Genomic DNA, 71,421 nt, shown 5'->3' with positions numbered 1-71,421 from the left:
GATCCAGTGTCAAGCACGGCTTTACACTCCACCCCTGCAATCTTCACCATGACCTCTGCCCGAGGCCCTATCAGTCCTGCGGGGATCCCAGCTGGACGGTCTTTTCTGGGGGAATCTTCAAATCCTGCAGGCCTGGGTGGTCCCCGTCCCCGGACTCTCTGGCAGCTACCAGATCTCTCCCAACTGATCCTCAGCTTTCCATACACTAAGGAGGGGCTTTCTTCATTATGGCACTTGGCAGCACTGTGTCCATCCTGACCACATCGGTAGCAGAAGAATTGTCCTTTCCCCCTTCGCCCAGATGGGATGATGGCTCTAAATGACACTGCCAGTTATTCAGCCCATGCCCCTTGTCAAGCAAGTGCTACTTAGGTAATGGTGAAGGACTCACTCAGTCCTTCTGTCATACAAAAGTTCCACTGGCCTTGATTCACAGAATCAGGGTAACAAAACTTCATTCTTCCTGCTCCAATAACAGAGAAAACTGGGGATCCCACACCAGCCAAAGTAACCTCTGCTTACATAAGAGACACAGACTCCTGCTACCAGTGATCTGAGTGACTCGTCCCAGGGCTCCGGATACAGCACCGCACAGTAAAGAGTAGATGAGGGCAGGAGACCATCGCTGTAAACTGGTTGGATAGTTCCCACTCCATGCTACATCAGATTCTGTTCTCAGTTACTCGGTATAAAACTGGAATTTAGTTCAGGGCATTGATTCTTCATGTGGGCCAGTTTAAGTGAGAGCAGAATTTGACTAAGACTTTTCATTCCAATATTTTCACCTTAAACACACCCAGAACTTGTCTGAGAAGTTTTTCTGTGTGTGTGTGTGTGTGTGTGTGTGCGCGCATTTGCATGTGTGTGTATATATATATAAACCTTCTGGCCCTCTGAGTTGGCAGCAACAAGGGCCGGGTTCAGTATCCAGGGGTTCCGTTTCAATAACTCAATGCAAAACCGGCTCAAGCCCCCACCCAGTGACCTGGGACAATTACATACCCCCCCCCCCCCCCCCCGGGCACCTCTAGGAGGCAATACTTCCCCTCTCGCAAGCACAGAGTCTGAGTGTAGCAAAAGCCTTTTAATAAAGGAAGGAAACAATGCAGCATTATGTTGGGGAAACACCACAAACAGGATTCATAACATAAACCATGAGCAAAAGACCCACCTCCAAGTAAGTTTTGGCAGTGTCCTTTTTCCCCTGAGGGTCTTAAGTCCAACAACCCAAAAGTCTCTGTCCCTGGTCAGTGCCACCCCAGAGTTCAAAAGTTTATTTGCACAGTTTTACCCCCGCAGCCTGGGCGGAAATGGGTTGGGCACATGGGATGTTAAGGGTCACCTTACGTGGTCCGAGGCCGACTGCCCCACCTCTCCGTGGAGTTCTGCTGCAGTCTTCATCACAAATGGCTCCGCTCTACTAGCACTCAGTGCTGTGTTAACTAGTGGGGGAGCCTGAAGATATATCACTAAGTGGCTGGTGGAGTGGAGCAGTTTGCAGGGATGGCTGGAGGAGCGGAGCAGCTGGTGGAGCGGAGCCATTCGTGATGAAGGCTGCAGTCAGAAAGGCTTGCTACTTTCTGGGTCAGAACCACCTGCGAGCGGCCTCTGGGGGAGAAGGGGAAAGAGGCAAACAGTAAATACAATAAAAATCAGCAGCGGATTCAAGGAGCGAATGTAAGTGAACAGGAGAAGAATAAGCCACATGAACCACATGTTCCGGTAAAGGTGTGAGACCCCAGAGTGAAGCGATGTTATCAATCACGGCCATTGCAGCGTCACCCAGAGAACAATCCCTCGGCCTTCAATAGATTGATCACTGAGAAAATACCTTCCAAAGCCGCAGCAAGAAGAATTACAGTTAGCCAAAGTCTCCTTTTCCCGGATGTTGGAGGGGAGAGTTCTCCGGGGACTGGCTGGTCACTGCACAGACCTAGGGGGCTCTGGATTGACTCCCGGGTTGCAACCGGGGAAGAGAGAGAGCTATTTAAACAGAAACCTGTCCTCCATTTGCATATCCCACTCCTTGGGACCCAGAAAACTTCCTCACTTCAAGAGCTCAATGTACCTGCCTGTGGGTTCAGAAAGTATCACGAGGAAGCGAGGAAGGATCATTCAGGGGGCAGGGCGCTCACCTGGGGCTGTGAATGCCGAGGCTCCTTTCGCTGCTCAACCCCAGACTTCCCGTGTCACCCGAAGCAACAAGTCACTTGGGATCAAAGTATTTAAGGATCTAGAGTCTAGGGGGATTTTCCAAAGCACCCAGGCATCCAACTCCCATAGGTGTACCTCAGTTCTCAGGCTGTGAAATAGGGATAATGGGACTTTCCTCCCTCTGTGGGGTGCAGGGAGGATAGATGAGATAAAAAGTATGAGGTGATCAGAAATGATGGTGACTGGGGCAGAGGGGGACATATGTGTATCTAAAAGAAAAAAATCTGTTACTCTGGGTGTGATGCAAAGATTACTGGAATGAATAGAATGAGTCTATCAAATATTTTAATTGGTCTTGGGCCATTCCCCGATGCAGCAACGGATGGATATTCCTGACAAAACAGCTGGTTGGGTGCCATGATCAACTTGGGCAAGAAATGTCTAGTATAAGGGAAGAGTCTTATTCCTTGGCTACACTTGCACATTATACCGCAATAAAGCCACCAAATCGCTGAACCTTACTCCCCGTCCACACTGGCAAGGCACGTAGAGCGCTATAACTCGGCAGCTGGAGCGCTCCTGGTACTCCACCTCCATGAGAGGAATAACATTTGATCTGCTCCCGCTGGAGTGCCGTGGCGCCAGTGTGGACACCTAATGCGCTCTGATTGGCCTCCAGAAGTGTCCCACAATGCCTGTTCTAGCCACTCTGGTCATCAGTTCGACCCTACTGCCCTGGCCTCAGGTGACCAACCATCAGGTCCGCCCTTTAAATTCCCAGGGAATTGTGAAAATCCCCTTCCTGTTTGCTCAACCTGGCGTGGAGTGCTCTCAGTGCATCTTTCCAGGTGACCATGTCTCCACGCACCAGGCGATCCCCAGTGTGGAGCAATGGCGAGGTGCTGGACCTCATCAATATTTAGGGAGAGGAAGCTGTGCAGTCCCAGCTGCGCTCCAGCTGGAGGAATTACGATACCTTCGGGCAGATATCAAGGGCCATGATGGAAAGGGGCCATGACCGGGACACCCTGCAGTGTCGGGTTAAAGTGAATGGGCTGTAGAATGCCTACCGCAAAGCCCACAAGGCAAACAGCTGCTTTGGTGCTGCCCCCACCACCTGCCATTTCTACAAAGAGCTGGACGCGATACTTGGGGGCGACCCCACCTCCACTCCAACGACCACCGTGGACACTTCAGAGTGGGGGGAGGAGGAGGAGGATAGCAGGAGCGAGGGTGCTGGGGCAGGGGGAGACACCCCGGCATCCCTCGAGGCATGCAGCCAGGAGCTCTTCTCGAGTCAGGAGGATGGCAGTCAGTCGTGGCAGCCGATGCTTGGGAAAGGACAAGCACCAGAGGAGGTTCCCAGTAAGTAGCTTTTTTGGGGGGGAACAAAGTTTTCAGTGAGGGTTCTTGGGGCCTAGATGCGGAATAAGGCATTGATGTGCTCTCTCACATCGCAGTAATCGGCCTTAGTGATCTCCTCAAAAGTCTCATTCAGAACGTGGGCAATGCGCCTGCGCAGGTTTCTTGGGAGAGCCAGCGTGGTTCTTGTCCCAGTCAGGCTAACATTTCCGCACCAATGTGGCATGAGGGGCGCGGGGACCATTGCTGTACACAGGCAAGCTGCATATGGGCCAGGGCAGAAGCCACATTCTTGTAGAAGACCCTCCCTTGCTTCTCCGGTCACCCTCAGCAGCAAGATACCTTCCAGGACGAACTCCTGAGGAAAATGTGGGGACAGTGTTCAGTATAGGGGCCCCCTGCAGCTGTTGGCTCTCCCCAAGGCACAGAAACCCAGAGGACAGTACAGCCATGAAACAATCAGGCCCCCTTGCCCCTGTGCTTACTCACCATTCTGGGGCTCCAATGGGTTATGTGCACTCGCTTTGGGACAGACAAATTATGGTATTGTGTGGACTGTGCTTGCCCTCCTTAAGTGTGGGGGAATTATTGCTCTGTCTGGTGTGAACAATGCTGCCTCTGTTAAGTGTTGCGTTTTGCTTTTGAGATCTCAGCCGTCCTTGTTATCACCGGCCAAGAGACTGCGAAGACTCAGGAAGAGGCCATGTAAAAGCAAAGAAGACATGCTGTAAGAAGTGATGCAACACTCTTTAAATGAGAATCAAAAGGCTCAGAAGTGGAGGATCCACCAGGAAAACGCGGCGCACCGGCAGCAAAGCACGGATCAGCTGATTAGCATAATGGAGCGTCAAGTGGACTCTATACAGACGCTCGTAGCCATGCAGGCGGAGCACTACCGCGCTCGCCCTCCCTGCAGCCCTGGTCCCAAAACTCTTTCCCTTGTGTCCCCAGGTCTCCTCCACCCCACTTTCCCCAACATCCGGGTTCTTACCGCCCCCAGCTGCCTCTAACACCCAGAGATTCACCACCCAGCCCTGAAAACTACGACCCTTATCCACTGCACTCAACCCCCCTCCCCATGCCTTATAGGCACCCTGAAGTGCAGCACTCGGTGCCCATCACTCCACACAGGATTACAGAGCATGAGAGGAGAACATATGCAAGTCTGTGAGTGACCCGTTCCCCACTCCACCCCCTTGACAATTTCTGTGTTTTTATTGAATAACTGAATTTTGTTTTCAATAAATGGATTTTTTTACTTTGAAAAGATATTTTATTAGTGCATAAAACAAAAGATATCTTATCCCAGGAAAGCAACAAGCACTGCAAGTCAGTGTAGTAAAAGCAACCACTGCACTTCACTACCCTGAAGCAGGGCCGGTGCAAGGAAGTTTTGCGCTCTAGGTGAAACTTCCCCCCCAGCCCTGTGGCAGCTCCTCGCCCCCACTCCGCCCTGAGGCGCCCCCCCCCCTGTGGCAGCTCCCCCCGCCGGGAGCCGTGCTGCAGCTCCACACCCCAGCTCACCTCTGCTCCGCCTTCTCCCCGAGCACGCCGCCCCCACTCTAATTCTCCTCCCCTCCCAGGCTTGCAGCACCAAACAGCTGATTGGCACCGCAAGCCTGGGAGGCGGGAGAAGTGGAGCGGCTGCTGCACTGGGAGAGGGAGTCTGAGCCACACATGTCAGCGCACCGCCGGCAGCCCAGCCCAGGAACACTGTGAAAAAAAATTGAGGGCACTGCTTTTTGGCTCCCCCAAATCTTGGCGCCCTAGGCAACCGCCTAGTTTGCCTTAATGGTAGCACCGGCCCTGCCCTGAAGGGCACCAGACATTACTGGTAGCTTTCAGCCACAATCCTTGCAGCCCCGTGCTGGGCCCCTCTAATAGCCCTGCTCTCTGGCTGTGCAAATTCAGCCTCCAGGTGTTGAACCTCCGAGTTCCATGCCTGAGTGAATCTTTCACCCGTCCCAAATATTATGGAGAGTACAGCACATGCATATAACTGCGGGGATACTGTGTTCGGCCAAGTCCAGCTGCAGGAAGGGCCTAGTGGGTGCAAGGGGCGTAGGGGAAGTGGCCCAGGGAAGTGGACAGACGAGGGGAGAGAAGGAGGACAGCAAGGCTGCTGCCAGGGGGGTCCCTGGGCCGGGACCCAGAGTAGAGTGTGGGCCTGGGTCCCCCCCTTCCCCCCTTGCAGTACACCCAGCCATCGGCCAGGGGGAGCGGCTATCACAGACTATGCCAGATCCCTGACAAGAGGGATTAGACTTTGGGGTGTGTGTTTGGACACGGTGGCTGGGGCGTAGAAAGACTGCTGATCACACACACACACACACACGGAAGGGGGTGTGGATGGACTGAGGGGCACTGCTGGAGGGCAGTGGTCCTGAAGAGGATGCCGCGAGCTGGAGAGCAACGTGGGCTCAGATGCCAACCAGGGGAGAGACAGCGGGCGGGACACCTCCAGGAGAGGGCGCTCCACTGGAGTGAGCTAATTCCCAGAAACAACCAGCCGGAGGCGCTGGGTGGTGAGTACCAACCCTGTCACAGACTCCTAGAGGGAGAAGCATGGGGACCCAGTGCCCTCACAAGGGGGGGAACTGAAGTTAAACCCAGGAGGTGGGGAAGGACCTTGGTTCAGAGCTGCCCCTGGGAAGGGACTGAAGTGTTGTGTGATGGGCTGAGACCCAGGACAGAGGCCCAGTGGGAGAACCTGGAGAAGACACTGGCTGGGACTGGCCCTTGTGGCTGAGAAGGGGCCAGCAGAGGGGTGTGAGAGGAGCCGTCCCCTGCAACTCCCCATCTGGGCAGGTGGGGCTGCCCTAGAGGTAAGGATGCATGTGTAGAGGAGAGTTAGGTGCTTGATGATGGGGTCTGCAAAAACCAGCACACTGAGCACAGAGCTGCCTCACCTACTCCCTAGGACAGCGGTGGGCAAACGTTTTGGCCTGAGGGCTACATTGGCGTTGCGAAACTATGCAGGGCTGGGTAGGGAAGGCTGTGCCTCCCCAAACAGCCTGACACCTGCCCCCTATCCACCCCCTCCAACTTCCTAGCCCCCTAACTGCCACTACCCCATCCATCCTCCCAACCCCTATCTACCCCTCCTCCCCCAGGGACTCCCACGCCTATCCAACCACCCCATGCTTCCTGTCTCCTGACTTCCCCCTGGAACCCCCCATTCCTCTTACCATGCCACTCAGAGCAGCAAGACGGGCAGCCACACCGCCTGGCCGGAGCCTCCAAGCACGTGAGGCTGCAGGTGGGGGGACAGCAGGGTAGGGGCCGGGGGCTAGCCTCACCAGCCAGGAGCTCAAGGGAGGGGCAGGAAGGTCCCGCAGGCTGGATGTGGTCTGCGGGCCATAGTTTGCCCACCTCTGCCCTAGGAAATGCTGAGGAGAGGTTTCAGAGGGGTAGCCATGATAGTCTGTATCAGTAAAAACAACGAGGAGTTCTTGTGGCACCTTAGAGACTAACAAATGCATTTGGGCATAAGATTTCATGGGCTAAAATCCACTTTGTCAGATGCATGGAGTGAAAAATACAGTAGCAGGTCTAAACACACAGCACATGAAAAGATGAGACTTGTCTTACCAAGTGGGGGAGGGGTCAGTGCTAATGAGGCCAATTCAATCAGGGTGGATGTGGCCCATTCCCAACAGTTGACGAGAAGGGGTGAATATCAACAGAAGGGAAATTATTTTTTGTACTGACCCAGCCACTCCCCATCTTTATTCAGGCCCAATTTGATGGTGTTAATTTTGCGGATTAATTCCAGTTCTGCAGTATCTTGTTGGAGTCTGTTTTTGAAGTTTATTTGTTGAAGAATTGCCACTTTTAAGTCTGTTATTGAGTGTCCAGGGGGATTGAAGAATGTTGCAATTCTTGATGTCTTATTTGTGTCCATTTATTCTTTTGCGTAGAGACTGTCCGGTTTGGCCAATGCACATGGCAGATGTGCATTGCTGGCACAGGATGGCATATATCACATTGGTAGATATGCAGCTGAACAAGCCCTTGATGGTGTGGCTGATGTGATCAGGTCCTATGATAGTGTCCCTTGAATAGATATGCGGACAGAGTTGGAAACGGGGTTTGTTGCAGGGGTTGGTTCCTGGGTTACTGTTTCTGTTGTGTGGTGTGTAGTTGCTGGTGAGTATTTGCTTCCGGTTGGGGGGCTGTCTCTAAGCAAGGACTGGCCTGTCTCCAACCTGTTAAAGGGAGTTAGGTGTGCAACCGCAGTTGGGATTCACAGCCCTCCGCTGAAGTTAGGTGCCTCAGCTGTTACTTAATCCCCCCTCCCCCCATTCCCCAAAACCAGTTGTGCAGAGAAGGAGTTGTTGGCGCTTCCCTTAACTGTTAGCATAGTGGTTAGAGCACTTGCCTGGGATGTGGTAGAGTCAGTTCTATTCCCTCCCCTCCCCCCTGCCTGATGTGGGAACAGGGATTTGATGTTGCAGACACCCCTGTTCTCTTTCAGGCCTAATGGGTATTAACTTAATGGGTGGAACAGTTTGAATGGGATAGACTGAAAGACCCTGCCCAAAATACCGCATAGCCTGGTGCTTGGGGCATTTACGAGGACAGTTTTGCTGCTGTGACAGATTGCCCTGTCACAGGAGCCTAATTCATAGTTTGAAAAGTGACTTAGGAGACAGAAACAATGTACTTACCATGAGGTGTAAGTGAGTTAGAAGCCCAAGACATTTGGGGGAAATTAACCTCAGTCTGTTCACATGGGCAAGTGCTCTCTGGAGGGACTAAACACTCCAGTGTTAGCAAGAGACATGGAGTCCCTCACTGGGGTTTTCTGAATGGTGGTAGATGTGGTTTGTGCCACTTTGTGCCTACCACAGTAATACGTGGCTGTGTCATCGGTTCTCAGGCTGCCCAGCTGTAGATAGGCCGTGCTTATGGAGGTGTCCCTGGTGATGGTGACTCGCCCCTGGAAGGCCTGGGCATAGTGGGAGCCTCCATTGTTGGGATTGCTAAGTCCGATCCACTGCAGTGCTTTCCCGGGCACCTGCCGTAACCACTCAATGTCGTAGCTGGTAAAGGTGTAACCAGCTATTTTAGACGTCAGCTTCACAGACTCTCCAGGCTTTTTGATTTCTGCCCCAGACTGGGTCAGCTGGATCTGGGAGCTGACACCTGTAAATAAACAACAATAAAAACACAGTTAATGCCATTCTTTTCCTTCTGTTGCCCTCCTCATGACAGTATCTGACCAGCTTGTGTGTAATAACGAATTTATCCATGCCACACTGCTGGAAAGTATAATTATCCCCATTTTACAGATGGGAAACTGAGGCACCCAATCAGCCTGAGATTTTTCAAAGCTCCCTAAGGCATTTTGACACCTAGTTCCCATTAAAGATTAATGAAATTTCAGTATCAATATCCTCTTTATGGCTTTAAAATTCCATCCGGCGTGATTTGTTCAAATCTATAGGATTTAGAATCCAGAATTCCTGAATTAACCTCCTACATCTTAGCTTTAAAACCATCTTTCCTGCCCTAGCCCAGCTGTCCTAACCAGACACCTGTAGGTTCATCCACTCACCTGAGAAAGTTGCCAAACAGAAGAACCCCGGACAGATCATTTTCATTCTCCACAACAACCTGGTGGGCCGCAAAGCAGTAACCCTTCCTCTGCTGACAGCTCTTCAGTGAGGGTCGCCTGCTCTCCTTTATCAGTCAGTTTCCTACTTCATTTGCATGTGGGTGTTGCTAAATCATTTGACTAAACCTCAGCTTCATCCACCGTTACAAATAAATGACCTCAGAGTTTAGAAGGACACTGTCATGAAGGATGCCAGAGTATGTTAATGAAATTTGGGCCCCAATCTAGGGAAACACTAACGCCACTTTAACATCACTGGGACGTCAGTGTGAGCTTAAAGATAATTGATAAACTCAGATGTTAAGATGCCCAAAACTGGGTTATCAAAATGTAACACCCAGTGGATATGAATCTAAAATAACAGAATCAGTGGATGTATAAACACTGGCACCCTTCACTGGTGAAATACATACAGGAAGTGTGATTTCCAAATCCTCCACAGAGCACTGGGTAACCCATTCCCACTGGTTGGAAAGGGATTTTGGGGTTGTCAAACCCTCACATTCAACATTCCAGCCTTCAGTGCCGAGGGTGATCATTCCTTGTGTTTATTCCCAGGTTGAAAGCAAGACAGGAGAAGTAATTCTTCCACTCTACACTGCACTGATAAGGCCTCAACTGGAGTATTGTGTCCAGCTCTGGGTGGCACATTTCAGGAAAGAGGTGGATAAATAGGAGAAAGTCCAGAGAAGAGCAACAAAAATGATTAACGGTCTACAAAACATGGCCTATGTTGGAAGATTGAAAGAATTGGGTTTGTTTTGTCTGGAAAAGAGAAGACAGAGAGGGGACGTGATAACTGTTTACTAATATATAAAAGGTTGTTAGGAGGAGGAGAGAGAAAAAAATATTCTCCTTAACCTGTGATAGGACAAGAAGCAAAGGGATTAAACTGCAGCAAGGGAGGTTTAGGTTGGACATTAGGAAAAACTTTCTAACTGTCAGGGTGGTTAAACACTGGAATAAATTGCCCAGGGAGGTTGTGGGATCTCCATCACTGGAGATATTTAAGAGCACGTTAGACAAACACCTGTCAGGGCTGGTCTAGATAATACTGAGTCCTGCCATGAGTGCAGGGGACTGGGCATGATGGCCTCTCTTCCAGGTGTGTGTGTGTGTGTGTGTGTGTGTGTGTGTGTGTTTGGAGTAGAAAAAGGGGTGAGAATAGCTCTGATCATGGCAGTGTCTGAGACGGAGCAATTCCAGGGTGAATCATTAAAACCCGTGTAGAACTGCAATGGGCTTGCAAATATTTATAATCCAGAGCCCTACATTACCCCCCCACCTCCACCACCACCTCCACCCGTCTGTCTGATGCGCCCATCACCGTGTTATTTGGGGTCTGTGGCTCACAGCGCCCGTCAGGTGGTGAACTCTTTGTGTTGCTGCTTTTGTCTGACCCGGCCTGGCTTTATGGTTGATGCATCCACAGTAATTGTATTTGTATGTCTGTTGGTGTGTTCGTTTATATGTGTTTATGCGTGTACCTGTTCATATGTGTGTGTTTCTGGGTGTATATAGATGGATGCGTTTATTTGTTTGTGTCTTTCCGCTTGCTTTTTTGTGTGTGTTTAGTGGTGTATTTGCTTTGGAGCGTTGTATATATTAATGTGGTTGTATGTGTGTTTGCACGTTTCCTCAGTGTGTGTACTTCTGTGTTTTTGTGTAGCAGTGATTGTTTGAATGTGCTTGTGTGTGTGTGTGGGGGGTATTTTTCTGTATGCAGCACAGCTCTGTTTTGTCTGTGTGTCTGCAATAGAAAAAAAGGGAAGAGAATAATCTTTCTAACACAGTGTCTGATGCACAGAGGAATTCCAGCGTGAGTGAATTAAACCAATTACGAAATTATGCCAGTCTGCAGCTATTTATAGCCTGGGAGACTTTCTCTGGGCTGCTCCCATCCCCTGTCCCTGGCAGTCGGGGGCTGGTAGCACCCTCAGCAGTGGACACGTTGCGCTGTTACTGCAGGGGAAGGTTTTTGTCTGAGCTCAGATTCACTTCCCCTCACTGTGTCTCTGGCGCAGTAATACACAGCGGTGTCCTCCGCTCTCAGGCTGGTCATTTGCAGGTAGAAGTTGGTGCTGTCCTTGGAGGCTGTGAATCGGCCCTGGACGGAGGAGGCGTAGTACTTGGTGTTCGCCTCATTGTAATAGTAAGCCAGCCACTCCAGCCCCTTTCCCGGCTCCTGTCTGAACCAGCCCATCCAGTAGCTGCTAAGAGTGAACCCGCTGGTGGCACATTGCAGTTTATGGGACTCTCCGGGCTTCTTCAGCGCTGGCCCCGACTGGGTCAGAACCACCTGCGAGCGGGCCCCTGGGGGAGAAGGGGAAATGGAAGATTGTAAATAAAGCTCAGTCACCACATGAAACCAGTCATTAGTCCCGGGTTCAAGGAGCAGATGAAAACAACCAGGGAACAGTGGGAGAACCAGCCACACTGGGCACTTTGAACACCAGTCGGGGTGAGACGACAGAAGAGAGAAGTGTCCCACACCACATCGATATCAGCAGCAATAATACCAGATACCCGACCCCTCCTGTGAATTAATGGGGGATCAATTACCTTCCAGAGCCGCTACGAAGAAAACCAAATGGAGCCAAAGTGTCATTTCCCCTGGTGTTGTTGGGGGCACGTTTTGCAGGCGACTGGCGGTTCACAGACCCAGGGGCTGCGGATTGTCTCTCCGGGTGCAGCCTGGGCAGAGATAGAGACAGATTTAAACAGGAACCTGGCCCCTTATTTGCATATCCCACCTCTTATAAGAGACACAGACTCCCTCCCTGAGTGATGTGAATTATTCGCAATAGGGCTCAGGGAAAGAGAGTCAGACTGTGTCTTGCCATGTGTTTGTGCAGCGCCTGACACAGTGCAAGGAGCTCTGGAGTGTACTTGTGCGTAAGAAAGAAATTACCTTGAATTACCTGACATCTGTGGAGGAGAATATAAAGCCTAGTGCAAGGTTTATTGTATTCACTGAGTAGACGCCCATCCCTGTTAATAGGCTTTGGATCAGAGCCTGAGAGAGAAGAATATTTCCTAGAAAACTGGGCAGATGCAGAAGACCTTGTCTTGGAGCGGGACGCCCAGAGGTGTGTGAAAGCAATGCTCTCTTTGCAGACTATGTGGGTACTGTAGCTGTAGGCAACTATTTTCAAAAGGGACTAAATTAGTTAGTAGCTCAACTTCCAAACAGTTTCAATATGATCTGGGCCCCTAACTCCACGAGGCCCCATTGCAAATCCCACCTGGAGTTATCATACTGCATAGTTCCTTCTCCAAATGGCAAGAACATAAGAATATAGGAATGGCCAGACTGGGTCAGACCAAAGGTCCATCTAGCCCAGTGTCCTGTCTTCTGACAGTGGCCAATGCCAGGTGCCCCAGAGACAATGAACACAACAGGGAATTATCAAGTGATCCATCCCCTGTCGCCCATTCCCAGCTTCTGGCAAACAGAGGCTAGGGACACCATCCCTGCCCATCCTGGCTAACCGCCATTGATGGACCTATCCTCCGTGAATTTATCTAGTTCTTTTTTGAACCTTCTTATAGTCTTGGATTTCACAACATCCTCTTGCAAGGAGTTCCACAAGTTGACTGTATTGTGTGAAGAAATACTTCCTTGTGTTTGATTTAAACCTGCTGCTTATTAATTTCATTTGATGATCCCTAGTTCGTGTGTTACCAGAAGGAGTAGATGACACTTCCTTATGTACTTTCTCCACATCGATCTTCTGTTGATTTTTAAATAAGTGTTTGATAAATGTCACTTTCCAGCATCTAGCGATTCCCTTACACGGGGCTTTTCCAAGGCTAGCAGAGCAGAAAGCTGTCCTACTCTGACTGGTTCCAGTGAGGTTTGGTGGGCGCCCTTAGACCCATTTGTAAAGAATACTGTTTTCTTTGTATTGGCTCCCCAATAATCCCGCAAGGAGACAGGACAGGGACAAGCAGTTCTAGTGTAATCTACATATTCAGCTGGACTATCCAATGGGATCAATCACTGTGCATGCTCCGCCTCTCTCCCCCACACAGTGATACCGGGCGGTGTCCCAGGCCGGCCATCTGCCGATACAGCAGGTTGTTGGGATTGCCCCTGGAGATGGGTTTCAGAGGGGTAGCGTGTTAGTCTATATCAGCTAAAACAATGAGGAGTCCTTGTGGCAGCTTAGAGACTAACCCTTTTCTTTCTGTCTTTCTTTCCCTGGAGATGGTGAATCAGCCTTTCACTGAATCACGGTACAACACCTATACCCACCACAACTTCTATAAACGACCCATTCCACTCCCTTCCCGGGATCTGACGGGCCCAGTTCACATCATATTCAGTGAAGGTGAAGCCGGAGGCTTTGCAGGAGAGGCAGAGATTGTCTCTGGCTTTTTCTCACCCCTCCGGATTCCTCCAGCTGACGTGGCGACCGGACACCTGGGAATAAAGACAGGCTTAGAAATGGTATCAGGAGCTACCAGATAAAATATCAGGGTTGGAAGGGACCTCAGGAGATCATCTAGTCCAACCCGCCGCTCAAAGCAGGACCAATCCCCAGACAGATTTTTGCCCCAGATCCCTAAATGGCCCCTTAAGGATTGAACTCACAACGCTGGGTTAGGCCAATGCTCAAACCACTGAGCGATCCCAATCCCCTGTCCCTGCAACACATGTGAGAGGAAAGAAAACCTTTCAAAGCCTCAATGATGAACACTAAATGCAGCCAAAGTCTTATTTTCCCTGGTTTTGGAGGGGAAAGTTCTCAGGGGACTGGCTGGTGTCTGCACAGACCCAGGGGCTGTGGATTGTCTCTCCGGGTGCAGCCGGGGAAAACTATTTAAATAAGAAACTCTCATCCCTATTTGCATATCCCGCTCCTTAAAAGAGCCAGAAACTTGTTCTGTGAACGGAATAAATGTCCTGTCGTCTGCATCCATGCACCCAAAACAAGAAGAGTTCTCTTATTTTACTGATTCATACAATATTACTCACCAGTAATATGTGCCATCCATATGCGCTATAAAGATTAAATTTTAAACTAAAGTGAAAATGCATCAAACCAGCCTTCAAACAGTATTACTGTGTGGTCTAGAACCAGATGCGTTAAAAGAAGCAGAGATCAGAAGGCTGGAGGCAGTAGAGATGAGATTTCTTTGGAAGATGTCCGGTGTAACGTGTAATGATTTTCAGACAAATGGAGAATTTGGAAGGAGTAGAGGATGTGAAATCAGGGTGAAGGGTTAGTTGCAATGAAAAAGACTAAGCTGATGGTGACACTGTAGAACAAGACAAACAGATGATTGGATACCGATAGGGCAAATGTTATGAGGGTCAATCAGACCTAGAGGCAGAGCACGTGGGCAGCAATGGATGGTGACACTGCGCTGCTACCTGCAAAGATGTTTAGGGCTAATAAGAAGCTGAAGAAGAAACTCGATAATCTTTATCCTTTAAGTAACTGAATAGGACATAATTTAATTTTAATGCACTGCTGACCTCTGCAGTTCATTGGGAAGATTGCACCCCCTTCCAAATCAGTTGTTGTCCAGACCACACTAGCTTTCTGCTCACTGTGGGATTCTCGAACAATAATAGAGGGCGGTGTCCTCAGGTCTCAGTTGCTCAGTTGCAAATACGCCATTTTGGGGGGATTGTTCTGGAGATGGTGAAGCGTCCCTTGAAGGGCTGTGCGTAGTTGATGGTAATTGAAGTTGGGTGTATTTCCCCGATCCACTCCAGTCCCTTCCCAGGGGCCTGTCTGGTCCATTGCATCCAGTAGTCGGTGAAGGTGAACCCAGAGGCTTGACAGGAGAGGCGGAGAGAGTCTCTGGGTTTCTTCACACCCCTCCGGACTCCACCAACTGAGCCTGTGAAAAAGCACCTGAAAATAAAGACACAATGAGATTCCTAGAGACCCTGGCTTCTAGTGAGATTGTAACAAACTCTGGGGTCTCCAGTGTCCTCAGGAAATCAATGTACCTGTGAAAGCTGTTTCAATGAGAAGGAAACATCACCACAGTGCCATGTTCCTGGCTGTGGAGAGAGTTCTCGTGGGGTCTGGCAGGTCTGGGCAGACACAGGGGCTGCAGACTCTGAACCCCAGAGCTGCAGGGACAGGGGAATTGCTGGCTTTAAACAGGGAACGTAAGGGGATAATTTGCATAGACTGCTCTATATAAGAAAGACATGAACATGCCAAACCCAAATGATTTATGTTTCCCTGAGTTTTACTCAGTGGGTTTCATAGATTCTAAGTGCCAAAGGGACCATTGGGAGCACCTAGTCTGACCTCTTGTATAACACAGAACTCAGATCTTCCCCCCAAAATTCCCAGAGCAGATTTTTTAGAAAAAAAAACCCTCCAATCTTGATCTAAAAATTGTCAGTGATGGAGAATCCACCACCACCGTCTTTTCAATGGTGGTTAATTACTCTCACAGTTAAAAACGTATTGTACATTATAATTTTATGAATTAAATAGCCTACATTGTTCAGAGGCCCCATGGGCAGATCTCTGGACCACTTAAATCTCTTCAACCCAATATTGAGGAATTGAGTGGTTTATAAGCCTTTTATTGATGTATCTGCCCAGTGGATTAATTTATCCTAGAGAGAACAAGGAAGGATACCCCAAGGTGAGTAGGAAAAGTATGTGAGATTCCTCTAGTGCCCCATTGCATTTCTTCCTCTCTCGCTCCATCACTTTAAACTTTCCCTTTTTACTCTCTCCATATCTCATAGAGAGGCACACAGAAGAAATGGCAGATCTTGAAATCGTTCCTTTTGCACATGCAAACACAATTCTGCCCTCTTGTGCCTCTGCTATGAGTCTGACACATATCACCATCATTGGGGACGGAATCCCAGTCCCACTGAGCCAAGGGGAGTTTTGCCTTTGACTTGAATGGGATCAGGATTCATCACTTCACAGCTGAGTCACTGTAAATGTGTAGGGAAGGCAGCTGTGCTGGACTGGAGCAGTCAGCCTGTATTAGCTCTCCCCACGTTTTAGTTTGTGATACTCCAGGTCTGGCTCCTTCAAAGCTCTCATGTGAACTATCCCCCTGCATGTTGCCCCTCTTAGTTAGCGGCGTAACTTCTGCAGAAATGGGCTGAAGGAAGGAAAACGATGTGAAGTTACATATTGACACCTCTGTGAGACAGGTTCTGCCCAGTTGTAATCTTGAATTTGATTTCAGTTTAAACGGATTTATTGAAACACAGACCCACAGAATGACTGTCTAACACATGAATTAACCAGACAGTAGTGGTGATAATTTACTGTGTGCTCAGAAAAGCAGGTAGTTCTTAAAACGAGACGCTCTCTGTAGAAGGGGTATTTTATTATCAATGGGCTTGTGCAAGAAACTTGGAGTTTGAAAAAAGATGAATCCACTAGATTCTGTATAGGGAATTCCCACGTTTTGTCTTTGAATTTAGGACTAGTGGAACAATTTTCCCCCTCCCTCAGAACGTGGCATTGGCTATTCGGGAACCCCAGTTGCTTTGCAAATGAAGCAGCATGTTCAAGATACACAATTCCGCCTTCGTCGGGTGTGTGCAAACTGTGGCAAAAACATGGTGTGAAAAAGTCGAGTTCAATCAGGCTCCACCTTGGCTCTCTGGCTGCTGCTTCCTGCCTGTCTGCTTCAGCTTGGTTTGCCGGCAAGGCAGGTGGAAGGACAGACAGCTAAGTGTGAATAACACTTCTCAGAAGGAATCTATTTCTGCACCATGAGGAAATGTAGAAGGGAGGGGGTCTCGGTTCTGTCGGAACCGTGGGTCTTTGATAATCAAAGTGAATGTTCAGAGACTGAAGCCGGGTAAAGCACTGGGGATTTTATACTCTGTTCCTCTCTGTCTGACCGCTTTGTTCTGCAAGTGAGTGTGGGCACAGAGAGGGAGGGGGATTTGCGCTGGAGGTTTTTGTGCTAACCGCAGGAGGTTTCTGATCGCTGTGTCTCTCACACAGTAATACCGGGCGGTGTCTTCGGCTCTCAGGCTGTTCATTTGCAGATATACCGTGCCGGTGGACTCGTCCCTGGAGATGGTGAATCGCCCTTTAACCGCATCACTGTAATACACTGCTAAATTATTAGCAGGCTCAAGTATCTCTGCGACCCACTCCAGTCCTTTCCCGGGAGCCTGACGGACCCAGTTCATCCAGTGGCTGCTGAAGGTGAATCCGGAGGCTTTGCAGGAGAGACGGAGAGATCCCCCAGGGGTTTGAACCCCCCCTCCGGACTCCACCAGCTGGACCTGTGACCGGACACCTGGAAAGACAGAATGAGAATCACATTCATCCCCGGCCTGGCTCAGAGCCCGTTGGAAGCAGCAGAAAGGTTCCCAGTGACGTCGCTGCGCTTTGGGTCAGGGTAGGAATGTCCAGCGTCCCCTGGTGTCTCCAGTCCATGTAGCGGGGAAGGGGATAAAATTACCTCGAAGGGCTGCTAGAAAGAAAGCAAGGCTCAGCCACGGTCTCATGTTGCTCACGCTGGAGGGTTTCTGGTGGGAACTGCTCAGACACTCGGACTTGCCCCTCCTCCCTTCTCACACGGCGGGTCCTGGAGATCACAGGGTTTCTATAGGGCGCCGAGGCAATGAATTTGCATCTCCTCCTCTTTATAAGACACAGCTTGGACCTGAGCCCTGAACAAACTCAGCCTCCCGGAGGTGGGTGAAGTGGGAAAGGGTTGTGTGAGTAACGGAGAAGAGTAAGAACTCCACTCACAGAATCATTTCTGCAGTGGTCGCTACAATTTTTGGAGAGAAAAGTCCCTATTGATTGTTCACCTTCCACGAACTCCTGTCTGCTTGTCCCGCTGCTCTTCTGAGACCCGTGGAGCAGTGTGACCTGTCGGGGGACATGAGCCTGGCACTTGAGAATCTGGCAGTTTGTTCCTGGCTCTGCTACTCGTACAATGGGTGACCTTGGACAAGAGACTTACACTCTCTGTGCCTTGATTTGTATGTCTGTAAAATGGGGGAAATGATATTCACCCTCCTTTGTCGGGGCTTTGAGATCTAGGCATGGAAACCACTATGGAACAGCTCGGTGTTGTTAGCTCAGCTAGAAGAATTAGAGAAAGTTTATTGAACTCCTTCTAGCAATGCTGGACTAGAAGACAGAATTAGTATTATTCTACCAGCACCTTAACATTAGTGGGGATTTGGGGGTCAGGATCCCCTCTGTTGCTGTGACAGTCGTAGCCCCAGAGGCGCCAGGGTGCGGGACGCTGCTCAGTCAGGCAGTGAGTGTTATCTCCCAGGTGAGAGGCAGTGTGCTCCGATGCCGGCTCCGTTCCCTTTAGGGGTGGGCGACCCTTTGCAGAGGTTGGTTTGTAAAATCCGAGAGGTGGGGCTGGGATATTGAAGGGTCCTTAGGGGAGAGAGCAGCTCACTGGGTCTCTGAGCAGCGCCATGGGCTCTATACGGCCGGGGGAAGATTTGTCCCGTGTCACTGAATCATATGGAAATACCTAAACACCCGCTAGTGTTTGTGTGCACCAGGCGGGTTAGACACAGGGTAAGGTGCCAGTCACGCCCTGTTCCCTACGTCTGTCTGGGATGGTCACTGCCAGCAACAGCAGGAAGCTCCGTTTTAGTTCTCTCCTTGCGTTCTGCTCTCTCTATTTCTTTGCCCTCGTGTATGTTTTCTGGGGTGTGAGTGTGGTTATTTAAGATCGAATTGTGTGTGTGTGAGGGGGGTGTGTGTATGTGTGTGTAAGGAGTCCTGTGTGTGTGAGGGCCGGGGGTGTTCTAGGATTGATACAATAGGGCTTATAGCAGGGACTTGAGTCTCCTGAGTCCCGGAGAGTGTCCTAACCCCTGGGCTGTGGAGTGACTCGCTGTCCTGCTCTCTCTGCCCCAGCACATGTCACCAGCCAGGCACCGAGGGGATTTCGGTGCCTACAGGGTGCAGGCTTTGGGGGTCTCGGTGGCATGTCCGATTTGGGCACATAAGGCGGCAGTTAGGTGCTGAATTCCCTTTGTGGATCTAGCCCTGAACACACATTGAAAGCCCCTGGCAGGTGGCTGTCCAGCGCTCCTAGGATCCGTCCGGAATTCAAACCTGTCTGCCCAGGCTGAGATTTTCCAAAGCTCCCGAGGGATTATAATAGGCATGAGGTGCCCGTATCTCTAGGGCAGCTTGGAAACCCTCTGCCTGGCTGTTAGAGGGGGTTAAATAACATGTTTTCCTACAATTTAATGTCGGTTCTCTCAGCCTGGGCTTTTGGGAGGTGCGGGGGGGCGGGCGTGAGGAAAGGCAGTGAGGGGCACAGAGTGTATTAGGGACAAGGGAAAGTTGCGGGTTGGTCTCTGCTAACAGTGCGGTTAGTCAGTGTCTGCATCTGTGTGTGTGAGAGTCACAGACAGGCAGCTGATTAATTTCACTGCTCTCCTCGCTGCAAGCTGTAGAACTCCAGCGCCCCCCAGCAGAGAGTTTGTCCTTAGACAGCGAGGGCAGGTTTTTGTCTGAGTTTAGGCCGGCTTCCCCTCACTGTATCTCTTGCACAGTAATACCGGGCGGTGTCCTCGGATTTCAGGCTGGTCATTTGCAGATACAGCAGGTTGTTGGGGTTGTCCCTGGAGATGGTAAAGCGTCCCTTGCAGGGCTGTGCGTAGTTGATGGTAGTTGAAGTTGGGTGTATTTTCACTATGCATTCCAGTCCCTTCCCAGGGGCCTGGCCGACCCAGCTCATCCAGTAGCTGCTGAGGGTGACCCCGGTGGGTTTGCAGGAAAGGCGAAAAGAGTCTCCGGGCTTTTGCACATAAACTTGGGGGTCCAGGGGCTGGATCTGCGACGGGGACCTGGGAATAGAAAGATATTATAAATCATATTAATAGTAATAGCGATAATAGACTGCTCCCTTGCCCCTCCAATGCTTCCCAGGAGAGAAGAGATCTTCTAGAGCTGCTACAATGAACAGTAATGGAGCCAAAGTCTCATTTTCCCTGGAGTTCGAGGGAAATGCTCTCGAGATTAGTTGGTAACTGCACAGACCCAGGGGCTGTGGATAGTTTCTCCGGGTGCAGCCTGGGCAGAGAGAGGGAGAGATTTAAACAGGAAGTGTCACCCCTATCTGCTTGTCCCACTCCTTATAAGACACACAAACTCCTTCCCTGAGCGATTACATTTTTTGCCCTCCGATTCCGAAGGATGGGCGAAGAATGTGTGTAACGTTCGGACCCAAACCCCCCTGAACTGAGAAGGGACGTGGCCTTGACGGCCATTGACATCGGATCAGCTCCTCCATGGGGAGCAAATATTGAATCCTGGGCTCTTGAATCTGACAGACAAAGGGTATCACAGGAACCAATGGCTGGAAGTTGAAGCTAGACACATTCAGACTGGAAACAGGGCAAATATCTAAGTGAGAATAATTGGCCATTTGACCAACTCACCAATGATCCCCGTGTGTTCTCCATCACTGACCATTTTTAAACCAAGACTGCACGTTTTTCCCTAGAAGATCTGCCTGAGGGATTATTTTCGGGGAAGTTCTCTGGCCTGTGGAGGTCCGATTAGATGTTCACAATGGTCCATTCTGACCTTGGAATCCATGAATCCATGAGCAACCAGTCACCTGGATAACGGGGCCGACCTCCCTGTAAAGCGCTTTGAGATCTAAGAGGAAGTGATGACGGTGTTTCCCAGTCGCTTGTCTCTGACAGCAGCAATCAGTGTCATCTGCTTCCGAAAATGGAGCAATACGTCCCCTAGTGGGCAGTTCTATGATAACTCGCCCAGGGAGAGAGAGAGTTTCCACTTTCCACTAGTTGTAGGTCGCCTTATGCTGTGGAGTTAGTTCCCATAGATTTACAGCATGAGGCTCCGGCCACAAAAGTGTTGGGAAGGACATAGAGGGGATGGTCAGTTAAGAGGAGATTTTCAGAGGCACAAAGTCTCATTGAAAGTCAGTGTTAATTGGCTAACTTAACTTGTGTTTGTCCCACTGAAAATCACCCTTTTAATCTCTCAGTGCCTCAGTTCTTCAGCTGTGATATGGGAATAATGCTTCCCTACCTTAAAATTCACTAATGATGGTGAAACACTGAGATACTGCAGGGATGAGGGCCCTCAAAGTCCTTACCTTGATCTACTTCAGGGATCGGCAACCTTTGGCACACGGCCCATCAGGGAAATCCACTGGCAGCTGGAACTGTTTGTTTACCTGCAGTGTCTGCAGGTTCGGCCAATCATGGCTCCCACTGGCCACGGTTCACCTCTCCAGGCTAATGGGGACTGAGGGAAGCGGTGGCCAGCAGATCCCTCCTGCAGCCAGGTGGGTCCCATTGATTGAAATGGCAGTTTGGGTTTCAAATCTCAGCCAAAAGAGTCATTTGCAGACAGACATGCTGGCTGTGATTTCCAAAGGTGCAGAGGAAAACCAACAGGACTTGTACTGCCGAGGCAGTTGGATGTTTCTGAAAATCCCACACCAAGTCCCATTTGGTTTTATTTGGATTTTGGTGCCTAATTCCCTTAATCTCCATTGACAATTCCAGCCATTCCCTGCTCTGAGAAGTGTGAAATTTCAGTGAAGTGTCCTGTCTCCTTGCCTCTGATGTCCTTTTACTGGGCTAGACTGTGTATCCTCTACTCATGTCAAAACACTTGCACCAACAGTCCCCTGAATACCTAAGGGGTTTAGGAACCATCACTAGGTACTCACCTGCCCACTACAGAAGTGGTGGGGAAATAAAGATGGAGTCTCACCTGCCCCATGACTTTCCAGGGCTCAGTGAGATTCAAGTCTTTGTCCCTCTGAGGTGTCCAAGTTCTCTATAAGAAGGGAAGCCCCAGCCTGTGAGCCCAGAGTCAGTGTGATCTGTCTCGGGGCTGCCTTTCTGCACTGGGGCAGCACACAGGGACCTGGGGTTCTTTTCAGCCCCCGTCCTCGCCCACTCTGCCCTCTCCCCTTAGCACTCCCTGGGTACCCCCCCCCCCTTTCCCCAGGGCTCGCTCTCCGCCCACAGACGGAGTTAAAGGCGCCTGTGTTTCGTGGATCCTTCAGCTCCTCTCACTCCCAGCGAGGTTCGCTAATAGGTTCGAATAGCCGGGCTCCCTTCCCTCCCGGAGCTGTGGGGGAAGGCAGGGGGACAACGCCCTGGTAACGGGTCCAACCCTGTGCCAGACACACATTTCCTACAGCTTCTTCCTGGCACACCCAGCTTCTCCAAGGGCTGTGATTGGTCTGTTCCCCTTCTCCTCCAGTTATCATTCACTGTGTCCCGGGAACAGTTATATCCTGAAAAGTGATTTAGGCACTTAAGGTTCCAAATCCCATTAGGTTTCACTGATCCTAAGTCATTTGGGGATAATTACCCAGAGTCTGTTCACACGGGTAACCATTCCCAGGGTGGCTGAGGGCTGCAGTGTTAGCAGGAGACCGGGGTTCTCTCACGGAGGGTTTTTGAATTGCTAGAGATGTGGTTTGTGTCACTGTGTGTCCCTAGCACAGTAATACGTGGCTGTGTCATCGGTTCTCAGGCTGCCCAGCTGTAGATAGGCCGTGCTTATGGAGGTGTCCCTGGTGATGGTGAATCGCCCCTGGAAGGCCTGGGCATAGCCAGTGCTCCCTGTACTGGGGGTGATATATCCTATCCACTCCAGTGCTTTCCCGGGAGCCTGCCGTACCCAGTGCATGCTATAGTCGGTAAAGGTGTAGCCGGAGGTTTTACACGTCACCTTCACAGACTCTCCAGGCTTCTTGATTTCTGCCCCAGACTGGGTCAGCTGGATCTGGGAGCTGACACCTGTCAATAAATAAGAAGAAAGAAAATACACTTGATTTCCCTCTTTTCCGCTCTCCATTTCCTTGATTTTTCCAGGTCCTTCCATTGCCCCCCACCCCTGCACCCATGGCAGAATTATCTGAGCTGCTTGTGTACTTATGAATTTATCCACACAACACCCTGCTGAGGTAGGGATGTGCTGTTATCCCCATTTTACCGATAGAAAACTGAGTCACACAGAGATTCAGCCTGAGATTGTCCACGATGCCTAAGAGATTTTGACACCTACTTTGCGGTAAAACCAATAATTTGGCATCCAGATCCCTTAGGTACCTTTTCACTTTCAATGACCAGTTTCAAGTCACATGTGAAAGGAACAGGATTCGAAATCACAATTATACAGTCACAGTCATTTATCTTAACTGTAAAGCCGTCCTGTGCTACACCAGCTGTCCTACCTAACTGCCAGTAAGTTACTCCACTTACCTGAGAACGCCGCCAAAAAGACAAGGAACCCCAGACATGTCATTTTAATTCTACCCAACCACCTTGTGTGGTGCAACAACAGCAACTGTCTGGCTGCCCGGCAGATTTTCAGAGAGGATCAGTCGCTCTCCTTTATCAGGAAGTTTTCCTACTTCATTTGCATGTGGCATTGCTAAAGCATTTGAATAAACCGCAGCTGCACCAACCTTGGCAAATAAATGACCTCAGAACCGAGACTGACAGACTGATGGGGAGTCGCTAGGTCACTGCAATGGAATTTATGCCCCCATTCAAGAAAGCACAAGTGTGTTGATATCAAGGGGACCAAATTCATATAATTTGGGCCCCAATCCAGGAAAACACTAAAGCCACTTTGACATCAGGGGGACCTCAGTGTGAGCTTACAGATTCTGGTAAACTTGTGTGTTAAGGCATCTAATCATGGGTTACCAAAGTGTAACACCCAGTGTATATGAAACCGAAACAACCCAGAATCAGGTACGTCCAGACTATCCGCCATATCGGGCTCCCTGTCGACTCCGGAACTCCTCCGGAGCGAGCGGCGGTAGTGGAGTCGACGGGGGAGCCGTGGCCGTCGATCCCGCACCGTGAGCACCCAAGGTAAATCGATCTAAGATACTTCGACTTCAGCTACGCTATTCACATAGCTGAAGTTGCGTATCTTAGATCGATCCCCCCCACCCAGTATAGACCAGCCAGTGAATGTATAAACACTAGCACCCTTCACTGGTGTAATACGGATGTGAGCTGTGATTTCCAAACCCTCCGAGGAGCGCTGGGTACTCAATTCCTGCTGATTGGAAAGGGATTTGGGTGGGCAAACCCTCACTTTGAAAATTCCAGCCTTCAGTGCTGAGGACCGTAATTCCTTGTGCCGGGCAACCAGACAGTTGTTGTTTACATTTCCCAAGTTTAGTCTTTGGGAAGAAATGGTTCATAATCTAACATGACACTTTGCTGCCCCCATGTGGGTCTGTCTCTTTGATAAACAGAGAAACAATTCCCCCTCTTCTTCCTGGTCATTTTTGTCCCCCGTAAGCCTGGAGGGGTGTTCTTTATTATCTGATTTGGTTTTAGAACTGTTTTGAGGGGTTTTCACTGAACTGCAGAAAGTCCATCCGTCTGCCTGGTCACGAGAAATCTCTCTCTGAAGCACCTTTCACTGCTGTTATCTGGAAGCTTGCTGCACTAAGAAGGATGGGTGTGAAGTCAATGAGAAGGTTTGATATGAACAGTCAGTGAGCAGGTGTTATGATGTTATAGGTACGTGTTATCCACAAACGGGAGGTGAGACTAAATGCTTGTAATGTCCTGACCTGGCCCTCAGTTGAATGAATCAAGGGAGTTCTCTTCAATGTAATGAGTATGTAGGCATGTCTCTCTCTGTGTGTCCTATGAATTAACCGAAAAACAAAGTATCAGAGGGGTAGCCGTGTTAGTCTGAATCTGTAAAAAGCAACAGAGGGTCCTGTGGCACCTTTGAGACTAACAGAAGTATTGGGAGCATAAGCTTTCGTGGGTAAGAACCTCACTTCTTCAGATGCAAGTAATGGAAATCTCCAGAGGCAGGTATATATCAGTGTGGAGATAACGAGGTTAGTTCAATCAGGGAGGGTGAGGTGCTCTGCTAGCAGTTGAGGTGTGAACACCAAGGGAGGAGAAACTGTTTCTGTAGTTGGATAGCCATTCACAGTCTTTGTTTAATCCTGATCTGATGGTGTCAAATTTGCAAATGAACTGGAGCTCAGCAGTTTCTCTTTGGAGTCTGGTCCTGAAGTTTTTTTGCTGTAAGATGGCTACCTTTACATCTGCTATTGTGTGGTCAGGGAGGTTGAAGTGTTCTCCTACAGGTTTTTGTATATTGCCATTCCTGATATCTGACTTGTGTCCATTTATCCTCTTGCGTAGTGACTGTCCAGTTTGGCCAATGTACATAGCAGAGGGGCATTCATGCTACCTTCATGCCTCCAGCTTCCACCCCAGTCACACCACACGATCCATCGTCTACAGCCAAGCACTGAGGTACAATCGCATCTGCTCCAATGTGTAACCAGACGGTTTGCAAGTGAGCTTCACAGATTCTCCAGGCTTTTTAATTTCTGCCCCAGACTGAACAAACTGGATTTGGGACCAGACACCTGTGGATAAACAGGAAGAATGCTTAAGAATCTTTTGACTTCTCCATCTTTCCCTCTGTAAAATATTGATAGTAACCCTGTCTTTCTCCCACTCTTTATCTGCCTTGTCTGTTTAGATTTTAATCTTTTTAGGGCAAGAACAGTGTCTGTCTGTCTGCAAGAGCCCAGTGAATGGGGCTTTGATGTCAGTCTGGGTTGCTAGGAGCTACCATAATACTGCTTATGAGAAATTCATAGATCTTTTTGGACATGCTACAGCATTAGAGATGCTACAGGAAGAGGAAGCAGAGAAAAGGGGCCTTGCCTTTGTAAACAGGACTTGTTCTCTTCACCGTGACTTCTTTTTCCTGCCACAATCCTACCAAAAACCTCTCAGCTTCTTCTGTATTTCTGCTCCACCTCCCCTCCCTTTGCGAACACATGCTTGATGTTCTCTTGCAAGGACAATAACCTGGTTTTCCTCACTGTGTGTCGGGAACAGTAACACACGGCAGCATCTTCAGGTTTCAGGCTGCCTGTCTGTAAGAACACCAGGCTGTTGGAATTGTCCCTGGAGATAGTGAACCTCCCAAGAACAACCGGGGAGTAGCAGGCTTGTCTGCCATCACTGGTAACCGTGGACACCCACTCCAGTCCCTTCACAGGAGCCTGATGGACTCAATTCATCCAGTAGATGCTGAAGGTGAACCCGGAGGCTTTGCAGGAGAGGCGGAGAGAGTCTCTGGGCTTTCTCACATCCCCTCCAGACTCTGCTAGTTGTATGACTGCCTTGACCCCTGTAAAGATACAATTATGGTAGTTAATATTCTAAAAAAAGTATCCAATATTTTCATTTCTTGGGGATGGGTGTGTCAAACTTCTGAAGAGTTGGGTGTCCATATCCCATTGAAATTCAATGGGATTTTGACATCTAACTCCCTTGGGGGGTCTCTGGAAATCCCAACATTGGGCCTAAAGTTAATTTCCAACAGCACTTAAAAGACTCAGAAGCCTAAATCCCATTGGCTTTCATTGGGACTTGTGCACCTAACTCATGTAATCACTTTTCAAACTTTTTACTCTAGCCTCCTTAAGGGCCCAATATTTAAAGTTCTTTATGGGCCTAAAGATGCAGTTAAAGACCTATTGGGGTTTCCACCAAGGTGTCTAACTCCCATTGGAATAAGTGAGGACCAGGTGATAGGGGCCTACTGTGATTTTTCAAAGGTGTCTATCTGCACATTTAGGTGCCTAAAGAGCTTTAAAAATCTGGCCCTAAATTCTCATTGGGCATCTAAATAGGCAAATGTCATCAGAACTGCTTGAGCACAAAACGGCTCTAGTGTAAATCCATGGAAGCTGGTGGAGTCAATTACACGTCTAAATGAAGATTTAGCGTTGGGATGTTCAAAGTGGGGTAAGGCATTTAGGCACCTAACTCTCACCAACTTTCAGTGGGATTTAGGTGCATAAGTCCCCTAGGCTCCTTTGGAAAAATATCAGCCCTAGGGTGTGATTTTTCAAAGCTGCATATGGTGATAATTGGTTAACCACCTCTCATTCATTTTAATGGCAGTTGTGCTTCCAAATTTTTGGCAAAGTCAAAGTCTTAATTCTTGGCCCCAATATCTGAAAGTCTTTGCCATAATGTCCTGGTTTTGCATAAACTAAACTTTAAAAAAGGAAGGAAAATGCAGACCTGAAAAGATTTCTGAAAGGCAAAAACGGAATAATAGGAATCGTTTGGCAGATTTGGGATATACTCCTTTAACAGCTCAGATATACCTTTGTGGAGAATGACTTGGGTACCAATTTTCTCCGTGAATATTCCTGTTTGCTTGCCTTTTAATAGGCTGGCTTGTCACTCGATTTGCATAGACCACTTCAATTAGGTTTCAAGCACCTTCCGAACTACAAATACAAGCCAATAAGGACTGTCCGTGTAGGAGTAAAAAGAATACAGGGAACATGGAAAGTAGGGAGGTGACTGGGATTCACTATCAAACTCTAGGCTTGTGGGGTGGGCAAAAACCCGTTGACTTCAGGAGCGCTCTGTCCGCTGTGGGAAGCCTGCAGGGCTAGGAGAGGATGTGGTCAATGCGAGGGGGTTTCCTCGGTGTGAATTCTGCCGCAGAACAAAAACAGGTGTGAATTGTATCGCTGTGAAACAGAGCAGCCCTATCCCCTTTTCTAGTCCTTTGCCTCCCTCTGGTGTCCATTTAAAGCCAACAGTCATGTCAACGGGCATGGAAAGGTTCACACATGCTCCTTTCCTATCTCTCTGCTGCAGAGAGGGGGGCAATAGGTGAATAACAAGCTGTGTAAGGGGATACTGCGATTGAGCTTTGAATTCAGATGAATCCTGTCTTGGTTGGGGTCTACCCTAGGGCTTGGGAGATGGGGAATGTGTTCCCTGTTCAACCCCCCACTCTGTGACCCTGGGGCTCTGTGCCTCGGTTTGCCCATGTATAAAATGGGGATAGTAGAATTGCCCTACTTCCCAGGGGTGTTGAGAGGCTGACTGCACTCACGGCTGTGCGGTGCTCAGACACTACAGTGATGCGGGACAGATAAATAGCCCAGCCTGCAAAAGCCCCTCAGAACAGTCACTCTCTCTAGTGGGTTTGCATCGAGTTGTGCAGGTTTAACTGAAGGTGGGATTTTAAACGGGGTTAGTTGAACCATTGCAAAAGGGTTAATAAACCCTCTGCCACCCCTCTGATTTCAGTTTAAAGCAGGCTTGTTCTGGTTTGGTTTATGTTCAGCCCTGGAGGTCTTCAGATCCAACCTGGATGCCTTTCTGGAAGATGTGCCTAAGGGCAGGTCTTCACTACAGGGGGGGTCGATTTAAGATACGCAAATTCAGCTACGCGAATAGCGTAGCTGAATTCGACGTATCGCAGCCGACTTACCCCGCTGTAGGGATGGCAGCAAAATCAACCTCTGCAGCTTCCCGTCGACGGCGCTTACTCCCACCTCCGCTGGTGGAGTGAGAGCGTCGATTCGGGGATCGATTGTCGCGTCCCGACGGGAAACGATAAATCGATCCCCAAGAGGTCGATTTCTACCCACCGATTCAGGCGGGTAGTGTAGACGTAGCCACAGTCAAAGACAAGGTGTTGGGTTAAATAACTGGGTTATGCAGGAGGTGAGACTAGATTGTTTAATGGTCCCTTCAGGCCTTAACCTATTAAACTGATGTAGAATGTTCTATGTTCCATTTCCTTCGTCCTCTATAAACAATGTGTGAGTGGGACCGCACTAAAGTGTGATCTTTCCATCCTTAGCACTAACGAACTTGGGGGTGTGGTGGGGGGGATGCCCCAGAAAAGCTGGTTTGTGAGATTTGGTATTGTAGTTACGTGGAAAGGTTTGCACTATAGTCAGTGGCATAGCCAGGTTCTAAAATCAGGGGGCGCGAACACATAAAAAAAGGCATCACCCGACATATCAAATTACTAATTACATCCACTCCCTCCCACTTCCGGGTCCCTGACTGCCCCCCTCAGAACCTCCAACACCCCCCCACTCCTTGTCCCCTGACTGCCCCCTCCTGGGACCCCTGTCCCTAACTGCCCCCCAGGACCCCACACCCTACCTAAGCCTCCTTGCCTCTTGTCCCCTGACTGCCTCCTCCTGAGACCCCCCCCACCCTAACAGCCCCCCCCCGGACCCTATCTTCTACCTGTCCCCTGACTGCCCTGACCCTTATCCACACCCTCGCCCCCAGGCAGACCACTGGGACTCCCACGCCTGACAGGACCCCCAATATACACCGAGACACACCCCGTAATCCAAAGTGGGGGGCGAGGGACCACGCACAGCTCCTGCCATTGAGGGTACATGGGGAGCTGCTTCTGCCCTAGCACCAGGCTTTAGTGTTAAGCCAGAAGCCTTTGCCAGCAGGCAGAGGGTTATTGCTAGAGCCTGGCACAAACAGACCTAGCAGAGAACACGACAATAGCCTGGGCCCCAGGGTGGGGTAGCAAGTGGGGCAATTTGCCCGGGCCCTGCAGGGGCCCCCGAGCCCTGGCCCGGCTGCGGTCCGGGTCTTCGGCGGCGGGGGCCCTTCAGTGCTGCTGAAGACGCGGAGCGACTGAAGGGCCCCCACCGCCGAAATGCCGCCGAAGACCCAGACCGCCGCCGGGTGAGTACAAGCGCCGCACTCCCCCGCTTTGCCCCAGGCCCGCTGAATCCTCTGGGAGGCCCTGACAATAGCGCTCAGAGCCCAGCAACAAGAGAGGCAGAGCCGTGCTTCATACAATGCATGGGGTGGGGAGGGAGCACAGACAAAGGGACGGGGCATGGAGAAAGTGAGCAAGAAGGAGAAGCCAGGAGGCTGTGTCTCTGAGGGAAGGCCTGCGGGAGGGGCGCTGAGCTGCAGCATGTTAATGGGACCCTGGCAAACATAAGGGAAAGAAGCAGGGAAGAGATTGTGTGGGCAGAGGACACAGGTGGGGCTACTCACTCAGTCACCTGTGGGGCCCTGGGGCATTGGGTAGCAGGGCCCAGGAAATGAAAATCTCTTAACCACACAGGATTGTTAACTGCTCCCAAATCCTTCTGTGCATGGCTGCAAGCTTAGAAGAGCTCAAGCTGTGAGATGCATGAACTTCCTCCATAAATCTCTCCTGTGCGGTGCCTCAAGCAGGTTTGCGTTGTAGTACCCAGATGAAAAGCCCAGCAGAGAAAGCTTGCAACGTTCCCAGCTCTTTCAGCGGTGTTTGGGGCCTTTAATCACTCGGGATGCATAGTCCAGCCCCTCTCCACACCCCCACCCCTAGAAAGTGCCCCCCAACCATCCCCTGCTCCCTGACGGCCCCCCGGACTCCCCTTACCACCATGCAGATCGAGCCACATGCTACCAGCGCCCAGCCCTGCCCCGCAGCGTGCTGAGGCGGGGGAGCGGCGAGGGGGTCTGGCTGCTGGAGGACCAATGGGAGCAGCTCAACTCGGCCCAGGCGGCCAATCAGCAGTGCCGCACTCTGCATGCGGGGGGAAGGGCAAGGGAGGGGGAAAAATTCAGGACCTTTCCAACTAAGGCGCCATGTGCTCAGTGGGGAGTGGCCGCTCCCCCTGCTCCCCCCCCAGCTACGCTACTGACTATAGGGAGGCAATGCAACTGCATCAAGCCAGGGACGGCTCTAGGTTTTTTGCCGCCCCAAGCAAAAAAAATGTGGCTGCCCCCCCCCTGCTTTTTTTTTGGCTTTTACACGTTTGCACTTTGCAATGTTGTTGTTGTTGTTTGTTTGTTTGACTGGGTGCGGTACTGATGCAGCATTGGGCAACGACTGCATCTGAATCTGCTGGAGCCGGGTGTATCTGCCTGAATTTCTTATTGAGACAGAGGAGCTGAAACGCCCCCTGGGCCACTAGAGCGCCGGAGTAACTCGTGCCCCTGGGATATGTGCGCAGGGGAAATACAGACTAGAGAGGGACATTTCCAGAGGCTTAAATCCCCGCGTGCTTTGCTGCCCCGTGTCACGCCTGGGTCTCTTGAAGGAAGGCTGCGGGGTTGTGCAGCCGCAGTCGGAGGCTGAGCGAGAGCCTCAACAGGGGACAGTTATCTCCTGAGACAGCCCTGGGCTTTCCTGGGCACGCTCCGTAGTTCAGTCTTACTAGGAGCTGGGCTGCTGCTTCGGAGCGCTTTCTGCTCCTTTCCCTCCTTTCAAATGAGCCTGACGTTCCCCAGATCATTCCCTGACATGGGTGAGGAGTGCGCTGGAGAATTGCCTGCTGTCCGACGGGGGCTAATCCCGACACGGCCACTTGATCAAAGGTCGGGTCATTATCCTTAAAAAGTTGTGCCTGAATGAAAGGATTTCTCCTGGCTCAGATTCGTTCCCAAAGGGGCGGGGGAGAGAAGAAGGGGGAAGCCGGGCTAACCCTTGAAGGGGTATTTCATGGCGCTCTCTCCCGGTGAGTCTCTCTGAGCCCCACCAGCTGTACGGCAGCACAGGGTGACCTGGCTGGCAGCACTGAGGGTGTTATTGGCCGCTCGGGGCTTCCTTCCCGGCCCTGGCAAGTTCTCGGCGGCTTTCTCGTTGTTCCTCAGGGGACTCGGGCTGTACGGCTTTAGGAACATGAAGTCGCTCTTGGCAGACTCCGGGGTCAGGCAGACTTTGTCGCAGTAGCCCGGAGGGCCGCTGCAGCCACATCCAGGCAGTTGCTGGGCACTTTGTTGCCCAAGGAGAGCTGGGGATTGATGTTGGAATTTTTGAAGATGTCGGCCGGAATGCGCCCCTGGAAATGTGCCGCCCCAAGCACCTGCTTGCTTTGCTGGTGCCTAGAGACAGCCCTGCATCAAGCAATAATAAGACTTAGCAAACAGAATCCAAGAAAGGCTGCTTCAGTGCTCAGTGTCACCCCCAAAGGGCAAAACTGGTACTGCAAGCTCATGATGTTTCTGCTCATTTGCTATTTGCAAATTGTCCAAGGAAAAAAAAGGGAAGTTCTTATCAACTGATGGTTTGTAGTTTACTTATGTCAACTCCCAAATGAATGTTTGCTCCAATGCAAGATTTTCAGTCACTGATCCTCCCTCTTTTCCCGTGGAGACTAAAATTTTACACTGTTTGTTTCTCCTAACACACAGGCAGAAAATGAGGATCTAATTTTCAATTCCCAGGTGAAGTCTTTAAGCTGAGGATCAATGGTAATGAGGTGCCATATAAAGGTAACAATGATTGCCAGGTATAACACACCTTAAATCTTCAGTGTTCTGCAAACATTAACAACCAGAGTCTATCACTTTTACACAGGTCCATGCTAGAGTCCCATGTCCCAGGGTGTCCAGATGTCGTGTTTTTATAGGGACAGTCCCATTTTGGGGACTTTTTCTTATAGAAGCGCCTATTATCCCCCACCCCTGTCCCTGTCACCCTACCATATCCTTACATTGCAGAGCAGTTAGATGATCAGTGTTTGGTTGCACTTCTGTTGAGTTTTGCTGCAGTACTTAGTATTCACACCATACTAAGGATCTAATATACTGAGTGTCCAAGGAGAAGTGCAAGAAATCTGTAGCTGAAAGGTTTCCATTGTTGCTGGTTCTAAGATGAGTTATTTAAATGCATTTAAATCTGCCTAAAAGTAAAATATTCTCAACAGACATGTGGTGAAACTCATCTGTTTGTATTCAGTGTTTGCTTTTGCATGAGGCGTTGTATTCTAATCCTGATGCATTGAGAGAAGAGCATTTCCATAAATCATGAAATTCAAGGATGTGTTTAAAATAACCAGTTTGAATTTATCACCAGTTCAGTGCAATAGCTCTGTTCAGTTTTGAATTGCATAGCTAACATTTTCAGTGTATTTTCTTCAAAGAACCATCTTGCACTTTGCATGACTAGGTCTGAATTAAAGGTGGCCAAGCGATAACGTCTCAAGAAATTCTCATCAATAAGGAATATAATGTGTGTATATTGTGTTGAATTATGTTGCCATATTACAGAGAACAGAAAACACTTTGACTCTAAATGTTCATTCATCCAGACAGGTAAGAGTATATGGGATGGCAGACAGAGGTAGATGAGTGTTTAAGGGGAATTTGGACTGTATGGAAAACAAATTCTATTTTTCCAAAAAGAGAAAACAGATTTTATTTCACACTGAGACAACACTGAGATCGTTCAAACATTTCCATTAAAAACAGAGACCCAACCCAGAACTGTCAGGTGGCTGGAACACGGAGCTGACAAAGACAGCTTTAAGTCCCAGCTGTGAATAAGGCCGAACAAGGATTTGCACTTAAGTCTCCTATATCCCCTCAAAAGTGTCCTAACCACTAGGATACTGGCTCATATTAGGCCTTGATTTCTCCCTCTCTCTTGGTTTTGACCAGAAATTCCATCCAGGATCTGAGAAATCTTCCCCATGAAAATTTAATTGAGATGCTGCCAATAAAAAAAATCAGTTTTGTTTAAACGGCATTTTCTGACGAAGAAAATTTTCTGTCAAGAAATTCCTGACCACCTCCGATGAGGATGGATGGAGACCCTCATTCATCTCTTAGTCTATGAGAAGAAAGAGAAGGGTGTGTACTGGAAAAGTAGGTGGATGGATTGTGTGTGTATGGGGATAGACAGATTTGTGTTTTAGATTATCATATTTAAATAGTGTGGATCACACTGCAGCTGGTATAAATCCATGTAGTTCCACTGCAGTCAATGAAGGTGAAGGTCTAACCTATTTTTCTCCATAGCCAATAGCCATCCATTTACTGATAAGTATTGTCCCCTTTGAAGTTTACCTGCTTTCCCATCTGTGACCATGCTGAGCTCAACACCCCTGGATTGACCCGATGGCGAGGGAAATCCTGGTGGGAATCTGAAACAAAACTTTGGGGTGGAGAAAAGCTGGAGGCCCTGAAGCTCAAGAGAGAAAGGCAGAGATCTCAGCCATTCCCCCAGTCTGGGAAGTGCGGGATACATGAGATGACTTAGGACTACCTAAGCTTTAGGAGAAAAAAGATGTGTAGATACTGTTTGTGTTGAAACCCCTTTTATCTTTTTATGTTTCATTCCTACAGTTGAGTAGAGCAGGTCAGGAATTTCTCAGTGAAACAGCTTTTCATTGTAAAATTCCAAATTGTTGAAACCAAATCTTTTTGTGGGAAAGGGTTGGTTTCCACAGAAGTTTTACTGGGAAGGTTTCTCAGGTCCAGGATGAAATTTCTGGCTGAAACCGCAGAACAGGAGACATCAGGCTGAGAATTGGCAGGTGTTTAGGGCACTCGGTTGGGATGTGGGACACCCAGGTTCAAGTTTTTGCTCTGGCTCATTTGGAGAAGGGGTTTGAACCAGGTACTCTTACATCTAAGGTGAGGGCATTAACCACTGGTGTACACAGCCTCTCTCTTTTATCCAAAGTGGAACACTTCCAACAGGAGAGACAGGTCTATCACTCACTGTCCGTCTGTTTTTGTTTAGTTTAAAAAACAAATAAACCTGAAACATTGTGGCTTCATCTTTATATTGAGCAGGATTTTTTGTTAAATCCTGAAAATATTCATTTGATGGCAAAACAATGTCCTGCGCCGCTCTGCTGTTGATATTAAGGAGTACGTCATTTGGACGAGGCTGTTTTGAGTCACTGTGCACACACACACACACTGGTCACTAAATGGAAGGCTTGGAGGGGATGGGGTGATCCCTTGCATTATGGGGCTATCATGAGCAATGGGCTCTGCCTCCGGTTAGCCTTCGAGTTGTGGTTGGGTGGCTTCTTGAGTGTCTTCCTGCAGACCATCCTGGTTTGCCAACTCCCCTTCTGTGGCCCAAACCTCATTAACCACTTCTACTGTGACGTGGCCCCATTGCTGAAGTTGGCTTGTGCCAACACCCTCTTCATAGAGCAGGTAGTGTTTGCAGTGGCTGCCTTAGTTCTCTTGAGCTCCTTCTCCTTCACCACAATATGGTATGTTTTCATCATATTGGCTGTATTGCAGATCCCTTCCAACAGTGGGAGGCAGAGGGCATTTTCCACCTGTGCCTCCCATCTCACGGTGGTCTCCATACTGTACGGGACCGTCATCTTCATGTACGTGAGGCCAAAAGTGAACTCCTCACTGGAGCTGAACAAGGTGGTTTCAGTGCTGAACACGGTCATCACTCCCCTCCTGAACCCCTTTATCTACACGCTGAGGAACAAGGAAGTCCAAGAGACCTTGAAAAAAGCAGTGTGTACAAAAAAGTGCTTGACGAAGAATGAGAAGGCAAGATGCTCAGCTGGTATAAACTAGTTTCGCTTCATTGGACTCAATGGCACCAGACCACAAGCGATGTAAATCATAGATTCCCAGGCCAGAAGGGACTTTTGTCATCATTTAGTCTGACCCCTTGTATAACTCAGGCCGGAGAATTTCTGCAAAATAATTCCCATAGCAGATGATTTAGACAAATATCCAATCTTGATTCAAAAATTGTCATTGATGGTGAATCCACCAAGACCCTTGGCAAATTGTTCTAATGGCTAATTATGCTCACGGTTAAACACGTATGCCTTATTTCTTCTTCTTGTTTCAACTCAAGAGATAGCCTCTCCACCCCCAAGGATACCTGAAAGAGACTTGGAAGATGGTAAGGTGATAGGGAATAGCCAGCATGGATTTGTAAAGAACAAATCATGTCAAACCAATCTGATAGCTTTCTTTGATAGGATAACGAGTCTTGTGGATAAGGGTGAAGCGGTGGATGTGGTATACCTAGACTTTAGTAAGGCATTTGATACAGTCTCGTATGATATTCTTATCGATAAACTAGGCAAATACAACTTAGATGGGGCTACTATAAGGTGGGTGCATAACTGGCTGGATAACAGTACTCAGAGAGTAGTTATTAATGGTAGTAGCTATCTCCCCCATCCTGCCTAATGCTGGCTACCCACTGCAGCCCGTTCCCAGGAGCCTGGCGCACCCAGTTCATCCAGTAGCTGCTGAAAGTGAACCCTACCTCTGCACATAAACACCTCTAGAGGAAATGGACGAGGGCACAGACCGCAGGTGAGGGAGCCAACGCTGCATATTAAACTAATGTATCACATGCCTCTGCATTTCATCACATCAGTGACACCTCCATGAGTGTGCGTCTCTGGATGTAGAGCAGTGTGTGTGCCCCTTCTTATAAATCCCTTGTGGACACAGTAAACATGTTCGTACGTAATATATGTGAATATTTCTTTAATGTGTGTATGACTCCTCTTACTAGTACTACTAGATCTTCTCCCTTCTGGCTCCTCCTCTGATGTCACCCACCACCGCCAGGCTCCATGTTCCAGGCTCCCCACTGCTTGGCTTCTTGTTCCACTCTCTTAGCCCAGCCAATCCCAGTTTTCTCCCTGAACCCCAGATTCTCATCAGATGTGTTTTCCCTCCTCACGGAACACTATCCCCGTTCCCCACTGGCTCCAGGCCCTTTGTCCCAGACTCTTTATCCAGCCAGTCTGAAACCCCCACAACCTCATTCCTGGTATCTGATCTCCCTGTTTCCTCATCAGGTCCCAATCCCAGTTTCTTTGTCAACCCGTCTTCCCCACTCAGCTCCCAACCCCAATCTCTCCCCTCAGCTCTCAGATCCAGTCTCCTTTCCAAAATGATCCCAGTCTCTCTCCCCTACCCCCAACTTTCCAGGCCCAGCTCTGCCCCCAACTCCCAGGCCCTGTTTCTATTCCCACCCACCCCAGTTCCAGTCTCCATGTCCCTGTCCACTGCATTCCCTTGGCCATGGTCTTGATCTTCTCCCCTACGCATTTGACTCAGATGGCATCCTCCTCCAGTGGTGTCTGAGCCTTGCGGGAGGTGTGAGGGATATCCATGAGAGCACAGGAGAGATGGGCTTCCTGCTGTCCGTTCTGGTGCTGGACCGGAGTTGGAACAGATTGTTAATCATAAGGAGTAAACACATGTTTTGGGAGACCACTGAAAATGAAGTGAGCAAGTGAGGGTTAGATTGTTATGGCCGTCAAACAACCCCCCAACCTCCTGAAAATCATCATCAGAAGCACGTTCACACGGATCAGGACACACCAACTCAAAGCAGCACCATACTCTGCCCGAACAACAGACGCAAAACCTTCAGCCATATCTCTACTGCAACAATGATCAATGTTCCCCACAACGTATCTTTTGAGATTCATAGGTGCTACACACAACTTGTGGTGTACCTCATCCAGTGCAGAAAATATCCAGACAACAACACTGTGGGTGAAACCAGACAATCACGATGCTCTCGGCTGAACTCACACAGAAAAATGGACAAAACCCATAAGTGAACACTTTTCACAATGTAATCAATCCAATTCCAATCTGTCAGTACTCACCCTTCCAAAGGCAAACCTGGGAACTTAAATTCATAACTCTGCTAGACACTAAATATCATGGACTCCACAGAGACACTGGTCTTATGGCTCATTATAACAATTTGTAACACACCCCACTGCCTGATGATCCTTAATTTCCCACTCAAATTTAAGTGGTCTCCTATAGCATGCGTAAACCCCTTAGGCTTAAAAACCTGTCCCAACTTGTATTTAGCTCAGACGCTCTGCTTTCCTTCCCCAGACCTGAAGAAGAGCTCTGTGAAGCTCAAAAGCTTGTCCCTTCCACCGAGAGAAGTTGGTCCAAAAAAAGATATTGCCTCACCCATCTTGTCTCTCTCATATCCTGGGACCAACAGGGCTACAACACCACTGCAAACAGACAGACCGAGAGATAAGGCACGGAATAGAACTTGCTCCCACAAGCCATAATAGTAGCTAGCATCCTCATTTCATTCAAACAAAATGAAAAATTTGATCTAATTAAAGAGGAAGACTGACTAGATGATCCAGTCATGCCAAGTGCTAACTAGAGCTGCCTGGAAAAACAAGGACACATTTGGACAAAATTGCTGGGGAGTGGGGAGGGGGCAGGGGGGGTGTTTCCTCTTGTTCACTGAAAAATGTTTTGATGGAACTTTTTTTCAACCCGCTCTGGTGCTCAGCCCTTCCTAAAAGGTGACAAGCGAGTGAAGAACCAGGCCACATGTCTGTCGAGCATTGAACAAAGGGTAAAGTTATGGACTTCCCGCTCCACACATCTCCCATGATCCACTGCAACAGCTCAGCCACAGGGAGAGACCACAGTGCACCATGGGAGATGTAGTCTGGCCAGCGAGGAAGGCCAACGGAGGAGAATGAAATATGTGGGACTTGGAAATGCAGTTCCCATGGGATACAGCAGCAGCTCTGACAGACACAGAGGTCAATGTCACGAAACATTCAGTTTGGGGTCAATAAATGGAAATGTAACATTTTGATTCCAGAATGTAGAAATTCTTTGAAGTTCACATATCTGTTGTGCATTGTTGTTGCTTTTTGAGGGGGGGCATAGAACGTGGGAGTTAACGTCTTGTTCTGTGTAAAGTTTTCATATATCAATTTAACTATAGTGCCTTCACTTGAGTTCCTCTTGATTTTGCACCAGCATAAGTGAGAATAAATTTGGGTCCGCTGATTTCATTAGTTACTCCTAATTCATAGTGTGTTGTGTGAGCGGAACACCAAGCCTCGTGGCTTTCCATGGTGTTACTCCTGATTTACACCAGGATGAGTGAGAGGAGAATATGGTCCACTGACCTCAGAGGAGTCACTCCGGATTAACACCAAGGTGAGCCCCCGAAGAATCAGCCTCCTGAACTGCAATGGGATTACTGCTGATTTAGACTGGGGCGAGTGAGAAGAGACCTAGACCCACCATAACTGTACACGTGGAGTGAGGGAGAGGAAATGTAGCCATACAGAAAGCTATTCAAATGTCATTCCCATTAGACTTCAGTGGTTTAACGTTCGCTTTACACCAGTGCGACCCCATTGGGCTAGACCCGCAGCTGACAACTCTGTGTTGCGTCACTGAAATCACTATCTAGGGATCTGGCCAGTTGATTTTGTGTTACGCCGGGTATATCCTGACATGATTTTTTTCTCCAGAGTTCAAATTTCATTGAATTCAGTTACTCGTCCTGGACAAATAGCCACCGATCGATCCTCACAGCGATTCACCACACCCAATAGTGTCATTAATAAATGTGATTATCCCCCACCTTACAGATAGGGAAGCCTAAGAAAAGAGGTCACAGAGGAGATTCTGTGCGGGCATTTTGTTGCATAACTGTCTTCAGCGAGGTTTCTTGTACCTTCATCGAATGCAGTAGGTACTGGTCACTGTCAGGGACAGGACAGTGGAGAAGGCGGACGACTGATCACATCAAGTGTCGCAATGCCCGTATTCCACAAAGATCTCCTTTGAGGATAGAAACTTTTCTGTCTCCAACACCTTCCCATTGAGTTCCCCTCTCTGTTATACCCGTTGAATGTAAGGACTAAAAATAACTATATTATTAACTCTACCTTCACAACAGTTGAAAATTCCCATCAGCGGTATTCTCCAGGGAGACTTTTCTCCCTCATGTAATAAAACAGGGCAGACATTTGCCTTTTGGTAACAGATCCAAGCCAACTCTGCCAGGCCAGTGATCAGAATTTTTGTTGGGGAGTGACTGGTAGGAATATAAATCTCTTTCCTGAGATCTGTGAAGAATTTGGGGATCAGAGACAGACTGTAGAATCTGTATCCTGGGTCTCCGAAAGGCTGCTTGAAGAGGTCACCCCAGCGATCTCAAGTTTTTCTTATACCAGTTTTGGAGGAAAGACAAACTCTCTTATCAAATTTCCAGAAGGCAAAAGACGATGTAAGATTATGTATGTTCTCATTCCAATTCACCTCTGTCTAATAAATATTTTCTCCTTACACTACAGTACCTACTAGGGCTGGTAGAAAAATTTCTGTCAACATTTAGTTGATGGAAAATTGGGTTCTCAAGGAAAGAATCATTTTCACAAGATGTGTCCAATTTTGCTAAAAAAAAATCAGTATTTCATTGGAAAACAAATAAAAAAAACAACCCCAAACTATTTAAAAAATCATATTATGGGTTGAATAATTTTCAGTTTGGGCTTTAAATTTGGGGATTTATAACTTTGTCAGCCAAAAACATTTGGTTTTAGGAATTTTAGTGAAAATGTTTGTTTGGTAGTTTTTTGAGCAGCCACTGTAGTGAATAACATAGAGCAGAACCATTGTCTTTCTATGAGACATGCCCTAACCGGGCAGTTTTAGACTGTAGAACACTCTGGATTTATTCAGGACTAGCCAGAATGGAGGTGGCTGGTATCTCTGAAGATTTATGTGAATTTGTGTCTCCGCATTTGCTCACTGTATAAGCAGTCCTCTAATCAGTGGTTCTCAAACTAGGGTCGTCACTTGTTCAGGGAAAGCCCCTGGCGGGCCGGACCGGTTTGTCTACCAGATGCGTCCGCAAGTTTGGCTGATCGCTCCCACTGGCCGCGCCTCGCCGCTCCAGGTCAATGGGGGCTGCGGGAAGCGGCGCGGGCCGAGGGATGTGCTGGCCGCCCTTCCTGCAGCCCCCATTGACCGGGAGCGGTGAACCACGGCAAGTGGGAGCCGCGATCGGCAGAATCTGTGGACGCAGCAAGTAAACAAACCGTCCCGGCCCACCAGGGGCTTTCCCTGAATAAGCGGCAGCCCTAGTTTGAGAACCACTGCTCTAGATTATTGTTAATTAAAGTTTGGAGGCAAGTCACTTCAAACACGCCTCCACCCCCGCAAACAAACACACTTTGTCTGGCTTATCTGTGTATCTATCTACCTCTGCATATTCATTCATTCGTTTCTCAGAGTGCTTTCTCAGTTCTAGAAGATATAAGAAAACTTATTATATATGAGTTTACAGTTTGAGCCGAGTACAACAAAAAAATTTTTCTCACAGATCTGAAGAAGGAATAAGCAAGCACTAAAACTAATACAGTAATGCTTAACTAAACACTTGTATACTGCTCTTTACTAACATAGACACTGGTATAACAATCAGCTCTCCGTGTGTCAAGGAGATGTGTTTGCCTTTACTCGTGAGTGTGTACAGAAAGCTGTCAATGGTCTCAGAGCATTGGGAAGACATTAAATCCGTATGTTTATTAGTACATGACAAGCCACTTTACAAGGCCCCATTGTTCTCATTTTACAGCTGCAGAAACCGAGGTACAGAGCTACATGGCTTTCTCAATGTCACATTGAGTCAGGAATCGAACCCCGCTTTTGTGACTCCCAGATTTCACCCAAAGCCCTAGAGTACACAGGAGTAGACAGCATAACAGTGGAGAATCAAGGTACCAGCCCGGCTAGAGGTTCGGCGTTACAGTATCTATGTTGATGGTTTTGGCAGGAGAAAGGTCAGATGCCTGGTGTCATAACTATAAAGGGAAGGGTAACAGCCCTCCTGTGTACAATACTGTGGAATCTCTCCTGGCCAGAGACTCCAAAGTCCTTTTGCCTGTAAAGTGTTAAGAAGCTCAGGTAACCTGGCTAACACCTGACCCAAAGGACCAATAGGGGGACAAGATACTTTCAAATCTCGGTGGGAGGAAGGCTTTTGTTTGTGCTCTTTGTTTTGGGGGTTGTTCGCTCTTGGGACTAAGAGGGACCAGACATCATCCAGGCTCTCCAAATCTTTCTGAACAAGTCTCTCATATTTCAAATTTGTAAGTAAACAGCCAGACAAGGCGCGTTAGTTTTATCTTTGTTTTCTCAACTTGTAAATGTACCTTTTGCTAGAGTGTTTATCTCTGTTTGCAAAAAGAACAGGAGTACTTGTGGCACCTTAGAGACTAACACATTTATTAGAGCATAAGCTTTTGTGGACTGCAGCCCACTTCTTCGGATGCATATAGAATGGAACATATATTGAGGAGATATATATACACACATACAGAGAGCATGAACAGGTGGGAGTTGTCTTACCACCTCTGAGAGGCCAATTAAGTAAGAAAAAAAAAACTTTTGAAGTGATAATCAAGATAGCCCAGTACAGACAGTTTGATAATAAGTGTGAGAGTACTTACAAGGGGAGATAGATTCAATGTTTATAATGGCTCAGCCATTCCCAGTCCTTATTCAATCCTGCTTTGATTGTATCTAGTTTGCATATCAGTTCCAGCTCAGCAGTCTCTCGTTGGAGTCTGGTTTTGAAGTTTTTCTGTTGTAAGATAGCCACCCGCAGGTCTGTCACTGAATGACCAGACAGGTTAAAGTGTTCTCCCACTGGTTTTTGAGTATTATGATTCCTGATGTCAGATTTGTGTCCATTAATTCTTTTGCATAGAGACTGTCCGGTTTGGCCAATGTACATGGCAGAGGGGCATTGCTGGCACATGATGGCATATATCACATTGGTAGATGTGCAGGTGAACGAGCCCCTGATGGTATGGCTGATGTGATTAGGTCCTATGATGATGACACTTGAATAGATATGTGGACAGAGTTGGCATCGGGCTTTGTTACAAGGATAGGTTCCTGGGTCACTGTTTTTGTTCAGTGATGTGTGGTTGCTGGTGAGTATTTGCTTTAGGTTGGGGGGTTGTCTGTAAGCGAGGACAGGTCTGTCTCCCAAGATCTGTGAGAGTAAAGGATCATCTTTCAGGATAGGTTGTAGATCTCTGATGATGCGCTGGAGAGGTTTTAGTTGGGGGCTGAAGGTGACAGCTAGTGGTGTTCTGTTATTTTCTTTGTTGGGCCTGTCTTGTAGGAGGTGACTTCTGGGTACTCGTCTGGCTCTGTCAATCTGTTTTTTCACTTCAGCAGGTGGGTATTGTAGTTTTAAGAAAGCTTGATAGAGATCTTGTAGGTGCTTGTTTCTATCTGAGGGATTGGAGCAAATGCGGTTATATCTTAGAGCTTGGCTGTAGACAATGGATCGTATGGTGTGTCCTGGATGGAAGCTGGAGGCATGTAGGTAAGTGTAGCAGTCAGTAGGTTTCCGGTATAGGGTGGTATTTATGTGAACATCGTTTATTAGCACAGTAGTGTCTTTGTTTGCGGTAGCTTTGAACTTAAGGCTAGAGGGGGGTCCTCTGGGCTCTTTGAATCTGATTACCCTGTAAAGTTATTTTCCATCCTGATTTTACAGAGATGATTTTTACCTTTCTTTCTTTAATTAGAAGCCTTCTTTTTAAGAACCTGATTGATTTTTCCTTGTTTTAAGATCCAAGGGGTTTGGATCGGTATTCACCAGGGAATTGGTGGAAGAGTCTCCCAAGGCTATCCAAGGAGGGAAAGGTTTTTTGGGGGAAGACAGAGTTTCCCAAATAACTCATAAATCGTTTGGGTGGTGGCAGCAAAAGCAGATCTAAGCTGGTAGAGAAGCTTAGAAGTTTTCATGCAGGTCCCTACATCTGTACCCTAAAGTTCAGAGTGGGGAAGGAACCTTGACACCTGGAAAAGCAAAGATCCTGGAAAAAGTCATCCATGGCTGCATTTAAACAGCAACAACATTACAATGACACCACAAAACCCCAAATTGCCTTTTTCATGTCATATTCCATAGGTTATATTCATTTAATTATATGTCTTGATAGAGCCCATGGCAGACATGGAGAGATGGACTGGAGACTGGAGAAATCAAACGTCTATCACAGAATTCATCCTGCTGGGATTCGGGGATCTCCCTGAACTGCAGACTCCTCTCTTCCTGATGTTCCTGGTGATCTACGTTGTGACCGTGGCAGGGAACATCCTCATTGTTGCGCTAGTTGTGGCTGATCAACATCTTCACACCCCCATGTACCTCTTCCTGGGGAACTTGTCCTGCTTGGAGACCTGCTACAGCTCCACCATCCTGCCCAGGATGCTGGCCAGTTTCCTGACTGGGGACAGGACCATTTCTGTCCCTGGCTGTGTAGCACAATTTGATTTCTTTGGTTCCCTGGTAGCTGTAGAATGTTGTCTATTATCAGCAATGTCTTATGATCGGTATTTAGCAATATGCAAACCACTGCATTATGCAGCCCTTATGAATGGCAGCGTCTGCTTCCGACTGGCAGCTGGGTCTTGGGTAAGTGGGTTTGTGGCTTGCACCGTCACGGCATGTTGGATATCACAAATGACTTTTTGTGGCCACGATGAAATTGACCATTTCTTTTGTGATTTCACCCCGTTAGTAAAACTGTCCTGCAGTGACACCCGCCTGATGGTTCTTGTGACCTTCCTGTTATCCTCCATATTAACACTGCCTCCCTTCCTATTAACCCTGGCATCCTATGTGTGCATCATCACCACCATCCACAGAATCCCTTCCACCACCGGCAGGCAAAAGGCCTTTTCCACCTGCTCCTCCCACCTCATTGTGGTGACACTCTACTATGGGACCCTGATCATTGTCTATCTGCTGCCAGACACCGACACGCTGAGAGACCTGCACAAAGCGCTGTCTCTCTTCTACACAGTCCTGACTCCCCTGGCCAATCCGCTCATCTACAGCCTGAGAAACAGAGAGGTGAAGGAGGCTCTGAGGAAAGCTGCTAGTGAGGCTGTGAATTTCAGAACAAATAGCAAACTATTTTGTATGTAGTTATTGTATGTTGCAATAAAGTCAAGATAATGGGAACTCATCTCATGGTGTGATGCTGTGAACCACAGCTCGTCCAGGCAGCCCTTACCCACTAGAGCAGTTCCGTTAAATACAACGGGACACTGCTGTCAGGAAGAGCTACCTGTATGAATAAGGGGAGGTGGGCCAAGCAATCCCCTAGATCTGCCTGGGGAAATGGAGCCAATGGGGCAGAACCCATCCACTTCCTACTGAACTCAACTGCATTTATTACCCACTGACATCAATGGTAGAAGCAGGGGGTTGGAAATGGTGAATTTCCCCACAGTGTGGAGGGTCTGTCTAAGACATATGTGTCACTCATTTCCACACCTCTGTTCAGCAGTGAAGTGTAAAAGAAGTGGCCTGTAGCCTTTGTGTAGACCAGGGATCGGCAACCTTTGGCATGCGGCTCACCAGGGTAAGCACCCTGGTGGGCCGGGCCGGTTTGTTTACCTGCCGCATCGGCAGGTTCGGCTGATCGAGGCTCCCACTGGCCTGGTTGGTTCCTGAGTTAGAGTTGTTATGGTGCAGTGTGTGGTTGCTGGTGAGAATATGCTTAAGCCTCGATGCCAACTCTGCCCACATATCTAAACCAGCAACACCATCCCAGGACCTAACCAGATCAGCTACAACATCACCGGCTCATTCACCTGCATGTCCACCAATGTTATATATGCCATCATGTGCCAGCAATGCCCCTTTGCTATGTACATTGGCCAAACTGGACAGTCACTATGCAAGAGGATAAATGGACACAAGTCAGATATCAGGAATGGCAATATACAAATACCTGTAGGAGAACACTTCAACCTCCATGGCCACACAATAGCAGATGTTAAGATAGCCATCTTGCAGCAAAAAAACTTCAGGACCAGACTCCAGAGAGAAACTGCTGAGCTCCAGTTCATTTGCAAATTTGACACCATCAGATCAGGATTAAACAAAGACTGTGAATGGCTATCCAACTACAGAAGCAGTTTCTCCTCCCTTGGTGTTCACATCTCAACTGCTAGCGGAGCACCTCACCCTCCCTGATTGAACTAACCTCGTTACCTCCATACTGATTTATACCTGCCTCTGGAGATTTCCATTTCTTGCATCTGAAGAAGTGAGGTTCTTACCCACGAATACTAATTGTGTGTGTCATAAATGCTAGCCAGGTAAATAGACAGTTTCTGTATATCACTATAGATTCTAATTCAGATATCAAAAGGAAATATTAATATTTAGATGAATTTTATGTGTAATAATGTCATTGTCTATAAGTCTCTTTGAAGTTTGTGATAAACTGCTTGGTGGATAAATTTCCCTGTGTTGATTTGTGTAACTGATTACTGGGGGTGTTTAGAAAACAGAAGATTACATGAAAAGCCTATTGTTTACCCAGGGCTCCATAAAAGGCCTGTGAGACCTGATCCTATTTATCTCAGATCTGCTTAAGGCTTCATGAGGGGAAGCGTAAGCTACAAGATTGAGCTCTCCAGTCCTAAACTGGATTCACCCTGAATATGGACATTGGACTATAACAGGGATCGGCAACCTTTGGCACGCGGATCCCCAGGGTAAGCACCCTGGCGGGCCGGGCCGGTTTGTTTACCTTTTGCGTGGGCAGGTTTGGCTGATCACAACTCCCACTGGCCGCGGTTCATCGCTCCAGGCCAATGGGGGCTGCCGAAAGCGGCACGGGCCGAGGGATGTGCTGGCCACCGCTTCCCGCAGCCCCCATTGGACTGGAGCAGCGAACCGCGGCCAGTGGGAGTCGCGATCAGCCGAACCTGCCCAGCCCGCCAGGGTGCTTACCCTGGCGAGCCGCGTGCCAAAGGTTGCCAATCCCTGGACTAACCTATGGACTAATTCTGAAAGAACTCTTTGCAACTACAAAGCTCAGCATCTCTACTATGTATCTGAACCTCAAGAATCGAACTCATGTCTGCATGTATTTGATTCCTATAACCAATTTTAACTCTCATCTTTCTTTCTTCCTTTTTACAAATAAACCTTTAGATGTTAGATACTAAAGGATTGGGAACAGTGTTATTTTGGGGTAAATTATATATTGACCTGGATATGCGGCTGGTCCTTTGGGATCAGAAGAACCTTTTATTTGATAAGCCTGGTTGTAAAGAACCACTGATCTCTGAATCCAGGGCTTTTGGTGATGATATAAGACTGGAATGCTTCAGGAAGCTGCTTTTCTGATTTCTTGTTAGCCAATATGGTGAGACAGAAGTTTAATTTTGTTGCGGGTTTGGTATATCTTATGGAAGAAATACCACCAGTATTTGGGGTGTATCTGCCTTATTTCTCGACAGCTTGTCCTGAATTTGGAATTCTTAGTCGTGACCCACTAAGGCACAGTTACACCATCCAATGACTTTGAGGATTTGTTACTACAGTCTAAGATATTCCAGGGTCCACTGGACCTCCCAACAGATGATCATATGCTGGCGTTTCCTGTGGGAGGTCATCCCATGGGGCCATTCCTTGGGCTCTTCCCACTTTTACGCAACCAGAGAATCGTTCATATTGTTGTTCTGGCCATACCTAATACCTTATGCACATGCACGAGAGTTTCAATCCTCTGTTCATTATTTGTCCTTTCACACCCCATGAATACTGGGGTGTCCTGTTTTTCATAGGTTGTTTCTTAGCTCCACTTATTCTCATTAGCATCTACACACAACATGTACCCTGTTGTCAGGACATTTCATGATGATACAATCAGATGTCTACTGATTTTGGACAATACGTTACTGTTTATGGCAATCTAGGGTCTTGTAGGGGACAGGTTGCGGAAGCTTGGCAAGGAGCTAAGTGGCGGACCGAGTATGTGACTGAATGCGAGCGGAAGATGCAGGCTGTGCAGTTGAAGGCCGTGCAATGAATCTTGCCCGGCAGATCCTGCCAAAATGTAGTTTAGTAGAGTTCAGCATGTTTTTGTCTGTAAACAAGTCAGCTTATATAATGAGTATGATTAATGAATGCAGTGAATGTAGCCAGCTGTTGACCCCATGTAACCTTGAGATAAGCGTGGGGGAATAGAGCATTGCAGCGGACTCCCTTCAGTGGAGTCCTGCCTGGCCAGCTGTCCTGGACGGTCAGAATCGCCCGCAGCCCCTCCGCGCGCCTCAGGGACTCCCCGCGCAGCTTGGAGTGTAAGTTCTTCCTTCAGTAAAGCCTTGCTTTTTACTCTCAGGCACTGAGTGTCATTCTTTCGCCGGTATCACGCCCCCCCCCCTTTGCAGGCACAGGTCTGGTCTACACTACAAAGTTAGGTCGATTTTACAAATGTCTAAACCTACATTTCACCCCACTGACATAGCTGCCCTGCTACACCATCTTAATCACTCCACCTCCACGAGCAGTGTAGAATCAACGTCACTGGAGATAGATTGGTGCAGTGTGAGTGTAGACACTGTGTTGCTTACATAGACTGTTACTGGCTCCCACAATGCCCCAAACTGACCGGCCAATCGATACAAGCCCTGCTGGGGGGGATGTGCAACACTGACACGAAGAGCAAAGTGTAGACACGCACAAGCAATGTAATTACTGTGGTGGCTATGCTCCAACATAGGTTAGATCGACTTAATATTGTAGTGTAGATGTAGCCTGGTTTTGTGTGGCATCACTTATTGGCACATCTTTTATAGTAATCTTGTGACCTAACTAGCATAGGGTTGTTCCGAGGTCACCCACTCATGTCAAGCATTTTTAAGCCTATGGCCTACTTTGGCTAAGCTTAAATCTTACAGGCCTCACCCCATAGGCCTTTCATTCCGTATATACCGAATACACACTTATAAATACTTGTCAATCTTTTACTCCTATAATCCTACAATTTAAATCGATGGAACATACATTGATTAGACATGAAAGAACAGACGAATTGACCACAAGCCCAAATAACGCAATGATAAGTAAATAATAAAATACACTAATTGGCTACAACTGCCAAAACACACACACACATACACGCACACCAATCTGAGGGCTGAATTCCCACTGATCAGTCTGACAGTGTGACAGACTCAAATCCATTATCTCGGCAGTATGACAAGTTAGAAGCTGCCTTTTTCTTTACAAGAAAACAAACTTCTGTATGTTGTTTGCATCAGTTTGCCAATACAATCCCCTCTGAGATTTCTTAGCTGGTTCTATTATCTCCCAGGGGTGTTGCCAGTCTCCCAGTGAAAGAACACTCCCCAATATTATTCATAAAGGGAGTGAAGACCAGCCTTGAGAAGGAGAAATGTTTGTTTTCTTTTGTTGTAAGATCACAACATTCAAGTTTCAACTGCAGCAGAAAGGTAAATCTTTCAGATGTAAATCGTTAGGCTTAATGTAGCAAACCACGACATTTTATTTTATTTTGTCTTATATTTGTTTACATTCTTTATGCTGGAAAAAATTCTCATAGGAAAACGAATATAATAGGACAAATATTTTTCTTATTATATGAAAGAAATTAATTACACTTATGTTACAACAGATCTTTGTTTGCTACATGCCTAATACCCTGTGAAGGAAATGATTAAAACATGATAACTACACAGTGTCAGTTCCTCAGAATTCTGGTTTGGTGGCTTATTTATCTTTGATTCATTTGGATGTCTCATTCCAACAAACCATGTAGGCAGCTTTGAAAAATGTTATCCTAAGTAGGAAAGGTTTTTTTCTCCTTTTAGCTCATCCTCAAGTCTCTGACTCTTTTCACATTTAAGTGACTTTGGAAGACACAATTTATGTCATTCTACCTCAGGGAATCTTGCCGATGTTAACTTCCTTTTGCCAAGTTGTTGTCTGCATTGGCTGAGATTTGCAAAGCCCCCGAGACAATACAGATGTCCATTAAAATTCATAGTAGTTAGGCAAGAAGATTCCCTAGGTGAGCATGAAAACCAAACCTTTTCATTATATCTTCTGTGACAAGGGATCTTAAATTTTTACATGCTAGGGCTCGAGTCTCCATCCTGGGAACATCCTGGAATCCTCCTCCCGGCTAGTTGGGATGTAGCAAGAAACCCTTCCCATTTAGCAATATGGGAATGGCGGAGACAGGGGAGTCTTAGTCCAGGGATAGGAAAGGTCGCTCAATAGATAAGAGAGCATCTTATGATTTGGGAGATGTGGAATTCAGCACCTTCCTCAGACACAAACTTCCTGTGTGATCTTGGGAAAGTCACTTTGTCTAAGCTGTGCCCGAGTTCCCATCTGTAAAATTTAGATAATACCTCACATGTGTGCTGTGAGAATCCACCAATATTAGTGAGGATCTGTGATACCAGAGTGATGAGGCCCATGTAATTCCTTTATACCAGGGGTGGTCCATTTTTTTTTGTCAAGGTCAAAGTTTCTTGGTCAAGGTATAGTCAAGGTTCACATGCCAGAGAAAATAATAACAAAATAACAATAATAATAATGACAGGTTTCAGAGTAGCAGCCGTGTTAGTCTGTATCCGCAAAAAGAAGAACAGGAGTACTTGTGGCACCTTAGAGACTAACAAATTTATTAGAGCATAAGCTTTCGTGGACTACAGCCCACTTCTTCGGATGCATAATAATAATAATAAGTAAATAAAAAGATTTTGGGGTGCGTTCATAAGTATCTTGTGGTCTGGATTTGGCCCACAGTCTACCTATTGACTGTATAGTGTCTAGACAAAAGGGTAACATTTCTGTAAATAGTTGGTGACCTCTCTAGTTGTGTTCTAAGAAAGCAATGGGAGGAGCTGTACGTATATAGCCAGGCTTTGCTTGTTTGTGAATATTGAGCAAAGACAATTATGTGGGGACCAGCTCTTTCCCCAAGTTTAATTTGTTATATAAGCAGCAATAGACACAACAAACTAGTTAGACTGGGAAACGATGTTCTCTGCCAATCTCAGAAATTCTCTATCTCCTTCATTACCTTGTGAGCTTACCATATTCTTTTTGAGTGAACATCTTTTCTGTCTCATAGGCCTCCAGAACATTGTGGTTGAATACATCAACCTGATAGATAAAGGTTCATGCTCTTATTTTATATTGTTGCTCTTTTTACAGGAGAATCGGAAATGGAGGAAGCAAATGAAACCACGGTGGCTGAGTTTATTCTGTTGGGGTTTTCTGGAGTTGGTGACCAACTTCAGATGTTCCTCTTCTTTGTTCTTTCACTGACCTACTTGGTCACACTAACGGGTAATTCATTAATCATGTTCATAGTGTGGGTGGATCACCGACTCCACACCCCCATGTACTTTTTCATCAGCAATCTGTCCTTCTTGGAGATCTGGTTCACCTCAGTCACAAACCCAAAGATGCTTTTAAACTTTCTCTCAGGAAACAAAACCATCTCATTCCTTGCCTGCATGGCCCAGTCCTACTTCTATTTCGCCCTCGGGTCTACAGAGTTCACCCTTCTCGTGGTCATGTCCTTTGACCGCTATATTGCCATCTGCCACCCATTGCGATACGCTGCCATCATGAAACAGAGACTCTGCATTCAACTAGTTTTTGTTTCTTGGGTGGGAGGTTTCCTGATTATAAGTTTACGGATAGTCCTGGTGTGCAAGCTGAGATTTTGTGGGCCGAATGTGATCAACCATTTCTTTTGTGACAGCACCCCGCTTTTCCAACTCTCCTGCACCGATACCCAACTAATTAAGAGGGCGGATTCCATTTTGCTGTCAGCCATAGTGTTGACTTCATTATGTTTAACCACGATCTCGTACACTTGCATCTTCTACTCTATACTGAGAATCCCATCTGCCACGGGGAGGCAGAAAGCCTTTGCCACCTGCGCTTCCCATCTTACTGTTGTAATGCTGATCTACGGGAGCTGTATTTTTATGTACGCCAGACCCATCCATGGCTACTCCTTGGATCACAACAAAGTCGTGTCAGTGCTGAACACTGTTGTGACCCCGCTCCTCAATCCCTTCATCTACAGCCTAAGAAACAAGAGTGTTAAGCTTGCATTGAGAGATGCCTTCAGTCGCAGCAAGGCGAAGTTGTTCCCAAAGTTACAATGTGCTTCTTGATGGAGATAAGAACAACAAAAACACAGTGGAAGAGGAGACGTCAGTCTTTCAACAGACTCTGCGAAATAGCCTCTTCTCCATCTGTATAGTTTTAAAATCAAAGTTCACTCAAATCTATTGTTCAGGGAATTAATCTGAATAGCATGATGGTTAGAGTGATGTTGTGGGAGGTGAGAGACTCAGGTTCCTTTTTTGGTCTGATTTGGAGACAGGATTTGAACCTGTGTTTTTCATATTCCCTGCAGCCCCCTCCCGCTCTAGGCTTGTGGAGTTAAATCAGAACGTAAGAGCTGCCACAGTGGGTCCAATCAATGGTCCATCTAGTCTAGTCTCCTGGCTCTAACCGTGGCCTGTAACAAAGCTTCTGGGGGAATGTACAGAACACGGCAATTTTGCAGTGATCCACACCTGGCTTCTGTTTAGGATCACCCCAAGCATGGGGTTGCATCCCTGAGCATCTCGGCTAATATCCACTGATGGCCCTGTCCTCCATGATCTTCTCTAGATCTTTTTTCCAACCCATTTGTACCTTTGTCTAGCCCAACATCCCATCGGCAAGAAGTTCCGCATGTGAATTGTGTGAAAAAGTACTTCCTCTTGTTGTATTAACTTGCTGCCTATTAATGTCTTTAGGTGTCCTCTGATATTTGTATCATGGGAATGAGGATATAACACTTCTCTATTGACTTTTTCCGCATCATTCATGACTTTATACAACCCTATCATATCCTCCTTTCCTTGGACATCTTTGTTGGCCTCCTCTGAAACTTTTGCAGTTCCACTATAACCTTTTCAAAATGGGGCAACCAGAGCTGATCACAGTATTTACGGTGTGGGCGTACCATGGATTTATATAGTGGCATTATGATTTTTTTTTGTTTCATTATCGATCCCTTTCCTATTGGTTCCTAGCCTTCTGTCAACTATTTTTTTTTAAATCCACTACTGTGCACTGAGCTGACGTTTTCAGAGAAATATCTGTGGAGTCCTGAAGGTCTTTTTCTTTAGTGCTAACAGCTCAATAGCCTAAAATCTGAAGTTAAATTAAAGACTTTCACCTGCTCTGTCAGTAGACACAGAATATTAGATACAGAGTAGAGGTTTCTCAGGTGCAGAATGGAATGGACAGAGAGATTTTTGACCGTATAACCTGCGGGTTAGGCACTACCCTAAAATGGGAGACACCTGATTAAAATGCTGGCTCCAATTAAGGCAGTGCCCGGATTTTAACCGTGTCCTCACATGTTCTAACACTGTACCCTACACACGGGGCTCTAGGGTGGAGGAGAATGCTCTCTACAACTGCCCAGAAATGCTAGCCTGGACCAGGTCATCTGTTTCACAAACAGTTTCAAGAGTCTTGGTTTCATTCTGATGCAGAATGAAAACAATTTTTGAAGCCCTGAAATGGAATTGTTTTCTAGCCAGCATCTCGCTTTCTTCCCCTACCCTGGTACCAGATTGCATACGTGTTTCAGACACTATTTTTTTTACTGTGGTTTTCTATTTCATTTGCAGTTATAAGTACTTGGAGAAAAAATATTTTCCTCTTTACTGTTTGAAACATAGACCAAAAATAATTAATCCCAAGACAGAAGGTGCTGAAATAAAGACACACAAAGTTGTTGACTTTGCTTTTAATGTTGCGAAGCAGATATCAGCCCTCACCCCCTGAGAATGTTTTTGTTGATGACCCTTGCTGAAATCATTCTCTCTGGTCAGGGAAAGAGTCCTCCTTGGCCCATCCCCTTCTACTATCACACTGGGCCATTGGGGTCAGGTGTGACTCACCGGAAATTGTGCTTTATTCTGAGTCACAAACCCAGCTGCTTAAAGCACGTGGCCCCATAGGTATGAGCTCGGACATCGGGGTTCATGCTGACTGCCAAAGACAGGACCATTACTGAACCCCCACACCATGCAGCAAAGCGCCCCCTAACACACAGCTTAGAGATTAGAGATCGATCTTTTCAAAGACAGCTGGGGTTGGGGGTTGGATTTTCAAATGCATTTTGTCAGCCAAGTATAAGTGCCTTATTTAAAACAATTAACTTTGCCACCTCTGCTTCCCATCTTGCTCTTGTAACACTTGCCTGTGGAAGTTGTATTTTTATGTATGTCAGGCCCACGGGAAACTTATCCCTGGATCTCAACAAAGGGATGGCTCTGCACAACACCATAGTGTATGCTTTCCTCAACCCCTTTATCTACAGCCTCCAAAACAAGGGTGTTAATCCCACTTTGAGAGATGCTTTCAGTCAGAGCAGGACACAATTATTCCCCAAGTTCTGTTGTGCTTTTTGATGGAGATAAAAAAAAATTGGAAAAGAAGAAATCAGTCTTGCAGCATGTATATATATTCTGTGCAATAGCCTCTTCTTCATCTGTATATTTTTACAATAAAAAGTCAGTTGATCAAGTCTATTGTTCGGGGATTGAATTCAAATTCTTTATTTTGTCCTTTTGAAAAGCTCTGGATTAGGAAACACCGGATAGCAATGTGCCCTGATGCTCAGAACAGACGCAACACTGGTATACGATGGGACTTATTCTCCTAAATCACTTACGTGCTTTTGCAAAATTGACGGTAGGCCTTCAGTAGTATTTGATATTTGAAAGCTGAGAGTTACAGCTCTTAAATCACTAGGCCACAGAACACTTGCCCTTTTTGCTCCTCCCTGTTGGCAATAGGGTCCAGCAGTACTGGTCCTTAAAGCCGGCCTTGTACGGGCCGGTACCGGTGGCCACTTCTTATCGTTACGCTGTACTGGCCCGTACCAGCCCACTTTCATCTCTGCCTCCGTGAGGAATGTGCTCACCATTTTCATCCCATGGACTGATTGTCACCTCCATACTCCCAAGTATTTCTTCCTCAGCAAATTGTTGTTCTTGGATATCCTGTTCCTTGGTCGTTTCTCCTAAAATGTTGGTCATCCTTCTTTCAGAGAGGAAGACCATCTCCGTCACTGCTTGTCTGGCACAAACCTTCTTCTTTATCTTCCTGGACACAGTGAAGTTCATCCAACTGTCCATGATTTCCTACAATCTAGACGTGGCCATCTGCAACCCCTTGCCCTACACAGTCATTATGAATGGTAGGGGGTGATACATGCTTCTCCTTTCCTGATGGATAGCACTTTCTCTGTCCATGCTTGGTCCTTAACGTTGACCATAATGTCTTACACCTGCATCATAGCCTCTATCCTCAGGATAGCCCCCGTTGAAGGGCACAAAAAGGCCTTTTCCATTTGTGTGTCTCACATCACTGGTGTAACCATCGCAGCATATGGGAGTTCCATTTTTGTGTATGTCCGGCCACAGCACAGCCAATCCTTGGCTTATGATAAAGCAGCAACTCTGCTCACCCACAGAGGTGACATCCCTATTTACACCTTCATCTATAGCCTTGGGAATGTTAGAGTTAAGGAGATCTTGAGAGATACTGTAGCTAGACTATGGGTTACTCAAAGAAGGCCCATTCTGGAAATATGACTTTTTAAAAGGGGAGAAAATGGTAAATAAAAGGCCAGGAGGGCCCAACTTACATTTCCAAGAGTGACTGAGGCCCTTAGAGGCAGAGTTTCAAAGGAATTTAGGGGCATAAGGAGATTTAGGCTCCTAAGGGCCATTTTATGCCCTACTGAGATCCTCACAACCTCTACTCAACTGTCACTTAAACTTGGACTCACCTAAATTCCCCAGGTGCCTATGTTTGTGACACCAAAGTCCCCATGGTGCTTAAATTTCCGTCGGTGGGCATGTCTGAAAGCACCTATGTGCTGGTGTCACCAAGCGGGTCTCTGCCCTGGTTCATGACTAAATCCTAGTGAGATTCTCGAAGCAGATGTTTTCTCTCTGATCATGCATGTGGGGCCTTATCTGGTAGCCATTCTCACAGGCACAGAACAAATAGCTGGGGGAAAACAGATTGGAAATCTTCGCTTAGGATGTGTGTGGCCCATAATTCCCAGTACCTCAGTGTTTAGGGCTATTCACATCCAAATTAGGCAGCATGGCAATTTGAAAGCAGGTCTTTTATATTCCAGATGTGTGCCCTAACCACTGGGCTTTTGGCTAGTGTAGAGTAGGATCTATTGATTTGTGTAATTTTTTCATGAGAAAGACCTGATCTGCCGTAGTTGCTTAACTCCAGGAGATGGTTCATGGCTCTGAGTCCTGAGTGGAAATAGGTTCATCCTTCTAGTCCAATCCCCTACACTGATGCAGCTCTACATATTATCTAGACCATCCCTGACAGGTGTTTGTCCAACTTGTTCTTAAAAACGTCCAATGATGGAGATTCCACAACCTCCCTAGGTAAATAGTTCCAGTGCTTACCTAGCCTGACAGGAAGTATTTTGTAATATTTAATCTTGCTAATTAATTCCCTTGCTAATTATTGACCCCATTACTTCTCGTCCGGTCCTCACTGATAGAGGAGAGCAATTTATCACTCTCCTCTTTATAACCTTTTACGTACTTGAAGATTATTGTCACGTCTTCTCTCTCCAGACTAAACATACCCAGTTTTTTAAACTCTTTCCTTGCAGGTCAGGTTTTCTAGGCCTTTAATCATCTTTGCTGCTCTCCTCTGGACTTTCTCCAGTTTGTCCATATCTTTTCTGAAATGTGTCGCTGGAGACAGCACTCTAGTTGAGACTTTTTCAGTGCTAAGTAGAGTTTGTCTCTTGTCTTATACTTAGTTTGAAAGTTCTTTGGCAAGGTACCATCCTATTGTTGGGCTTTTGTAGAATACCTAATGCAGTGTTCACTTGATTTATGATTGGGGTCACTAGGCACTACCAAATATAAGTTCTTCTTCTTATAATTTGATTATTAACATTGAAAACCAAAGTGTTGCTTATATATTCATTCTGCCAAGTGGTAGTGGGTGTAATTGGCTTAACATTGTAGCACTCACCGAGCAAGGATAGTCCAGTAGTTAGGGTAGAAACTGAAGAGTCCCGGCTTTACATCTTTCCCCCACCACTGGCCTCCTGCGTGAGTTTGGGTAAGTCCCTCTGGGACAGATTTTTAAAGATATTTAGGATTCTAAATATGGAAATCAGAACCTGGTGAGATTTTCAAAACTGGAAAGATTCTGAGCTCTTTAGGAAGGGACAACCCGATCATCTAGCCTGGCCTCCTGTGTATCACAGGCCATGACATTAAAGAAGGAAGGAAGGGAGGGCTATCACAGGACAGTTGAATGCAGCATGTGAGGTAGGTGTAGAGTGAGGGTTCAAGTGATTAAGGCACCAAACTCCCACGAACTCATAGGATCAAGTTTTCAAAGGTATTTAGGTACCTAAAGATGCAGCTAGACACCTAGTGGATTTACACAAAGCACTGCAACAGGACAGGTGGCCCATTACAAGCAAGTGGGAACAGCTCACCTGTTGAGAGGGCTGGGCAGCACCTAGGCAGCAAGAAAAGGTCAGATAGATAGGAGGACAGCAGATGATTGCTGCCAGGGATGGGCAGGCCCCAAGCCACAGAGCCAGCGTCACAGTGCTGAAGGAAGGGTTGCCACTGACGGGGTGACCCACTGATATCTCCAGGAACAATGAGATGGCCAGGGGGAATGAGGGATACTCCTCTAGCAAAGATTGGCTGAACCTTACTCAGCGGTCGGGGCTATCAAGAAGGCCAGGGCTTTATAAAGCAGTGAGCAAGTGACCAGTTTGTTTACCTGCCCTGTCCGCAGGTTCAGCCGATCGCGGCTCCAGGCCAATGGGGGCTGTGGGAAGTGGTGGCCAGAAAATCCCTTGTCCCATGCCACTTAGATAGACTTATGTGTAGTGCTGGGGAGGAGCCGGTGGTCGTGGTACATGTAGGTACCAATGACATAGGGAAGGGGAGGAGAGCTGTCCTGGAGGCCAAATTTAGGCTGCTAGGGAAGAGACTGAAATCCAGGACCTCTATGGTGGCATTCTCAGAAATGCTCCCAGTTCCACGCGCAGGGCCAGGTACACAGGCAGAGCAGACAATAGAGGGCAGACAATTTATGAATTTACCCTGTATTAGCTTTATACAGAGTAAAACGGATTCATTTGGGATTTGGATCCCACTGGGAGCTGGGTGTCTGGGTGCTAGAAACAGGGGCACTTGCTAAGTCGTTTTCAGTTAAGTCTGCAGCTTTGGGGCATGGGTCAGACCCTGGGTCTGTGTTGCAGCATTTCTGGCTCAACAAGACAGGGTTCTGAAGGCCTAAACTGAACCTGAACCCATCACACCAGGGATGAGGGGTTTGGGGTGCAGGAGGGGACTCAGGGCTGTGGCAGTGTGTTGGGGGGGTGCAGGGTGTGGACTTTGGGAGGGATTTTGGCAGGGGTGAAAGTAAAATACAGCTCTTATCAGTACGGGGCCCACTCTGCCCTCACCCCCCACCCAGAAGGGGCGGGGCCTCAGGTGGAAGGGGCGGGGCCAGGGTGAAAGTGAGTTACATTTCTTACTGGTACAGTCCAGAGGCAAGCAACCCACCTCTCCTACATATTTCATACCTCCCATTGCATGACTTCAATATAGACAATAAAGCTACTACTACCAGCACTGTCTGTAATAAAACTTTACTATTGGAATAAGCCTGAAAAAGTGAAAACTCACTGTCACATTTTTCTCCTTGTCCTCCCTCCTCCTCAGTAGCGTAGCTGGGGGGGAGGAGGGGGAGCGTCTGCTCCCCCGAGCCCAGATTTCCCCAAGTGGCGCCTTTTCCAGCGCCGCTCCGTCATTTGGCGGCCCTGAGCATGCGCCGCTCCGTCTTTTGGTGGCATTTCGGCGCATGCGCAGGGCCGCTGAAATGTCGCCTTTTTTCTCCACCACTCCTCCTCGGCAGCAACCCTGGCTACGCCACTGGACCCGACCCTCTGATCAAGTGGCCGTGTCGGGATTAGCCCCCGTCGGACAGCAGGCAATTCTCCAGCGCGCTCCTCACCCGTGTCAGGGAATGATCTGGGGAACGTCAGGCTCATTTGAAAGGAGGGAAAGGAGCAGAAAGCGCTCCGAAGCAGCAGCCCAGCTCCTAGTAAGACTGAACTACGGAGCGTGCCCAGGAAAGCCCAGGGCTGTCTCAGGAGATAACTGTCCCCTGTTGAGGGCTCTCGCTCAGCCTCCGACCGCGGCTGCACAACCCCGCAGCCTTCCCTCAAGAGACCCAGGCGTGACACGGGGCAGCAAAGCACGCGGGGGTTTAAGCCTCTGGAAATGTCCCTCTCTAGTCTGTATTTCCCCTGCGCACATATCCCAGGGGCACGAGTTACTCCGGCGCTCTAGTGGCCCATGGGGCTTTTCAGCTCCTCTGTCTCCACAAGAAATTCAGGCAGATACACCCGGCTCCAGCAATCGTTGTCCAATGCTGCATCAGTACCACACCCAGTCAAACAAAACAACAACAACAACATTGCAAAGTGCAAACGTGTAAAAAAAACGGGGGGGGGAATTATTTTTGCTTGGGGCGGCAAAAAACCTAAAGCTGGCCCTGTTCAAGTTGCTTATTTGCACATAAAGCGTGGTGTTGGGATTGTCCCTGGACATAGTGAATCGCCCCTTGATGGAATCAGCGTAGTACGAAGAGGTGACTGGAATTTGGGTGACCCACTCCAGGCCCTTCCCACGAGCCCGAAGGACCCAATTCATGTAGTAATCACAGAATGTGAACCCAGAGGCTTTGCAGGAGAGGCAGAGAGAGGCTCCAGGATTTTTCACATCCCCTCCAGACACCACCAGCTGGATGTGGGACCGGGCACCTGGGAATAAGGAGACGTTTAGAAATGCATTGAGAACAATAATACAATATCTCCCCTTTCTCTGCAATAGATTTAAGAGGGGCGAATACCTTCCAAAGCTGCTAGAATAAAAACCAAATGGAGCCAAAGTCTCATGTTCCCTGCTGCTGGAGGGGAAGTTTCTCAGGGGATTGGCTGGTCACTGCACAGACCCAGGGGGCTGCGGACTGTGTCTCCGGGTGCCGCCTGGGCAGAAAAAGGGACAAATTTGAACAGGAAACTTCTCAACCTATTTGCATATCTCCTTCCTTATAAGACACAAGCTCCTGCCCTCTGCTTTACCCTCAGCCTTGAAGAAGGGAACTCAGAGGGCCCCTTATTCTGTGTTGTGAGGTGCCTGGGCTGGTTTTGCTTTGTGTAGCCATGGGAGAGCTGACACTGACAATTGGCTGGTAGCTAATGGAGGATGGGAATGTCACACAAGCCTTTGGAGAGTCCTGGGTCAAATCTCACTCAGTGGGAGCTGTGTTCTGTGACCCTAGTGCCCCCCTGACTCCCCGCCAACGGGTCTCTGCTTCACCCTCAGCAGCCGCCTCTCCCTGAGCTACCCCATTAAATCCCTTCGTGTTCCTGTCAGCAGCCCTTAGTCATGTGACTATCCCCAATGCCCTGAGTGCCAGCGCTGGGCTGAGTGATGTCATCACGGGCTGAGGGGCGGGGTCTGTTATCTCCATGGTGACTCATTGTGGAACTTTATTGTGGGTCGGGATGTCTCAGCTCCACCCATTGACACCAGCGGAGAGGCTGGGCTGCGATTTCCACATGTCAGTTGGGTGAAAACAATCCACGGAGCCGCTTTGGAAAGTCCCGGTGGTGCCACATTCCCAGGCTCAGTGGAGTGGGGTTTATTCAGGTGCTGGGTGATCTCTGCCCCACAGTCCTGCCCGGACTCTGAATGGCCCATTTGCATATCCCAGCCTCCATCTCTCTGTGCCTCAGTCTCCCCTCTCTGAATCAGGGGCTGGGATAGTTCCTGGCCTCCCGGCGGCGTTGTGGGGATAAAGGCAATAACCGCTTGTGAAGGGCGGAGATGCCCCGGTGAGGGGCCCCACATCGGTTATAATGAACTAATCACCTTCTGCTGCATTAATGCGATAAACATCCCAGTTTGCTGAAAGGGCCAGAGCCTCCCTGGTGTAAATCCGGAGTAACTCGTGTCTAGTGGAAGCAGTTGCGGTGACTTTACAGTAGCGGAGGATTTGGCCCCAGGAGCAATTCGCTCCATCCGTTGGGTCTGATGCAAACCCCAACGCGCTTGTCCCCTTTACACTGACAGACGCTGTCCTGTGAGTCTGACACAGAGACGGGCCCGGGAGAGCCAACGTGCCAGGTCTGTGAGGGGAGAGAGACTCAGAACAGGATTCACTCCGGATTGGGGTTCACAGATGAAGCGAGGGATCTTTGCACCACAGGTCCAGCGGGGCTCTGGGCAGGAAGGGGAGACAAGTTGCCCAGGAACGGAAGAGTTAAAACTGAGGGAGGTTTGTGTTACATTCACCTGGTTGCTGGGTCTCCTGTCTGAGCCTGAAGTGGTGTGTGTGTCACTGCTGCCCCCGCGCTGCTGCCGGGAGAAGGGCGATTCCGCAGCCTGGGTTTTTGTATGATCACAAACCAGTTTTGTTTCACTGTGTCTCTCGCACAGTAATACCGGGCGGTGTCCTCGGGCTTCAGGCCGGTCATTTGCAGATACAGCAGGTTGTTGGAGTTGTCTCTGGAGATGGTGAATCGGCCTTTCACTGAGTCTGCGTAAAATTGTTGGCTCCCATCATTATAAATGCCTGAGACCCACTCCAGCCCCTTCCCAGGAGCCTGTCGGACCCAGCTCATGCCGTAGCTGCTGAAGGTGAACCCGGAGGCTTTGCAGGAGAGGCGGAGAGAGTCTCCGGGCTTTTTCACATCCCCTCCGGACTCCACCAGCTGCACCTGGGACCGGACACCTGGGAATAAAGACAGGCCATTAATATAGGTATAAAAACAGTGGTAACACAATATTCTTTAACTCTGCCAGTTATTCAGAGGAGGAAAATACCTTCCAAAGCTGCTACAGCAAAAATTACAAGGAGGAAAAATCCCATTTTCCCGGGTGCTGGAGGGGAAAGTTCTCAGGGGACTGGCTGGTCACTGCACAGACCCAGGGGGCTGCGGATTGTGTCTCCAGGTGCAGCCTGTCAGAGAGAGGCACAGATTTAAACAGGAAACTGTCTCCATCATTTGCATGCCCCCGCTTTATAAGAGACACACACTCCTGCTGCCAGTGATCTGACTGACTCGCCCTAGGGCTCCGGGTGCAGGAGTCAGACTGTCCCGTCCTGTGTCTGTGCAGTGCCGGGCACAGGGTGCTGGGTCCTCCTGACACTTTCGGACCCCTGGGAGGAATGACCAGCTCCCTGCAGTTACTGTATTTCCTCACCCAGGAACTGAGGGCAGTGACCGACTACATTGAAATGATCCATGACACTAGGAACGTGATCTGAGCAAGCCTGGCTTGTGCTTTGGACCAGGTCTGGGGCCCGCCTGTGGGTGCAGGTGGGAGAAGCTGGGGGGCGGAGTCTGAGGACGGAGTTAAGGTTTTGCAGTGGAGCCTCCTTGACATTAGTGGGACGAGAGGGACGTGTCTGGGAGTTTTTCTTTAGGGGAGAGTCGAGGGAGGATTCAGGCTACAGTAAAGGAAGATTATTATGCACGGCTGATATTTATATTCGTGTTTATATTCCTGTTCCCAGTCACACTCCACTTCCCATTTACACTCGGATTGTAAACTCGGTGGGACTGAGAGAGGTTTATGGTCTGTGTTTGCACGGTGCCTAGGACTATAAGAGCCTAGACTATAATTAAGAACATGAGAGTGGCCAGACTGGGTCAGACCAAAGATCCATCTGGCCCAGTTTCCTGTCTTCCGACAGTGGCCAATGCCAGATGCCCCAGAGGGAATGAACAGAACAGGGAATCATCAAGTCACCCATTCCCAGCTTCTGGAGACCCTAGTCGCTAGACCCACAACCAGCACCAAATCTATCACCGCTGAGCATCATTTACTTAGTTAAATTATTAATAAGCAATAAAGTGTAGACAGAAGCTTTCTCCTGGTTGTGTTTAAAGAACTTGTGTGACATGAACGCTAGGTGTTTTTAAGCCATCCTGTAGCGAGGCAGTGGGATACCCCACAGCCCCGCTGAGGGCCAAACCTCCCCTAACACCAATGTGGGCGGAGCCACTGAGTCCAGCGCCCGCCTATCAGAGGTCACAGTGCCGACCTGGAAGTATAAAAGCCCGCCTGCAGAGCTCAGTGGAGAATAAGCCGGCGGAGGGTCATTATCTTTACAAAGTTGCGCCTGAATGAAAGGATTTCTCCCGGCTCGGATTCGTTCCCAAAGGGGCGGGGGAGAGAAGAAGGGGGAAGCCGGGCTAACCCTTGAAGGGGTATTTCATGGTGCTCTCTCCCAGTGTGTCTCACTCAGCCCCATTGGCTGTACGGCAGCGCAGGGTTACCTGGCTGGTGGCACTGATGGTGTTATTGGCCGCTCGGGGCTTCCTTCCTGGACCAGGCAAGTTCTCAGCGGCTTTCTCGTTGTTCCTCAGGGACTCGGGCTGTAGGGCTTTAGGAACATGAAGTTGCTATTGGCGGACTCTGGGGTCAGGCAGACTTTGTCGCAGTAGCCCGGAGGGCTGCTGCAGCCACACCCAGGCAGTTGCTGGGCACTTTGTTGCCCGAGGAGAGCTGGGGATTGATGTTGGAATTTTTGAAGACGTCGGCGGAATGCCGCCCCTGGAAATGGGCTGCCCCAAGCACGTGCTTGTTTTGCTGGTGCCTAGAGCCGGTCCTGTCATTAATTTCAGCCACCCACTCCAGCCCCTTCCTGGGAGCCTGATGGACCCAGCTCATAGCGTAGCTGCTGAAGGGGAACCCGGTGGGTTTGCAGTAGAGGCGGAGAGAGTCTCCAGGCTTTTTCACATCCCCTCCAGACTCCACCAGCTGCACCTGGGACCGGGCACCTGGGAATAAGGACATGTGACAAATATTGGTATAAAACCAACAATAATATAATATTATTTGAGCTCTGCCAGTGACTCAGTGGAAATAATACCTTCCAGAGCCACCACAGTGAACATGAAAAGGAGCAGAACTCTCATTTTCACTGGTGAAAGGAAGAGGAAAGTTCTCAGAGCGAATGTCTGGTAACCGCACAGACACAGGGGACTGGGGACTGTGTTCCCATGTGCAGCCGGGCAGAGAGAGACACAGATTTTAATAGGCAACTGGCACCGTAATTTACATATTTCCCTCTTTATAAGCGGTACGAACATCTGTCCTTGGTCAGCAGGATGCCTGTGACTAAGGCTCAGAGGGGACTCTCTGTGTTTGTACAGCACCCAGCACAGTGTGCTGGGGTCTGGAATATCCTTTTGCCGAAGGGAGAAATCACCAGTTACCTTCTATGCCCTCAGATCTCTAGACATGGCTCTAGGGCTCGACCCAAACGTTATTGCAATCAACACAGATACTCCTCTTAGGTTTAGAGGGCGTTGGATGAAACCTTGAAGGAGAACATTTGTTTATTTTTATTTATTTATTGGCTAGAGAACAAGGCAATGTCTTGGTCAACGAGGTGTGAAAGATAATTTTTTCCTATAAGATTGTATTGAGAATATAGCGGTAGGTTTCCCGCCTTTAAAAAAAGTTAAACGGTGTTTAGGACTCTGCTTCCCCACCAATTTCACCATGATTTGAGCACCTCACTCCCCTAGTCGATATGAGAATCCAGCCACAGTTACTTCATTTTGTGCACTTTCCTTCTCAAATAATCTCCTCCTGTATTGTTGCTTTTCACTGCAGGTATGTGATAAATGCCAGCTTCAAATGACTAACTCTTCCTTTGGGCTGGGATTTTCCTAGGAAACTAAGGGAGTTAGGAGCCCGATTCCAATGGATTTCACAGAGCTTTCGGGGGCCTAGCTCCCACAGACCCACTTTCGGTGGCCTTTTGTTATTCTCCAGGTCAGACTAGATGATCACAAGGGTTCCTTCTGGTCTCGGAATCTATGAAAATCCCTTTGGAAATAATGCCACATCCTCTGAGAATATAACAGCGACACTGGGTCAGACCAATGATCCATCTAGCCCAGTATCCTATTTTCTGACAGTGGCCAATGCCAGGTGCCCCAAAGGGAATGAACAGAACAGGTCATCACAGAGTGATCCATCCTGTCTCTCAATTCCTGATGTCCAGGGACAGGGCAGTGTGCGGGAAGTTAAAGAACAATGTCCATGTTTAACTGGCCCCCCTCTCTGTGGTTAGTTACAATGGAGACAGTCGTGCTCCCAGCACCGGGGTCTCTGCACAGTAATACAAGGTCTTGTCCTCGGGTCTCAGGCCGGTCCCATGTAAACAGAAATTGGAGCTGTCCGGAGAAGTTGTGAATTGTAAAGGCATTGAATATGGTAATTTTCTCATTGTACTAGCTGGCCAGTCACTTCAGCCCCTTCCCAGCCTTGTATCGGTCAATACACTAAAGGCGCTCACAGCATACAGCAGGGTATTGTGAGCATCACCTGTGACTTTTATTCTAGCCCTGCAGCACTGACCCCTCTCCTCAGAGTAAGGAATTTGACTCCAAAAATCTCTCTAAGATTACAGCCCAAAACATAACTTTTCTCGAAGCATCTTTGCACAGTTTGTCTCTATCCCAATTTTCCAGATTTTCATGAACAAGGAATAGCTCCTAATTTATACCATTAACACCAAAAGCAAAAAGGGGGTGTGGCAGAGAGAGACACACAGACAGACAGATAGATAGATAGATAACTCCCTCCAGTCAGTGATTTCATGGTTGCAAATCTAAGGCGGGCAGAAGAAATAGCAGAAGGGAACATTCCGTGTTACAGCTGGACTCTGGAATCCACCTGCCCTGAGACTTAACAATGCGATGCTGTGTCACACACCTCCTAGCGCCCCCATTATATTTTCCAACCCCCCCCCCGCCCCCGGCCCATGCAAATGAGCTCCCCAGGGCCCTGTTCATAGCCCAGTCCCGGCCGCTCAGCCCACTCAGAGCCAGCGCCGGGCTTCAGCTTCCCATCCCGCCTGGGGAACGAGCCACCAGCCGCAGACATGACCCCCAGCCTGGCCATCGCCTTCCTCCTGCTGCTCTCAGCGGGTACGGGCGGGATCTGCGCTGCTGCTGGGCGCCCGGTACCGCGTGTTCCCTAATAACTGCGCCTCTGGGAATCACCGCAATATTTCTCCTTTATCTCCCCCTCTGCAGGTGTCTATTCCCAGGTCAGCCTGGTGGAGTCCGGCCAGGTCAGTGTGAGGGTCTCTCCCGGCTTCACCCTGACTGGACTAGTTGGATTTGGAACCAGTCACCTGCAAAGACAGGACACGTAACAGTTTAATCCTGACCTCCCTTTCTCAGGGTTTGATCATTTCCCCTGAATTTCTCCTCCTGACTTACAGGGCGAGAGAGCGAGTAAAACCAGAAGTAACAACACATTTCCCATCTTTTTTAAAAGGTGAAAAGAAAAGCGACAAAAAATGTAATCCAGGCGCGTCCCGTGAGAACCCAGGAGCTGCTATTTCAACGGGGAACCTGGCTGGGAGATTTGCATAAAGATCAGACACTTGGACATCACCCTTGGAAAGGGTGAAACCACCCGAGCTCTTTAGCTCCTTCCTTCAGTTGCTCTCTCAGAGCTGTGTAACCGGGCAGGGAACTGAATCGGCTATTAGCGAATGCTGTGTGATCTGACTCCTTCCTTCCTTCCTCTTTCTTTCTTTCTTTCTTTCTTTCTTTCTTTCTTTCTTTCTTTCTTTCTTTCTTTCTTTCATAGTATGAGAAAGTATTTCTTCACACGAGACACAGTTAACCTGTGGAACTCATTGCCCTGGGATGATGTGAAGGCCAAAACTAAAACTGGATTTTAAAAGAATTAGATTAATTCATGGAGAACATAAGAACTGCCACATTGGTTCACACCAATGGTCCATCTAGCTCAGTATCCTGTCTTCCAACAGTGGCCAGTGCCAGGTGCCCCAGAGGGAGTGAACAGAATAGGGAATCATCAAGTGATCCATCCCATCACCAACACCCAGCCACTGTCAAACAGAGGCTAGGGACACCATCCCTGCCCCGCATGGCTAATAGCCATTGATGGATCTATCCTCCATAAATTTACCTAGTTCTGTTGTGAACCCTGTTGTAGTGTTGGCCTTCCCAACATCCTCTGGCAAAGAGTTCCACACATTGACTGTGCGTTGTGTGAAGAAATACTTCCTTTTCTTTGTTTTAAACACGCTGCCTATGAATTTCATTGGGTGACCAGGAGTTCTTGTGTTATGCGCATAAGGGCATCAGTGGCTATCAGCCAAGATGGTCAGGGACAAAACCCCATGCTCCTGTTGTCCCTAAACGTCTGACTACTATAATCTGGAACTGGACAATAGGAGACAGATCACTTAATAAATTGCCCTGTTCTGTTCTGTTCATTCCTTCTGAAGCACCTGGCATTGGCCACTGTGAGAGGAGAGGCTACTGGGCGAGATGGACCATTGCTCTGACCCGTATAGCCGGTTCTATGTACTAGACTAGGTTCTTTTACTGATGCCCATCACCATAGTTTTGGGCACCTCCTCTTCGTTATTGTGATTATAAAGTTGTTGTTCCTTTGAGATAAAATCAATCTGAGCCTTTAATTTTCAGAAGTCTCTCCGATTCCTTGTCCTTTCCCTACATTGATAAGACTTGTCACGCCCCCTGAAGCCCTGGAAACAGGGAAAGATATGACAGGACCCCGGGAATTATGGGCTGTCCCCACACAGGCTGATCCTGGCTGCGGTAGGATTCCATTGTACTTGGGAGCAGCGACCCCGTCTGGCCACACCCAGAGCTGCAGCTGCTGCTAAGGAAAGGCCTTGTGTATCGCTGGCGGGATGTGGGAGTGACGCCCGAGTGGGAAGGGGGGTGTTTGTAGATGGGGACTGGGCAGGAGAGAGACGAGCTGAGTTCCCACTTTTTCTCAGGCAGTGTCTGGCAAAGAACAGGACTGAACCCAAATCTTCTTAACCCAGTCCCGCGCCTTTCCCCTCAACATGTCCCTCCTCCCATAATGCATTGCAACTCAAAGGCTGATTTTTGGAGGTGCTGGGCCCCGGCAGCTCTCACTGACTTCAGGCAGAGCAGTGCCCGCTTAGCGCCTCTGACTCTAGCTCCCCTGGGGCAACATTTCCTAACGCGGTGTCTGAGTTTGAGAGTCTGAATATTTCGGGGCCCAACATGAATCACAGGGAGCCTGACTCCCAGGAGTGGATAATTGCCCACAGCTGTGACTGATGTCTCTCAGAGATGCAGGCATCTTTTGCTATTGAGGCCCAGAATATCTCACTATTCATGTCACGGTCAGCCAGTCTCAGTGAGTCCCCGGTGCCCATTTCAGGGGGAAGCGCTGGGAAGCGGAGCGTGTAAAATCCCTTGGTGGAAGGGGCTGGGAGGGTGGGCTGCAGGGGAAGAAACGCGGGTGGCTCCTGAGATCCCCCTGTCGGCAATGCCCCGTCTGTCTCATCCCCTACAGCACTAAGTGAATGTTCATGTCGGCTGATTAGAAATTCACTTCCCCTTTCTGTGCCAGTCCCTGCTCTGCTCTGTGTCACTGTGTGTCTGGCACAGTAATAGGTGCCGGTGTCTGCAGCTGTCAGTGAGCTGTTACTGCAGGGGAAGGTTTTTGTCTGAGCTCAGACTCGCTTCCCCTCACTGTGTCTCTGGCACAGTAATACACCGCGGTGTCCTCCGCTCTCAGGCTGGTCATTTGCAGGTAGAAGTTGGTGCTGTCCTTGGAGGCTGTGAATCGCCCCTGAACGGAGGAGGCGTAGTGCTTGTCTGAGGGATCATAGTAGCTGACCAGCCACTCCAGCCCCTTTCCCGGCTCCTGTCTGACCCAGCTCATCCAGGTGCTGCTAAGAGTGAACCCGCTGGTGGCACATTGCAGTTTATGGGACTCTCCGGGCTTCTTCAGCGCTGGCCCCGACTGGGTCAGAACCACCTGCGAGCGGGCGCCTGGGGGAGAAGGGGAAATGGGAGACTGTAAATAAAGCTCAGTCACCGTAGGAAACCAGTCATTAGCCCCGGGTTCAAGGAGCGAATGAAAATAACCAGGGAACAGCGGGAGAACCAGCCACACTGGGCACTTTGTACATCAGTCGGGGTGAGACGACAGAAGAGAGAAGTGTCACACGCCACATTGATATCAGCAGCAATAATACCAGATACCCGACCCCTCCTGTGTATTAATGGGGATAAGTTACCTTCCAGAGCCGCTACGAAGAAAACCAAATGGAGCCAAAGAGTCATTTTCCACGTTGTTGTCGGGGAAAGTTTTCAGACTATTGGACAGTGACTGCACAGACCCAGGGGGCTGCAGATTGTCTCTCTGGCTGCAGGCTGGGCATAGAGTGGAACAGATTTGAACAGGAACCTGTCACTCCTATTTGCATATCCCGCCCCTTATAAGAGAGACAAGCTCCATAAGAGTGCGTCTGAAAATCTAGGGTTGGGCATTCAGGAAGGCAGAGTCAGATGTCAGTGGTTAGGGATCCAGGCTGGGGTTACGGGTTTGGGGATTCCATCCCCTTTTCCCTCCACAGACTTCTTGGGTTACCCTGGGCAAGTGTAACGTGTCCCCTTGTGTCTCGGGCCCCCATCTGCACTTCGGACACACCAGCCCTTTCGTGATTCTCAGTGTTGTTGTGAGGACACATTCATTAAAGATTATGAGGTCCCCAGAGTGTTTTCAACACTTCACTGGAACAGTCCCAGCGATACACTGGGTGGATTCTCCTTACCATGGGAAATCTGATTGTTTGTGACCTGGGTAACTTGAGTAAAGATGCGTTGTTGTGGGAAGTGTGCTGTTAATACTATAGCACTGCTACAGACTGATGGAAAACCCATGGAAGTCAGAGGGAAAAACAGCCCAGAACAACCTGCTGTTTAGTTCCGTGTTCGCTGGATGATGCCCTGTGTTCACACACCTGAGTCAGGAAAATTCTGCGGCTATTGCTTGAAATTTCCGTGCAAGTGTTTGCAAAACAGGGAATGGAGTTATCACAATGCTAGAGATAATGAGGATGATTCCTACAGAGATTCAGCAATTCTGATTTAATTACATAACCCGGTGAGCAGTAAGACTAGCGAAATATTCCTGTGCAGATCCCTATGTGTGCATGAAACAATCACATCCTGCTGGCTTTATTCCCCGTGTGTGTAACCAGGGCCGGCTCTAGGCACCAGCAAAACAAGCTGGTGCTTGGGGCGGCACATTTTTAGGGACGGCATGGCCAGCGCCAGAATGCCTCTCCCGCCGCTCCTAAAAATGTGCCCCGGCCGCCCTCGCTCACCTCCGCTGCTGCCGCTTGTGCACCATGGTGTGCGAAACAGCTGATTCGCGTGCCGCTGCTCACCCTTCCTCCCAGGCTTGAGAGCCTGAGAGGGAGGGGGAGACTCCGAGTGTCCACGGCGCGCGCGCCGCTTCTCCCCCCCCCTCCCTCCCTCCCTCCCTGCCTCCTAGGCTTGAGAGCCTGGGGGGAGGAGGCAGGGCTGGGGATTTGGGGAAGGGGCGGGATTGAGGCGGGGCCGGGGGCGGCCAAAATTGTTTTTGCTTGGGGCGGCAAAAATCCTAGAACCGAATGTTGCAGAAGATTAGTAAGGACATTGGCTCATCAACACATCACTCAGTGCTCTTTCTGCCGGAGGATGAGACAAGGAAAGCAGAGAGTATACTACACCTGCTGCTGCTACTGATAATATCACCCAACACTTACTTAGTGATTTTCCAGCCATGGCTCTCAGGCAAAGAAAGAAAAAGTCATTCTCTCCGATGCTTATAACTGTGTAAACTGAGGCACGGGGAGGTTTGGTTCAGTGGCTCTCAGCACCCCCATGACACACATTGTTGCAGCCCCCTGACAATTGCTCTGGGTGTCACACAGGAATCACGTACTGAAATGCTGTGGCCTGTGCTATACAGGGAGGACAAATCTAGAGGGCAGGTGAAGATTTATCTTATTTTACTGATTCATATAAAATTACTCACCTACAATACGTGCTGTCGATATGCCCTATAGACGTTACATTTGGAACTAAAGTGAAAATGCATCAAACCAGTCTGCAAACAGTGTGCTCTAGAAACTGGTGCATTAAAAGAGGCAGAGCTCAGAAGGCTGGAGGCGGTAGAGATGAGATTTCTTTGGCAGATGTCCGGTGTCACGTGTAATGATTTCCAGACAAGTGAAGAAGTTGGAAGGAGTCGAGGATGTGAAGTCAGGGTGCAGGATTCCCTGCAATCAAAAAGACTAAGGGGATGGTGACAGTGTAGAAGACAAACAGATGATCGGATACCAATAGTGCAAATATTGTCAGGCTCAGTCAGACCTAGAGGCAGAGCACGTGGCCAGCGATGGATGGTGACACTGGACTGCTACCTGTAAAGATGTTTAGGGCTGAAGAGAAGACGAGAAGCTGAAGAAGCCCTAGAATCTTTATCCTTTAAGTAACTCAATTACCTTGGACCTTAGTCCATCCCGTGCTTTGCTGCACATTGATCTACCCACATTTGTCACCCTTGCCTATCAACTGCCTTTCTCTCCACATCTTCCCATCTCATGTTGAGGTGCTTGATGTCATTCAGAACTGTTCATAGGACATCCTTTAATTTTAATTTACTACTGACCTCTGCAGTTCATTGGGAAGATTGCACTGCACCCAAATCAGTTTTTGTCCAGACTTCTCCTCACTTTTGTTTGTCCCTTTCACAATTTCCCCTTGTTCCTCTCAAGTCAGGAAGGACAGTGAAGGACGCTGGTGTCTGATTCAGTCCCTTCTGCTAGGCTAGGGGACTGTTGGGACAATGACCTTGGCGTTCTGTGTTGCTAGGGATGGTGGGATGAATAATGCACAGGCTGTGGTATGTTTGTTTTGCTGTGGAGCATTCACCAGTAGTGTAGTTTTGTGTGACTGATCATCTGATTACATGGGCTTCCTCCACTATTCTCTATATTAGCTGAAGTCGACTCCAGTAATCAAATCAAATCTAGTAATTACTCTAGTAATCAAACTGCCTCTTGTTTTAGAATCTCCCTTTTACCAAGTCACTGTAGTAT

General features: G+C 48.4%; 3 protein-coding genes across 3 annotated transcripts; all 3 read left to right on the top strand.

Moving 5' to 3' along the window:
- Window positions 1–33,791: 33,791 nt before the first annotated feature.
- LOC101950272 (olfactory receptor 6X1-like) lies at window positions 33,792–36,539 on the top strand. The gene is made up of 2 exons (XM_065566506.1): window positions 33,792–33,809; window positions 34,620–36,539. Exons 1-2 carry the CDS (start codon window positions 33,792–33,794, stop codon window positions 35,229–35,231), a joined length of 630 nt encoding a protein of 209 aa, XP_065422578.1. The 3' UTR covers window positions 35,232–36,539.
- Window positions 36,540–41,073: 4,534 nt separating this feature from the next.
- On the top strand, window positions 41,074–45,770 carry LOC101950579 (olfactory receptor 5B21-like). Its single transcript, XM_024112710.3, has 2 exons — window positions 41,074–41,209; window positions 43,454–45,770. Exon 2 carries the CDS (start codon window positions 43,459–43,461, stop codon window positions 44,443–44,445), a length of 987 nt encoding a protein of 328 aa, XP_023968478.2. The 5' UTR covers window positions 41,074–41,209; window positions 43,454–43,458; the 3' UTR covers window positions 44,446–45,770.
- A 4,752-nt stretch (window positions 45,771–50,522) lies between these two features.
- Window positions 50,523–51,488, top strand: LOC101950854 (olfactory receptor 6E1-like). The gene has a single exon (XM_005312269.2). The coding sequence runs from the start codon at window positions 50,523–50,525 to the stop codon at window positions 51,486–51,488; it is 966 nt and encodes a 321-aa protein (XP_005312326.2).
- Window positions 51,489–71,421: the final 19,933 nt, after the last annotated feature.

Source organism: Chrysemys picta, chromosome 13, assembly GCF_011386835.1.
Source record: "Chrysemys picta bellii isolate R12L10 chromosome 13, ASM1138683v2, whole genome shotgun sequence".
NCBI classification, from domain to species: Eukaryota; Metazoa; Chordata; order Testudines; family Emydidae; genus Chrysemys; species Chrysemys picta.
The sequence above is the reverse complement of the archived record's forward strand: the minus strand, read 5'-3'. Positions and strand labels throughout refer to the sequence as shown.

What these genes read in the sequence shown, in the direction of transcription:
- LOC101950854 (XM_005312269.2), top strand. Translation starts at nt 50,523, where the DNA reads ATGGAGGAAGCAAATGAAACCACGGTGGCTGAGTTTATTCTGTTGGGG.
- LOC101950579 (XM_024112710.3), top strand. Translation starts at nt 43,459, where the DNA reads ATGGCAGACATGGAGAGATGGACTGGAGACTGGAGAAATCAAACGTCT.